This window comes from Taudactylus pleione, unplaced genomic scaffold (genome assembly GCF_031769625.1).
Source record: "Taudactylus pleione unplaced genomic scaffold, aTauple2 ptg000305l, whole genome shotgun sequence".
NCBI lineage: Eukaryota > Metazoa > Chordata > Amphibia > Anura > Myobatrachidae > Taudactylus > Taudactylus pleione.
The window spans coordinates 4,466,464-4,538,552 of NW_028284706.1; the positions used below are offsets into that span (position 1 = coordinate 4,466,464).

Genomic DNA, 72,089 nt, shown 5'->3' on the forward strand with positions numbered 1-72,089 from the left:
TGCACATACATTTCACACACAAACACAGAAAAAAAGAAAATTATTTTATTTTGTTGGAGCGCACTTTGGGGGTAACACCACCCTTTAACAGATAGATGCACGCTTGTCACTACTGCTTTTAGGACAGTATCATAGGCAGTGACAGTAGACTTGTCAGAAATTGTTGGCACGTCCTTCTGTCCGGACCAGATGTCCAAACCAGCCCTTGACTTATGACACAGGCGCATGCTTGGCGCTGCTACTGTGTTGATGCATGTGCGGCTACATCGCACACAAGTCACAAACACAGAAAAAAAAATGTTTTATATTTTTTGGAGCACTTTGGGGGTTACACCACCCTTTAAGAGACTTATGGGACACAGGCGCACGCTTGGCGCTGCTCCTTTTTTGATGCACGTGCAGCTACAGTGCACACAATTCACAAAGACAGAAAAAAAAGAATTTTTTATTGTTTGTGGAGCGCACTTTGAGGGCTACACCACCCTTTAACAGACAGACACATGCTTGTCGCTGCTGCTTTGAGGATGCAGGTGTGGCTAAAGCACACACGATTCACAAAGACAGAAAAAAAAAGAAGAATTTTTTTATTGTTTGTGGAGCGCACTTTGAGGGTTACACCACCCTTTAACAGACAGACGCACGCTTGTCACTGCTGCTTTGAGGATGCAGGTGCAGCTACAGCCCACACAATTCACAAAGACAGAAAAAAAATATTTTTTTTATTGCTTGTGGAGCGCACTTTGAGGGTTACACCACCCTTTAACAGACAGACGCACGCTTGTCACTGCTGCTTCGAGGATGCAGGTGCGGCTACAGCCCACACAATTCACAAAGACAGAAAAAAAAGAAGAATTTTTTTATTGTTTGTGGAGTGCACTTTGAGGGTTACACCACCCTTTAACAGACAGACGCACGCTTGTCACTGCTGCTTTAAGGATGCAGGTGCAGCAACAGCCCACACATTTCACAAAGAAAGAAAAAAAGAAGAATTTATTTATTGTTTGTGGAGTGCACTTTGAGGGTTACACCACCCTTTAACAGACAGACGCACGCTTGTCACTGCTGCTTTAAGGATGCAGGTGCAGCAACAGCCCACACATTTCACAAAGAAAGAAAAAAAGAAGAATTTTTTTATTGTTTGTGGAGCGCACTTTGAGGGTTACACCACCCTTTAACAGACAGACGCACGCTTGTCGCTGCTGCTTTGAGGATGCAGGTGTGGCTAAAGCCCACACAATTCACAAAGAGAAAAAAAAGAAGAATTTTTTAATTGTTTGTGGAGCGCACTTTGAGGGTTACACCACCCTTAGACAGACGCACACTTGTCGCTGCTGCTTTGAGGATGCAGGTGCGGCTACAGCCCACACAATTCACAAAGACTGAAAAAAAAAGATGAATTTATTTATTGTTTGTGGAGTGCACTTTGAGGGTTTCACCACCCTCTAACAGACAGACACACGCTTCTCGCTGCTGCTTTGAGGATGCAGGTGGAATCTAGATGGGATTTGGAACCGGGGACACACTACCTCCATCAATTGTCTAAATCCCACTGCACTAATGGCGGATACCGGACGCACGTCAAACACCAACATAGTAGTCAAGGCCTCAGTTATACATTTTCCTTCAGGATGACTGCTGTCGTACTTCATCCTCCTCGCTAAGGACTGTTGGAGGGTCAATTGTTTAGTAAAAGTAGTGGTGTTCCTACTTCCTGTCTGGGATGATGAACAACTCCCAGCAGCAGCGACAGCACTAGGAGGAAGTGGTTCTTGATCTTTCCCTATTTTATTTTTACCGGAGAAAGTTTGGTCCTCCATTTATGTTATATTGATATATACGTGCAGCTAAGGCACACACAAACGCAGAAAATATTTTTTTATTTTGTTTGGAGTGTACTTTGGGGGTTACAGCACCCTTTAACGGACAAGCCAGCCGGCCCTTTACTTATGACACAGGTGCAAGCTTGGCACTACTTTGCTGATGCACGTGCGGCTACTGCGCACACAATTCACAAACACAGAATATATTTTTTTATTTTGTTTGGAGTGTACTTTGGGGGCTACAGCACCCTTTAATGGTCAAGCCAGCCGGCCCTTTACTTATGACACAGCCGCACGCTTGGCACTACTTTGTTGATGCACGTGCGGCTACTGCGCACACAATTCACAAATACAGAAAATATTTTTTTATTTTGTTTGGAGTGTACTTTGGGGGTTACAGCACCCTTTAACGGACAAGCCAGCTGGCCCTTTACTTATGACACAGGCACACGCTTGGCACTACTTTGTTGATGCACGTGCGGCTACTGCGCACACAATTCACAAACACAAAAAAATATATTTTTTAATTTTGTTTGGAGTGCCCTTTGAGGGTTACAGCACCCTTTAATGGACAAGCCAGCTGGCCTTTTACTTATGGGACACAGGCGCACTCTTGGCGCTGCTCCTTTGTTGATGCACGTGCAGCCACAGTGCACACAATTCACTAACACAGAAATTTTTTTTTTTTTTTTTTTTTAGCACTTGGGGGGAGCACCCCTGACGGACAGAGCACCCCCTGGACAACACTACAGCACCCCTTTAGGACTGGGACACTGCACAGGACTTTGGAGTGGACACAGCCCCTATGGACAACTGACTGCACAACACAGTCCAGCCAGCCCCTATGGACTTTGAAGTAATGGACACAGCCCCTATGGACAACAGCAGCACAGCGCAGCACAACACTACACTGCACTACACTACACTACAACACTACACTACACAGCCCAGTCAGCCCTAACTCCCACCCTCCCTCTTCACTGTCCACAGCCGAGTGAGAAAATGGCGCCGACGCGGGTACCTTATATAGGATCCAAAACCCGCAAAACCCGGAAGGCGGGATGATGACGTTTTGCCTCCATTTCAGATCCGAGTCAGGCGGGAAAAGTCGAGCCTGACTCGGATCGGCCTCGGATCGGGGAGGGCTCGGGGGGTTTGGATTTCAGAAATCCGAACCCGCTCACCCCTAATATATAGATATATGTATATATATACAGATGCCCCTGTGGACTTGTATACGTGGGGAAGACCTTGTGCACCTTAAGAGTAAGGATGGCACAGAACTGCCATTCTTCAGGCATTGGATGGTAAAGACATCGATCAACCAGTGGCTAGACATTACAGTGAACATAGACATTCTCTAGCCACCTTACAAAAGCAATCGATCATGTTCCCATCTCTGAGAGGAGGGGATAGGGATAAGCGACTCCTACAACTTGAGGCACGGTGGATACACAGGATGAATTCTGTTTCCCCTTTCGGTCTCAATGAAACTTTATCTTTTGCCTGTTTTTTGTTATCATGTTTTGCAGGTGGACCGTTCCAGTGTTGATGTATACATTGAAATACTATGGTGCTGTTCTGTATCTTTCTTCGGTTGATTGACACTGTGTTTGTCATCATTTCTATTTATGTCCACATATTCTCTCACTGATTTTTTATCTCTGTTCCCTTTTTACATTTGTTCCCTCCTATCGGTTGATGCTTGGCATTTTGTTTGCCAGCTGATTTGGATTCGGCACTTTTTTTTTTTTTTTCTGGATCAGTTAAGCCTAATCATTAGGTTACCCGAATGCTTGAGTTGGACTACAAGACTGAAACGTTGAACGAACATTCCCTGATTTGGAGTCATTCTTTCCTTTCAAGACCCGTGAGTGCTGCAGTATTGCCCTTTTTATATATATTTATATATATATGTATATATATATATATATATATATATATATTTAAAGTCTCCAGGTCCGGCACTCCAGATAATAAACCAAATCCTGCAGGGGTGCCCTCATATAGCTATAAATAGAAGCATGAAGGTGCAGCACTCCCCTCTCAATAAATCAAGCAGAGACCAAGGGATCAATAGAACATTTCAGTACTTTTAGTACTATTTTCAACCATATACAGATACAAACAAATGGCTCACCTTATATACACCCCTCTGCCCAATGTGCTAAACACAAGCCAGTCAGATCACATGACAAGATTGACAGCGCTTCCTGATGACGTCAGCAACTAAGCTGTCATCACTACAGGACCACATCACCATAGAAACACATAAACACAAACAGAGCCAGGACATATAATGCAATAGCACTGTGCCTGGTTGCCTAGCAACCACAATAACCACAATAATGTACAAGAAATGATTGTCAAACGAGCGGAATCGATATACAGCATTACAGATACCAACAATGTTACATATGTGGATATCAAAACACATTCACAATGATCACAATAATAGTCATTATGTATAAAAAGTCATTATATATAAAAAAGTCATTATATATAAAAATGTCTATCACATGCCCATACTATACCCAGTTACATAATAGCCTCAATAATACACGGATATAATAAGGGAATATTACAGGCATGCAATGCTATACAAAAAGACCTATGCATGTCAACACACATTGCAGCAATGACTAACATTCGCATACATATAGAGATACTGATGTTATTAAATTCCAGTAATTAGTTATTAGAAACACTATAATGTGAGTGCCTCATTTAAACCACGCGGTGCAACGACATCCAATCGATGTATCCATCTCGCCTCACACTGAAATAGCAAATGGTTTCTATCACCCCCTCTTTTTGGCTGTGGGACATGATCTATCATCCTGTAGCGGAGGCATGCCAAATTATGATTGAATGCCAGAAAATGCCGGGCCACCGGCTGATCACTAGAGCCACATGACAATGCTGTCCGAATACTTGAACGATGCATTGCCATGCGTTCTTTAAATTTACGCTGGGTTTTACCCACGTACGAAAGTCCGCATGGACAGATAATCTGGTACACGACAAATGTGCTATTGCATGTTAAATGGTGAAGAATAGAAAACTGTTTACCCGAATGCGGATGAGCAAAGCTATCCCCAGGGATTAAGTATCTACATGTCACACATGAACATCTGTGACATCCGTTCTGTCTTACTGCCAAAAAATGTTTTTTTAAGGGGAGTATTCATGCGATTAGAAATATCGGCCTTCATCAATATATCCCGTAAATTTCTCCCTCTGGAATAACAAGACATAATGTCAGTATTGGCCAAACCCAAGGACTTATCATATTTTACAATGGGCCAATGCTTTTTAGATGCCCGATTAATATTAGGGGATAAGACATTAAATGTATTAACCCACGGGAGTATTTCTCTTCTGTCACTAGATTCAGATTTAGTTAGCAAAGTTTTTCTTTCAACCTGCATAATCCTATTCTTAGTATCAAGTAAGCATTTGATGTCATAGCCACGTGCAATGAATTTCTGTATAAGTACATCGATCTGCCGGACAGCAGTATCAGTGTCATCATTAATACGCCATACCCTTAACTTAGTATGGAAGTCCCAATTTAAGACTTCTAGGATGACAACTATTCCTATGTAACAGAGAGTTTTGATCAGTCTTTTTAATAAAGACCGAGGTGGTCAATGCTGAACCTTTTTTGGTGATAAGAACATCCAGAAAATCAATGGAGTGTTGATCCATTCTAACGGTAAATTTCACAGGGCTTGGCGAGCTATTATGAGCATCAAATAATTCTCTTAGTGCTTTATCACTGCCCTGCCAGATCATAAACACATCGTCTATGAACCTAGTATAGAACAGGATTTTACCAGCCACGATATCATCTGAAAAAAATATCTCCTGCTCGACACCAAACATATAATTGTTTGCATACGCGGGTGCCACCACTGAGCCCATGGCACAACCCATGAGCTGCAGGTAATACCCGCCATCAAACAAAAAATAGTTTTTCGTCAGAACAAATTTCAACATGTCAACACACAAGTTGATGTAATCATGATCATACAGAGAATTATGAGACAAAGTATCCCTGAACGCCCTTAAACCATCCCCATGTGGGATAATCGTATATAAACTCGTTACATCTGCACATACTAGCCACGTATCTCGTGGAATGTCTCCTAATTCAAGTAATTTATTCAATAACGATGTTGTGTCCAATAGAAAATTTCTATGCGATTGAATTAAAGGCTGCAGGATAGAATCTAAAAAAACTGCACATGGTTGTGCTAGAGATCCCCTAGCACTGATGATGGTTCGTCCTGGAGGTGGAATAATCCCCTTATGAACCTTAGGGAGTGTATATAGTAAAGGGGTGATGGGAAACTCCGGCAACAATGCTTCAGATAATGCCTCTTCAAAGATTCCTTCTTCCAAAGCATGTTTCAGAATAGTAGATAATTCTGATTTGAAAGCCACTGTAGGGTCACCATTCAATTTACAATAAGTGGCACTGTCACTCAACTGGCGATAAATCTCAGATCTATAGTCACAAATGTCCTGGAGCACCACCGCCCCTCCCTTGTCAGCTGGACGGATTATTAGAATGCTTGAGGATGAAGTGTCCCCTTTACTATATACACTCCCTAAGGTTCATAAGGGGATTATTCCACCTCCAGAACGACCCATCATCAGTGCTAGGGGTTCTCTAGCACAACCATGTGCAGTTTTTTTAGATTCTATCCTGCAGCCTTTAATTCAATCGCATAGAAATTTTCTGTTGGACACAACATCGTTATTGAATAAATTACTTGAATTAGGAGACATTCCACAAGATACGTGGCTAGTATGTGCAGATGTAACGAGTTTATATACCATTATCCCACATGGGGATGGTTTAAGGGCGTTCAGGGATACTTTGGCCCTCATTCAGAGCCGGACGCAATTAGCGCTCGCTCGTCCTGAAAATAGGGGTGGCTATTCAAATGAACCGTTCGCTGTTTGCGGTCTGTTCACGCCTCTAGGTCTGAACGAGCGAACAAAACTTGCGGTCATTTTTTGGGAAACTACGCCCCCTGGCCGCTTGCATCCTACGTCATGTCCGCTATTTATTAGATTAATCGATCACATCGAACAGGGTATGAACTGCTCGCTATTCTTGTGGTCGGTTTTTGCTACCACAATTTTGCGAGCAGTTCTGGCTATAAAATAACCAAGTGACGTGGTTAATGACGCTGCTGTTTTACTTATGCACACCCATAAAACGCCCGTTTTGACCTTTAAGCATGCCTGCGTTCGGATTTCCACTCCCCGTTTTCAAGCACCTTCCCCTGTTACCACCCACATACGCCTCATTCTGTCACTCAAATTATCAGGCATTCGCTATTTTGCGAGCACATGAATTTCGAACGCACTGACTGGTTCACGCATGCGTATAACGATTCGTACGCAAGCGCAGTTGGCCAAACATCGCTCTGAGCGACCGAGCTGCTGCTTACGAGTGGCTCTGAATCAGGCCCTTTGTCTCATAATTCTCTGTATGATCATGATTACATCAACTTGTGTGTTGACATGTTGAAATTTGTTCTGACGAAAAACTATTTTTTGTTTGATGGCGGGTATTACCTGCAGCTCATGGGTTGTGCCATGGGCTCAGCGGTGGCACCCACGTATGCAAACAATTATATGTTTGCTGTCGAGCAGGAGATATTTTTTTCAGATAATATCGTGGCTGGTAAAATCCTGTTCTATACTAGGTTCATAGATGATGTGTTTATGATCTGGCAGGGCAGTGATAAAGCACTAAGAGAATTATTTGATGCTCATAATAGCTCGCCAAGCCCTGTGAAATTTACCTTTAGAATGGATCAACTCTCCATTGATTTTCTGGATGTTCTTTTCACCAAAAAAGGTTCAGCATTGACCACCTCGGTCTTTATTAAAAAGACTGATCGAAACACTCTGTTACATAGGAATAGTTATCCGTACTCCCAGATGTTACGGGTATGGCGTATTAATGATGACACTGATACTGCTGTCCGGCAGATCGATGTACTTTCACAGAAATTCATTGCACGTGGCTATGATATCAAATGCTTACTTGATACTAAGAATAGGATTATGCAGGTTGAAAGAAAAACTTTGCTAACTAAGGCCCTCATTCAGAGCCGTACGCTCTGAGCAGAGCGCACGCTCTGAATGAGGGCCGCCCTCCATAAAAATGGAGCGTCCTCCTGGACGCTCATATAGCTGTGGGTCACCACCCACAGCCTATACGAGCATGCAGTTTGATGGCCGCGATGGTCTTGACCATCGCGACCATCGAAACTGCGTGCCGGAGCCTGCGGTTGAGGTTTTCAACCGCAAGCCCGGAGTGATTTTGGCTCTATCAGAGCCAAAATCACTCCCACTGACATCACTAGTGATGTCAGTGGGCCGGCTTCTGACGGGAGGCGTTCCCGTGGGAACGCCCCCATCAGGGAGGCACGCCCACCAAAGGGGGCGTGCTGTCAATCAACATCGACAGCACACCCCCTTTGATCAGACACAACGAGCGAAGGAAAGTCCTTAGCTCGTCGCATCTGGCGCATGCGCACGACGGAGCTCCCGCCGTCGTGCGCATGCGCAGAGCACAACATCGACCCACTTGCGAGCGGACAGCCGCTTGCGAGTGGGTCTGAATCAGGCCTTAAGACTGAATCTAGTGACAGATGAGAAATACTCCCGTGGGTTAATACATTTAATGTCTTATCCCCTAATATTAATCGGGCATCTAAAAAGCATTGGCCCATTGTAAAATATGATAAGTCCTTGGGTTTGGCCAATACTGACATTATGTCTTGTTATTCCAAAGGGAGAAATTTACGGGATATATTGATGAAGGCCGATATTTCTAATCGCATGAATACTCCTCTTAAAAAACATTTTTTGGCAGTAAGAAAGAACGGATGTCACAGATGTTCATGTGTGACAAGTAGATACTTAATCCCTGGGGATAGCTTTGCTCATCCGCATTCGGGTAAACAGTTTTCTATTCTTCACCATTTAACATGCAATAGCACATTTGTCGTGTACCAGATTATCTGTCCATGCGGACTTTCGTACGTGGGTAAAACCCAGCGTAAATTTAAAGAACGCATGGCAATGCATCGTTCAAGTATTCGTTCAGCATTGTCATGTGGCTCTAGTGATCAGCCTGTGGCCCGGCATTTTCTGGCATTCAATCATAATTTGGCATGCCTCCGCTACAGGATGATAGATCATGTCCCACAGCCAAAAAGAGGGGGTGATAGAAACCATTTGCTATTTCAGTGTGAGGCGAGATGGATTCATCGATTGGATGTAGTTGCACCGCGTGGTTTAAATGAGGCACTCACATTATAGTGTTTCTAATAACTAATTACTGGAATTTAATAACATCAGTATCTCTATATGTATGCGAATGTTAGTCATTGCTGCAATGTGTGTTGACATGCATAGGTCTTTTTGTATAGCATTGCATGCCTGTAATATTCCCTTATTATATCCGTGTATTATTGAGGCTATTATGTAAAGCATGGGCATGTGATAGACATTTTTATATATAATGACTTTTTTATATATATAATGACTTTTTATACATAATGACTATTATTGTGATCATTGTGAATGTGTTTTGATATCCACATATGTAACATTGTTGGTATCTGTAATACTGTATATCCATTCCGCTCGTTTGACAATCATTTCATGTACATTATTGAGGTAATTGTGGTTGCTAGGCAACCAGGCACAGTGCTATTGCATTATATGTCCTGGCTCTGTTTGTGTTTATGTGTTTCTATGGTGATGTGGTCCTGTAGTGATGACAGCTTAGTTGCTGACGTCATCAGGTGGCGCTGTCAGTCTTGTCATGTGATCTGACTGGCTTGTGTTTAGCACATTGGGCAGAGGGGTGTATTTAAGGTGAGCTATTTGTTTGTATCTGTATATGGTTGAAGATAGTACTAAAAGTACTGAAACGTTCTATTGATCCTTTGGTCTCTGCTTGATTTATTGAGAGGGGAGTGCTGCAACTTCATGCTTCTATATGTGTATATATATATATATATATATATAATCACACACACAAAATGCTACTTCACTGTCTTGCATTATCCTCCTGCTCACCTCGGTTTTATTTGCTGTTTCACTCCTCTTTTTTAATTTGTTTTGTTTACAAGTGGGGAGAGGCTGGATGACAATTGGGTGGCTGTCCTGACAAGAGGGAGGGCTGGAGGAGTAGGAGGCTGTCTTAAGTGCCCCAGGCCCCTCAAATGTTTAATCTGGCCCTGCCCACAATTACAGCCACTTTGTGTACAACTCAGACCCTGTGTTTTTAAAATGAGTGTTCCTTCTGAAGATGTTTTTAAAATTAAAGTAAAAGTTATGTTTCAATAATATTTATGCGAATATCCCCCTAGCACGTATTACTTTATCTAAAATATGCTGATTGTGACTCATTGATTTGCTTGATCTATTATCATTTTTAGAAATGTGACTTTATTGCAGCTCTGTCTGGAGGCTCTGCAGACGCACTCTGTAATGAAGACAACACCCAATTCCACACACCCTTTTTAACCTGAGCTTGTTGTATTATACAGCCTTGGCCAAAAGTTTTGAACAATGACACAAGTATTGGTTTTCACAAAGTTTTCTGCTTCAGTGTTTTTAGACCTTTTTGTCAGATGTTACTATGGTATACTGAAGTAGAATTACAAGCATTTCATAAGTGTCAAAGGCATTTATTGACAATTACAAGTTTATGCAAAGAGTCAATATTTCTAGTGTTGATCCTTCTTTTTCAAGACCTCTGCAATTCTCCCTGGCATGCTGTCAATCAACTTCTGGGCCACATACTGACTGATGGCCGCCCATTCTTGCCTAATCAATGCTTGGAGTGTGTCAGAATTTGTGGGTATTGTTTGTCCACCCACCTCTTGAGGATTGACCACAAGCTCTCAATGGGATCAAGCTCGGGTGGGGGGGGGGTTCTGGCCATGGACTCAAAATTTTAATGTTTTGTTCCCCGAGCCACTTAGTTATCACTTTTGACTTATGGCAAGTTGCTCCATCATGCTGAAAAAGGCATTGTTCGTCACCAAACTGTTCTTGGATGGTTGGAAGAAGTTGCACTTGGAGGATGTTTTGGTACCATTCTTTATTCATGGCTGTGTTCTTAGGCAAAATTGTGAGTGAGCCCACTCCCTTGGCTGAGAAGCAACCCCACACATGAATGGTCTCAGGATGGTCTAAAAACACTGAAGCACCAAACTTTGTAAAAACCAATACTTGTGTCATTCTCAAATCTTTGGCCATGGCTGTATGAGAATTATATACATATTTGTGTGGATGTCTTCTTTTTATTGATGCATGTCAAGCAAAAATGTAAAGAATTCTGAAAAAAAGTAAAACACCCATAACTATATGTACAGTACGTCTTTTGTTAAATATTAAGTTGCCAGAATTAGAAAATGCCTTTGAAACATCTTTAAAGCTAAAGCTACTCTAAATGAATTTCTGCTGGTTGTGCTGCTTTTTGTCCTTTAATCCTCTAACAACTGGACTTTTATGGGACAAGCTGTACTAGTACATTCTTAGTCAAAATACCATCCAGTTGTCTCTTTATCTGGCATTACCAAGACAGAGCAGATGGTATAGCCATGCCCACAGGGCACAGGTAGTTAGAGAAAGAGGAGAAAAGGTTACACGGTCTCCAGTGCTTATGTAGCATTGCCCTAAACAGAATTACGCAATACCCACATTTTATATTAATTGAATTTCTAAGTTTTACTTAAATTGGTTGACAATTCTATCTGTGTAAAGACTACTCAGTGTTTTGACAGCAACAGGTAATGGGAGATTTGAAATGAAACATTTCTATGCAAGACATTCTAAGATTGTAATCATTCAAGTACACCTTTCCTCTAAGACTTCATAGAATCACCATTAAACTTGCATTGGCTTGATTGCTGTTGAAAACAGAGATCTGCATTTATATCAGGAGAATGAGAAACTCTTTAATGTAAATAAGTAAACTACAATTATGATTTTCAATTCTTTAATTACTCTACATATTTTAATTAGGGATGTGCAGGCTCGGATAGGTTCGAGTTTGCACGTGGAGTTCGGATTTTTCCCTCCAAAAAAACGGAACTCAGAACGAGGCAAAACGTCATCTTACATGGACGAACATCATCATTCCTGGACAAAAGACCAGGAATGATGATGTTCGTCCATGTAAGATGACGTTTTGCCTCGTTCTGAGTTCCGTTTTTTTGGAGGGAAAAATCCGAACTCCACGTGCAAACTCGAACCTATCCGAGCCTGCACATCCCTAATTTTAATAACCCTCATCAAATTTCATAAAATTCAACAAATCTATTTAATAAATGTATCTAACCTTAATGAAATATGTACAAGTACTCCTCATTACAGAGAGAGTGGATGTGTGCTTTACTCTGGTTATGATCAATTACCTACCAGCCTGGTTTCTACTTGCATGATGCCCCTATGTAGAGAAGACAATGTCTAGAATCCTGCATTCAAATGTAAGTAAGAATACTATAGTGAATCAGAGGTCATAGACTAAAGACTTACCAAATTTTATGTTACTATATATGCATTATGAAAATTATTGGATGCTATGTAATTTTATTTATTATGAAGTGCTTCACAATTGCAAAAAAGGAAGGTACCAAGGTAAGGTAACAAACAGGATATTAAAAAATAAGTAAGTAAGGAATTCCCATCATCTTAAATCAAGTTTAAATCCAGGTGACAGAACCTGAGTTCAGAGGTTTCAGTTTCCTAAAACCAGTGGCACAATCAACCTTAGAATAATTCTAGAAAAAAAGTATATTGTACATAGCAGAAACCATGCAGTGTAATGCTAATGAAATGTGTATTAAATAAACTCTTCCATGACATGGATAGTGGGAATGCTGTCCTCTTTAAGGTCCCAAGTTTGCTGGTGTGAGTAATTCTCAGTTAAGAACTTGGGAATCCTCCTGAATAAGGGATACAAAGCCTTATGTAAAGTTCATAGTAAAATACAAAATGTGAGATCATAACAGTGTTTTGCCTGAGGAAGCAGATGTACTCTATGAAATGCAGTGCAGTTGAAGTGAGGAAAGTCTTTAGGACTTTCCTGAACTAATTTTGGCTCTTTGGCCCTTTACAACTTTATGTTGAAATAAAAAATACACAAAACATATGGTTGGAGCACTAACACATACGGACATATTCAATTAGCCACCGGGTCTTCCCCTCGACTAATTTCTGTTCAAAATCCCAGTGGATTAAATATCCTTTTTCCCACGCCATAAATTTGGGACTTTTTCCTGCACCATAAAATGCAGAATCAATGGGTTTTTCCCCACGCGTGAGGACGATTTGGTTGTTTTTACGAGGATTGCTCCATGAGCTGCGAGGTGAAGTCTGATTACGGGCACTTGCGCTCGGGGTCTCAAGGCCTCGCACGCGAGGAATCACCGGTAGTTGAGTTGGTCCGGCGCGGTAATTAGCCACAGGGAAAACCCAGCGGCTAATTGTATATGCCCCATAGACTTCCCAATATTCACCACAAATTCTATGATTTTCTCCAAATCCAACACTTTCTAAGGTTTTTCCTTATACCAGGTTCTCTTACTACCCTATCCCAATTTGAAAGACTTTGCATTTCCTGCCCTTTCAAAAAGGGTATGATCTCCAACCTCTACAGTATTTTGCTAGGAATCACATAATAGTCATTAGAGAGAATGGTAGAGAGGCCTTGGGCCACCCACAGAAGAAGATTACAGGGAAATAATTCTGGATTGGATTGTCTCTAGCCCCATATCATCCTTGATCAAGGAAAATGCCTATAAGTTTAATTTAGGTGATACTACCCCTCTAAAAGACTGGCAACAGATGTATGATTCTGGGGGGCATAGCTTAACTAGGCATGGAGTAGGATCCAGGTTCCTATACTCTCCAGCCTATTGATCCTGATTATCTTATCCTGTGCCTACAGAAAACTTTTAATTGGTCATGGTTTGCTTTCTCCAGAGTTCTGCATACCTTTGACAGGATCTCCAGCTGGCTGTTGGTCCTGTGCCCCTTCTCCTGCTGAGTGCTGTGCTCCGGTCTCCTGCCTGTTTGGGACGCCGTGGCACCATCTTGGATTCAGCTTCAGGTGGGTAGGCTGTCTCCTCTGGTCTCCTGTTGCTCCTCTGACCCCCCCGAGGGTGGCAGTTACCTGGCGCTTGGCCATCTGGAGGTCCTGTGCCTTTCTTACAAGGAGTGCTGGGCTCTTACCTCCAGCTTCTGTGAGACTCTGCGTTGCCATCTTGCTCCTGGCCTCCTGCAGCGTGCCTGTTTCTTCTGACCTCTTGCAGCTTCTCAGACCCTTGGGAGTAGCAGGTGTCTGGCGGTGCTCCTCTCTGGCTCCCCAGGAAGTGCTCCTGATCCTCCTTGCTGGATGCAATGTCCTTAGCCCCTGGAAGGCTGTGTGGTGGTGAGGCCACGATATTTTGAGTCTCTTGGATACTTAAGCTGCAAATGTGAAGCCTGTTGGTTTGTGAATGGAATACACAGCTACGTTTTCTCATTGTGATATCTCCTAATACCTTGCACTGTGGGCGCTGATTGGTACTATATCTGCACTATAGACGCTGATTGATATTTACCATACCTGCACTGTGTGCGCTGATTGAAACTTACCATATCTGCACTGTGGGCGTTGTCTGATACTTACCATATCTGCACTGTGGGCGCTGTCTGATATATACCATATCTGCACTGTGGGTGCTGACTGATACGATCTGTGTGTATCATGGTTTAACTCCTTCAGGCTATTGCCAGTTCAGGACAGAGGTTGGAGGCTCAGGTGCTGAAATTACCTGCTGAATTATCCTCCTTGTGACCAGTTATTTCTCCAGTGTGCGTTCAGAAGGCTGTGACTGAGAATTCTACTTCCATCATCCTGGACTGTAGTAGTAATCCTGCTGATGTCCGGGTGACTACTATGGAATCTCGGAATGTGGCATATCCGGAATCCAGGGCTGTCTTAATACAATGTGGTGTTCTGAGTTTATTTTCTCCTCAAATTGATGTTGTCCGAATCTATTATATACCTCCGTGCCTTCCATTGTTGAGCGGTCCTCTGGAAGCATATATTGTAAAACCTCTCTATTCTGCAGGTGTTATAGTTTGCCTTAATGTGACTTGGGAGACTATTTTAATATGGGCCTGTTCTTGGGGCTCTGGGTGGGACGACCCTCCTTGAATTACTTTTTTGATATCTGCTCATGTTTTTGCATTTTATGATGATTTAAGTGCATTTATTATGCTGTCTTCATATGTTTTCTCATTTATATTTTCATGGTTCTGTTAATTGTACTGTGAACTTCTATCTGTATGTTTTTGTATTCCTATTATATCCTGTATTGCACACCCCCCAGGGTATGATCCTGCTTGCTTAGTTTTAGGATCTGGTTAGGGTTTTATTTTCGGAAGTTTTCTAGTGGACATTTTTATCCTTGGCTGGATGCACCATGGCCTTAAAGCACATGGGAATAGTTACCCCTTAGTTCTTTGGGAATTTGGGGAAGGTGAGGGTTGTTTGGATATCCAGATATGCCATGAGTTGGGGTTATGGTCATATAGGGTGGGGGGATAGGGGGTTGCTATTTACTGATCTTACGTTTTGGAGACAATGTCTAATGTATTTCCTGTTAGTTTATTTTTCTTATTTTTACTATTTGATTGATGGATGTCAGTTTTATGAAGTTGGTACGGGGCGGTTTAAGCTGGTGTTGGGATATACCCTACACTGTTTCTTTTCTAGAACAAAATTTATACTAATTCTATTGATACTTGCTAGATTTTTGGAGTTGTGTTTTGTGGGACTGAATGGCGCCTTCGGTTCTTCAAGTCACAGTCAATACACTGTAAGAGTCTTTGTATTTGCCGATTGTGGATAATATAAAATGTTGTTCTTGAGTGGCCCAGCCAGAGCCCAGACTTGAATCTGATTGAACATCTCTTGAGAGATCTGAAAATGGATGTGTACCGATGCTTCCCATCCAACCTGATGGAGCTTGAGAGGTGCTGCAAAGAGGAATGGGCGAAATTGCCCAAAGATAAGTGTGCCAAGCTTGTGGCATCATATTCAAAAAGACTAGAGGCTGTAATTGCTGCCAAAAGTACATCAACAAAGTAATGAGCAAAAGGCTGTGTATACTTTTGTACATGTGATTCTTAGTTTTTTTCAATAATTGAATTTGCAAAAATCTCAAAAAAACTTTTTACATTATGAGGTATTTTGTGTAGAATTTTGAGGACAAAAATAAATTTATTCCATTTTGGAATAAGGCTGTAACATAACAATATGAATAGTTCACTTACTAAAATAACAGGTGGATATGACTAATGAAAGGATATAGTTGGGTTGATAGCAAATATTTACCCATCTCTCAACTGAAGAGACTGTCCCCTTTTGATCCAAATTCTTCTGTCATAGGTTAAATTTTCTACAATGTATATATCTTAATTGGAGTACCTATTGTAATATGAAGCCATATAGACATATTAACAGAAACCCATATCAATATACAGTATTAACAATGAGCATCCATGTGTACTACATAATCCACCATGGAGTTGCATGAAATGTCAACAAGAATGTGCTACAATGGATTTATGACAGGTTCAAATGAGTTGTAATCTACCTATTAGTAAAAAATAATATTCAGGCTCACACTGATACTCCATCTTGTTTGGTACATTTCAGGTATATAGCAGTTGTGTTTTTAAGTTAGGTTTTTAATAAATGGTTAATAAGTCAGTTGCATTATGCTCTTGTTTGTATGCACTTATCTTGATGATGATTTGTAATAAAACCAAGATGTGATTCTCATAAGAGTATGGGTAAATGATGGCTGTGTGGGCTTATGACAGGATGTACAGCAGTTAAAAGCTACCCCGACTGGAGTTGATGATGGCTTGCCACACAAAAGCGGGAATTTCAAACAGAGTAACATAATGTACAGTATTAGCAGGCCCTATAGGTGCAATATATTAATGTACCTCCTCTGTGACCCAAAATATATGGGTGCAATTCTCATAGAGGATTCAGTGGTAGGTAGCGGTGCAGGCTTATAGCAAGTTGTCTGGTAGTTAATAGATCCTTCATCCTTGGTGTAAATTGACAAAGCATCAATGTTGGTGGATTTGGTGTTTTCCTTCTAAATGTTGTTGTTTTTGCTATCGGGAGATTTACTAAAGACAAACCTGCAGGGTATTAAAAAAATCTGACTTTAGAAGGCAATAGATGGCTAGATCATTGGAGTAAACATCAAATACTTTCCATTGACAGTTAATCTTTGATTTGTATTGCTAAGCATTGTGTTAGTAAAACCAATAAAAACCATTGAAAAATTGCAACACAATAGTAAAAAAATATAGACTAGCAAATGAGTGGTGGATTTGTATGTGAAAAGGCCTCCAATTCAGCCAGGCTTAATAAAGATGACAATAAAAAACACAAACACCTAAAAACTAACCTAAAACTAGCATACTTACCACAAACACTACAGATACACAAAAACAGTGACAAAACTAAATAAAGACAACAGACAAAAAAAATACAACAAACTTTAAAGAGACAACTAACAACACAGAAATACACAAGACTACTAACACACAAAATCAGCCACAAAAACAACTACCAAACTCCATCGATCCAAACTAGCTTGAACTCTCCTTTCTCCACAAGTGCCAACTCTTTCCACCTAAAGCCACTACAGTGCTCGTGTTTGGACAGCTTGGGGTGATGACACAATTGCATGTGATGCCTTCTACCAATAGAGAACTGACAGAAAGTGTTTGCCATCTATTTGACAGCAGAGTCTATCATAAACTATCAATCCAACAGACTTTTTAACACCGTCGAAAGACAAAAGACACTCAAAATGGTGGTTAATAAATACTGCATTTAGAACCTCTAAAACGCTCATTCCAGGAGGATCTATTAACTACCAGACAACTTGCTAGTCCCAAGGTCCTGCAAGTGTGTGGCAAACCCTGATAAAATCCAGACCAAGTAGTTTTTAACTGCTGGGCATCCTGTCATAAACCCACGCAGTCATCATTTAACATACTCATATGATAATTGCATCTGCCTTCTTGGAGTCACGGAGGAGAGACACTAATTATATTGTACCAGCAATAATTCTGGTACTTGTCAAGATTTTGCTATTACATTGGGATACTTCACTGGAGTCCCATGGTTCCACATGTGTGCGACAAACTATCATCACCACCAGTAATTTATTCCAAGTGTATTTGTGCTGTGACTTCTAATAAGGGCTTTTACTATTAATATCAGCATGACTTTATAATGAACTGCTGGAGTCTGAACATATGCTTTTTGTACCAATTTAATGTTACCTAAATATTCAAGTATGGTTATAGTTATTTGAAATTCTGATTCATGAATTATATTTATTTTTAATGTCTGTTGCTTGCATTTATTTATGTTTAAAAACATTGATACTTAAGGTGCATACACACTAGACGATATGCTCCATGAGCGATATTGTTTAGTGTGTCCCCAACAGGGTGTGCTCAATGTCATTCACGACATTGAGCACACCCACTAAATGATATCATTAACGATATCGTTGAGCGACGGGCACTTTCCCCCATTCCCCAACATGCATCAACCTGACAATATCGTGTTTGGCCGATGAATGACAATGACGAATGACCCGCGGGAACGTGCATCGTTGGTCGTTCATCATTTTCATTCATCGTTTTGGTGTAAAAAATGTATGATAAAGTGGACGACTGAACGATAACGATAGGGTTATTGTTCAGTCGTCCACTTTATCGCCCAGTGTGTACGCACCTTTACAGTATGTTGTCTTAGATCCAATTTTTATTATAGCCACTAAATAACTTTGAGTATAGAACTGCAGAATCTATTCTTTTGCTATTGGTTTTTTTTTTAAGATATTTATTTGGTCTCTGAAGTAGCCAGCAGCTTTACTATACCCAAAAAAATATGTTTGTATCAGTGCAAAAGAAGCAGTTTTTGTGCTAAGAGCAATATATATTTATATTTCATAGTGTCTTAGACTACCAAGGTTTAATGGAGCAATGTATTAATGGGATGCGGTTAAGATGCCGGCGGACAGGATGCCAGATGTCGGTATACTGACGCCAAAATCCCGACGCCTGTCAGGAAGCAGATGCCACGATCCCGAAGGGATCAAGATACCGACGTCGGCGTCGTGAACGCTGGCATCCCGAAGGTATGTATACTAGGGTTAGCACGGGGATGGGGTGTTAGGATTAGCAACCTCCTGTGGTGGGTTAGGGGAGTGTTAGGCTTTGGGGAGGGGGGCTTAGGGTTAGGCACAACTGGGGAGGGAGGTTAGGGTTAGGCACCACCCCTGGAGGGTTAGGTTTAGGGCTAGGGACCACCGGGGGAGAGTTAGGGTTAGGGGGGGAGAGGGGGAGAGTTAGGTTACTTACTGGCCCCTGTCAGGATATTGAAGATCGGGATGCCGCTGCCCGTCTTATGTCTAAAATCAATTCCATATTAAGTATTACACAGAATAACACAGGAATTACCTCCTACTAATCTTATGTCTACACAAAAGCACAACAATTGCAGATACTGTCACAATTGTGTGTTTGATAACACTTCTTTCAGCTACTGAAAATTTAGGACTGATCCACATAATTCTAAACTGTTGGCAAGTATGATGAATTTCTATTAATAGGCAGAACATTTACTTCTATATATCGATTACTAATTGCATTTTATTAGTATGTAATGTAGCATTAACTAGGCCAAGCCAGATTATCATATACATTAGTGTTTAATAACCTGTGCTACAGTACATGTACCTCCAAGGGACGCCTCATACAGATTCAATATCCTCATCCCGTTAAATGAATAATAAGATTTTACTATATTAGTCAGGGCCGTAGCTAGGGAAGTGCGGCCACTGCCATCGCACAGGGCACCACAGGTCAGGGGGCGCTGTTTGGGCCTGTCATATTTCTTTTTATTATCATTCTTGCTTGTAGCTTCCTCTTATTTCATCCCCAGCATCTCCTGACCTCTCCTATCTGTTCCCTGGCCCTTCCCCATGAAGCCATGGCCCTTTTTTGGGTGCCTTATGTCCCTTTGAAAAATGAGGGGGGCGACAATATTCTTTCTGGCACAGGGCACCAAAAAGTGTAGTTACGGCTCTGATATTAGTAATGCATAAAACTTAACAAAAAATGTGATAGCACACACATATATGTATTTGGGGCCACTTTGGATAAAATTACAAACATTAGGGTACTTGATAAGAATTTGTTATTATGAGGTTACATGATACAAATTACTGAGAAACCCTCATGTACATATACTGTATGCACAAATAACAAGTATTGTCTGCATTTTAAAGTATTGTTCTGTTTATATTCTGCACTTGCTCATCAATTTAACATGGACAAAACTCAGATTTCAGACATACAGCAAAAGAAATAAACCCCATGAAAGCCTCTAAAATAAGGGTGCTCCATATAGCCCTTTAACAGAAATATGTTCAGTCCATAGGAATGTCTTCAAGCATTGAATAGGGATTGTTTTATATGTAGTAGTTATATTGTAATAAATGCGTGGGCTTTCAATTCAGGCTTCCCATACCCTACCAGCGGCACAGAGACACAAATTGTCATCTGATCACTTGTTCTGTTACCTGAATGAACAGGCCAACAATTTGATCTTCATACATAGTTAAATTACATCACATATCTGGCCTTGTAGATAATGGACCATTTGACTGGAGTCCAGTACATGTGAGCAGTTTTAAAATGTGAGATATCTATAGCTCCAACTGGGTTGGGTACAGGGGCATTCTGAGCACCGGCATCCCCACCGCCAGGATCTTAACTAAATCCCTGTGCCACCTTACGCTTAATAAGGTTATAGTAAGTGTAGGGTAGAATTATAATTCCATATTTATAACCTTTGTTTGGATACATCTAACTATACTTATAAAACAGGCCAGCTCCTTGTCCTAGAAGTACAGTTCCATTTACAGTTTGTGGCACAAAGGATTCCAGAATCATATTTGTTTTTACACTTAGTAATGTTTCAGGAAAATGTCAGCTACAGGAGGTGGTTAAATGAAAGATAGTAAAACCATATTGCTTTCAGAATTTACAATAGAACTTTATTTTTGAATACATATGGAATACAGATGACAGGTCATGTGCATGTAAGTAATACATGTATGCTTTACACATGTAAAGCTACGCACAGGGAAAAAAGTGCATATTATCGTGTGGATGGCAAAAGTTCAAAGCATTAGTCCAATACTACTGAGGCGGCCCCTGTCCCAAATAGCTTACAGTGTGAATATGTCCATGATCCATAAATAAACAAAGCAAGCAGGTAATAATGTACCAGACTTTTGACCACAGTGTGAGTACTGTAACATACAGCATAGGTCCACATAGACTATCAGTATTGTAATTGTTGCAACTTGTCTCTTTTAGCTCATATACTTGTGACTGGAAGAGTAAATAATGAAGGTTGATGCACAAAGTAAGTAATAAGAATGTTTTTCTCAATCCAGTCTGATTTTGTTCAAGTTGTGGACTTCCATATTGGCACTAACAGGAAGCAGTAATGCATTTACATCAACTTCACAAAGAGCAGAGATGAGATGAGTGAAAACAGCGTCCATGGCATGGGGAAACCTACAATAAAATACAAACATAGGTTTTGTCTATGCAGCATAATTTGGATAAATATATGTTTATATATTCGGGACACAGGATAGAAATGTCATTGATTATCTGTATCTCAGAGCAATCATTTACATTGACATAGTTACTTTGCCATAAATTTTTTTTAGTGATTTGGTTCAATACCTCTACTCAGTATAAAAAGCTTTAGAAAAAACGTATTCTTCATTTTAATATTAAAATAAGTTTATTAATTTGATTATTAGAAAAATAAATTAAGATATGGAATAAAATGTAATTCATACGTGACATAAGCTATTTATTATATATACTGTTGTATGTTAAATACAATATTTTAAAATTTTTTTTTTCAACAAATGGAACTGGATGAACAAATGTGAGCCCCCATGTATGAGCAGAAGAACAGAGCATGTGCTTCTAGATTTGGTGGTGCACACATTCATACGTCCCTTATCCCTTATGTGTCCCCTGGCAACTGTATGGGCTGTCATAGTGGTATTAAAGCCGCTACCACAGCTGTATTTTCAAGTGTTCCCTGCCTATGTAGCCTGCAACCACTGCAGAGAACTTCAGAAAACAAGATGTCTGCATATCATTTGTTTGTTTTCTTTTGCTACCATACTGATATTAGGGGTTGGTGTAATTAATGGATATTTTCCACTTTCCAGCAATGATTAGATGTTTTGAGCCTTTGACATCGTTTGCACACTGGTATGATTGCTGCTTCATTAAAAAAATAGTGGCCACTTTTATGTAGGTAAATTACATAAGCACTTACGGTCAACTGCTCCAGAAAAGACAGTTTCATCTGTAAAAGGTAAGCAAATGTAAGGTTAGAAATGTGCCCTGCATAGATTAAAAGGATACATTGTGTTTATCATTACAAGTAATAATAATAATAACAAACAATAATATGGCTGAAATGGGTGAAGTCACATAAATGACATCATAAAGTTAGCATGCTGAACTGGAATTATCACCACTTTTGTATTAAGTTACAATATAAAGTATAGAATCCCCCCACTGTAGAAGTGCAGTTGATGTCCCCTCATTGGGACTGGCTAACAATGTAACCATTTATGGTGTACTGTAGGTGGAAGGGGGATATCACATGCAGTGTACTATTTGGAATCTGTTTAATTAAATACATTTTAAAGATCAGTTATTTTGTAAAGCTCAATTCAGAGCTACATGTAATAATATAAGTGGTGAAATGTATACAAAGATATATTTATTATTAATTTTGTTAAAAGTGTTACATTTAGGACAAATCATTAAAGGTCTTTCTCTGTGAACATTACACTGTACAGACATGCATAAGGTGACTCTATTACTTCATTTTATTGTATATCATTAATACTGTTATACAAAAATAGTATTTCTGAGAACTTATTGTCAATGTAAATATATGGTTACTAATTTTACTGTAGTTAGTTGATTTATTACAGGGCTACTTACAAGCTGTAAGTTCTATACCGACACTTGCTACATTCCCATCTGAGGAACGATCATCTGATTTGGTGTCGGCACCACAAGTCTGTTCAGCATAGAAAAGACAGATATGGAAATGTTAGGGCTCTTTACAAGTAGAGATACTTTTAAATATATCACCATTTATAGTAATATGTGACATTACTATAAGACAAAGAGAAAGCAAAGAAGTAGGAAACACAAACTTCATAGCTTTTATCTAAGGATAGTATATGATAATTGTATATATTATCTAACATATATTTTTGCACTGTGCTAGGTGTATACATTTTTCTATAAAATGTTATAAAGTACTATGTAGGTGCAATATACAGTGACCATCTATTACCAAATTCACTTTGCAGCACTGAAGGAAACCTCGTCATCCTCTATGTCCTAATCCAATTTTTTAAAACCATAAAGGCTTTACAGTTCTTCCTAGCTACCCAATGGCTTGTAGGGAGTACATAGTGTGATTGTAAATTGTATTTAACGTTTTGATTTGTCAGTTAAATGCTAATTGCAGATTAATTCAGTACCATGACTCATTATTTCATAGTCATGGTTGCTAGAGTAATACATAGACAAAGAAGGAATGTGTAAAGAGATTGGTTGTACTGTGAGCCAGACAACACATTTGTATTTCTGCTCAAGGATACTGCATAAATGCGTTTTCTCCCCTACTGTATTTCGGGTCAGCACCAGATACACAGGTTTTGCTCAATTTACTGTATATAGGATGCTTGATAAGGAACAACAGTTGGAATAAATACTGCACTGCCTAATAGGCTATACTCCACAGGATTTACTGCAAGATTGGTCTGTAGGATCTCTCCCTGACAATGGGTGCTTGCACAAGTGTGGTCAGTAGACCGTGCATGCTCAGAACAGTGGCGGGTTCCCAAAGGGAAAGTAAAGTAACTTCTAGCACATCACAGGGAAATTCATGTGATCTTTAATTTCTTATTGCCACAATAACAAATTATAATTATTGAACCTGAATTCTGGTAACTAATAATTATTTCACATGAAGTCAATTTTTTGAGTAAAGTGGTCAAATTGATTTATTTATCATTATTTTGAGTACTACTCTGTCATCCCATACTGATAAAAGCAGTGAGGGCAAACAAATTTGGTGATTAAAGAACCTTCTTAGATAATGCACCATTACACAAAGATTTAAATTCTCGTGGTGTTTATCATGTATACTCAGAAATGCCAAGGTGCTGATCAGAGCACCATCACCATGCAGGGTCTAACGTCAACAATTTTTCCTCAAAAATCCATACAGGTGCACAGGAAAATGAGCAATGTTGTGCCACTGTAATTCTCGGGATGTGTGCAACCAAAAACCACAGACCCACATTGCCAATAATGTAATTCTCCCTTAAAATTCTGCCTTGCCTAAGTGTTCAATGTCTTTAAATTTTAACGTGCAGGGATCTGAATCATTAGACTTATGAAAATGTCTATGAATACTATTTTATTTATTTATTAACACTTGAGTATCAAACTCTTTCTTGAAATCTTGTCGTTTTTTAATTAAAATGTACATGAATGATTTAGTATTGTCAATATATTGTAAACCACATCCATGTTTGCATAAATAAATTGCAAAGAATATCTCACAATGCATCAACCGTACTATGGCCCTCATTCAGAGCCGTACGCTCTGAGCAGAGCGCACGCACTGAATGAGGGCCGGGCTCCATTTTCATGGAGTGTCCTCCTGGACGCTCGTATAGCTGTGGGTCACCACCCACAGGCTATACGAGCGTGCTTTGTGATGGCCGCGATGGTCGAGACCATCGCGACCATCGAAATTGCGAGCCGGAGCCTGCGGTTGAGGTTTTCAACCGCAAGCTCCGGAGTGATTTTGGCTCTATCAGAGCCAAAATCACTCCCACTGACATCACTAGTGATGTCAGTGGGCCGGCTTCTGACGGGAGGCGTTCCCGTGGGAACGCCCCCGTCAGGGAGGCACGCCCCGGCACGCCCACCAAAGGGGGCGTGCTGTCAATCAACATTGACAGCACGCCCCCTTTGATCGGACACAACGAGCGAAGGACTTTCCTTCGCTTGTCGCGTCTGGCGCATGCGCACGACGGAGCTCCCTCCGTCGTGCACATGCTCAGTCCATAACATCGACCCACTTGCGAGCGGACAGCCGCTCGCGAGTGGGTCTGAATCAGGGCCTATGTCCCTATTGTAAAATGCAATAGTACAGGTTGAGTCTCCCATATCCAAATATTCCGAAATATGGAATATTCCGAAATACGGAATAATTTTGGCATGACTCATATAATGAAACCTTTGATATTTGATGGTTCAATGTACACAAACTTTGTCTGAGGCACAAATTATTAAAAATATTGTATAAAATTACCTTCAGGCTGTATGTATAAGGTGTACATGAAACATAAATTAATTTCATGTATGTACACAAACTTAGCTTGAGCCACAAAATGATTGAAAATATTGTATAAAATTACCTGCAGGCTGTGTGTATAAGGTGTATATAACACATGCATTCTGCGTGTATATTGGGGTCCCATTCCCAAGATATCTCATTATGATATGCAAATATTCCAAAATACGGAATATTCCATTATGCAAACTACCCCTGGTCCCAAGCATTTTAGATATGGGAGACTCAACCTGTATATGCTTTTCTATTATTTAATAATAAAAATAATGATGATAATAATACTCTCCACATTTTAGTGTTTTCATAATTAGAACATGTCTTCTTACGCTAATGTATATAGATTTGCAGTGGTTTGAATGAGAGTGGCCTGTGTTTTATCTAACCAATAATAATAATAGAGGCCTATGTTATTCTGAGAATTGTATTTATTAGTGTATATTTATTAAAATGCACAGATTTGCCCTGATAATTAATACCATGACTGCAGATGATGAGTGGGACTTGTCATCCACATATACTGTGAACTATGGCCCTCATTCAGAGCCACTCGCTAGCGGCAGTACGCTCGTTCCGAGCGATGTTCGCACATCTGCGCATGCGTACGGATCGTTATACGCATGCGCGAACCAGTCAGTGCGGCCGAAATTCATGTGCTCGCAATATAGCGAATGCCTGCTATTTTGAGTGACAGAATGAGGCGTATGTGGGTGGTAACAGGGGAAGGTGCTTGAAAACGGGGAGTGGAGATCAGAACGCAGGCGTGCTTAAAGGTCAAAACGGGCGTTTTATGGGTGTGCATAATTAATACAGCAGCGTCATTGACCACGTCACTGGGTTATTTTATAGCCAGAACTGCTCGCAAGATTGTGGTAGCAAAAACCAACCACAAGAATAGCGAGCAGTTCATACGCTGGTCGATGTACTCGATTAATCTAATAAATAGCGGACATGACGTATGGTGCGAGCGGCCAGGGGGCGTTTTTAACAAATAAACGAGCGTATGTTTTGCTCGCTCATTCAGACTTAGAGGTGTGAACAGACTGCAATTTGCGAACGGATCATTTGAATAGCCACCCCTTGTTTTTGAACGAACGACCGCAAATAGCGAACGGCTCTGAATCAGGCCCTATAACTGCAGATATATAATGATGATCATTATCCTTTATTTATATGGTACCACAAGGGTTCCGCAGCGCCTTACAAAGTACATAAACAAATAAGCACACAAGAAAACAGTTATAAACAGCACAAAACAATCCAGGACAAGGACTTGATTTATAAACATTGCTGCATAACACATAAATAAGCAGCAGAGTGTCAGCAACCAAGTGTTAGGTGCCCTTGTAGGGAATTAGGAGTAGATCATAGAATAAGTAAGGGAAGGAGAAGCATGTGAGGGAACAGGGCCCTAATTGTGGAAAGTGATCAGCTCAGTCTTAGACACGTTAAGTTTAAGAAAGCGCTGGGACATCTAGGAAGAGATAGCAAAGAGACAGATAGAGATATGAGTAAGAAGAGAGGGGGAGATGTCAGGGAAGGAACAGCAGATCTGAGTCTCATCAGCACGGAGATGATATTGTAGGTCAAAAGAGCTACTTAGGACATATAAAGGAAGAATATTAGAGATTCAAGTACAGAACCTCAGGAGACATCTAACATTAGTGGAATTGGGGGGAAACAGAAGGAACAGTCAGAGCGGTAGGTAGACAGCCATGAGAGGGTAGTGTCACATAGATCAAAGATTTGCATGAGGAGAGGGTGTTAACCACAGTTTTAGAAACAGCAGAAAGTTTGAGAAGAATAAGTATAGAGTAGTGGCTCTTGTATTTGGCAGCAAGGAGGTTATTGCCAACTTTTGTAATCGCAGTTTCAATGGAGTGGAGCGGATGGAAGCCAGACTGTAAGGCGGTTGTAAACAATTTGGTCAGAGAGATGGAGGCAAAATGGAGGAGAGAGATGGGCCGGTAGTTGGAGAGAGTGTTAGGATCAAGATTAGGCTTTTTAAGTGTGGGGGAGACGAGTACATTCTTAAATGCAGAAGGGACAGTGACAGATGAGAGAGAGATTGAGTAGATGGACAAGATGGGCAAAGGTAGAAGGAGAGTGGTAGTGGAGGAGGCGGGGGGGATAAGGTTAAGGGGGGAGAAGGAAAGACCAGATGAGGGCCATGACTTCCTCTCCAGATACAGGGGAGAAAGATGTAAAAGTTGGTATGTAGGAGTGCGCTGGGAAAGGACGGGGTGGAGTGCTGAGGGTATGGTAGGATGTGATGTCCTGACAAATGGAGTCAAGTTTAGATTTAAGCTTGGTGGCAAAGTCAAGGGCAGAGAGTGAGAAGGAGAGGCGAGGGGGGGGGGGTGGGCAGTTTTTGGAGTTGGAAGTAGTGAAGAGACACTGGTGGTTTGAGGACTGGGAGGAGATTATGTTCTTGAAATATCACTGTTTAGAAAGGAAAAGGGCAGCACTGTAGGATGAGAGCATACCTTTGAAATGAAGAAGTCTGCATTAGAATGTGATATCCTTACTGTGGCTCAGCAGTTCATGAATAGTTTTGCAGATATTTAGTGTATTTGGAATGCCAGGATTGAGGTGTGGATCAGCGAGAGTGAGTAATGATTGTAGGAGCAATAGAGTCAAGAGCAGAAGTAATGTAGGCATTGTATGGGGAAGGGGCTTGTACAGGGCAGGAGAGAGAGAGAATAGGGGGAGAAGTGAGTCATGCAGGGAGAATTAGGAAATGGTTTTGATAGCCTCTATGTTACACTTAGTGATGGTAACCTTAGGAGGCAGAGGTAAAGAAGGAGTGAGGGACAAGTTAAAAGAGAGAAGCTGATGGTTAGAGACAGGGAATGGGGAATTGGTGTAATCAGAAATATCACAATGGTGAGTGAAGAACGGATCAAGTGAGTGTCCACTCACATGGGAGGGTGAGGAGGTCCATTAGGAAAGACCAAATGATGGTGTGAGGTAAGGAGATTAGAAGCAGAGGATTCTGTGGGAATATTGATAGGAATATTGAAGTCACCTAAGATGAAGGTTGGAAGGTCTGAGTAGATGAAGTGGGGAAGCCAGGCAGCAAAGTTGTCAGGGAATTTGGAGATAGGGAAGGGAGAAAGATAAAAGACAGCTACTCGAAGGTGAACAGGTTTGAAGAAACTAATAGTATGAAAATGTAGAGAATGTGATGTTTTGCTGCTAGTCACAGCAATATGAAATAAAGTTCATCAAAATTATCTTGCATGGATAGGAGCTCCAAAATTAGCCAGTCCCTGCAATGTTATTAGAGTGAAGTGACTACATCAGAAATCACTTCTCTATTGGGACTCCTGTGCACTACTGTGCATGTGTAGATGATAAGTTCCACACATTGTCTGCTTTGAAGGGTTCCCACCAAAAAATAAAAAGATGTGTAATCAAGACCTGTAATGAAATTATGGGGAAAAGTTTTAAGCCCTTCTATTTCCCCAACCCTGGCACCTACAAAGATGCATTTGAAAGAGGGGAGTCCTCTATTTTTTTTGTATAATCTGTTTTTATTAAGAAAGTCACAACAAAACATCAATATAGAGATGTTGTAGATTTTGCATAAAAATAGTACACAATATAAATCCATTGCAGTATGTAAACATACACCAACACAATATCTGATAGACACCAATCGCAGACACAAGACTGTTGATAAGGAAAAGTAAACACCACAAAGAACAATGGAGCAAGACCACATGGAGCGAGGGTAATAGGAACCATGGCAGGTTAAGACCCTTGTGTAATTCTTATATACATCTGAGTCTTTATAATCCAACCAAGGAATCCACATTTTTCAATCCTGGTGCCCCTATAAAAGATGTCAGTATGATAACCAGTTTTTGGGGCCTATTTATCATTGGGGACAATATGGCCCCCGATGGTGAAGTATCACCTTGCTGCAGGGGATACTTAATTATCCACCTCTCCAGGGGGGATACTGAACACTGGAGAAATTCATCCTTGCTCTGATGCGGGGGCAGCTGCTCTGAAAATCAGCTGTCCCCGCGATTAGTAACACTGCTACAAATGTAACAGCGTTACTTCCCTCCTCCCACGGATGGATTATGTGCATGTGTGACCTGAGGTAACGTGCAAAGCTGCAAGGGAGGCAGGGAGGAGGTGGCAGAAGGATCCGACTGGATCCTTCTTCGCTTCCCAGGAACTCCTTCACATAGGAAGGAGTGGGGCTCCGATAACAAGCACCATCTAAAGATGGCATTTGTTCTCGCAGGCAAACTCAGAAAACGTAAAGTTTTCAGAGTTTGCTGAATATCAGGTGGTCCTATGATCCCTGATGACGAATGGCCCATTACCTTAAATATGCAGAAACTAGCATGTATAATGGGCCATTTAAGTAATGATGAATAGGCCCCATTAAGTCCTACACTCCACAAAAATAATTGCAGTTATAGGTATGATTGGTCACATAGTGCTCAGTCATATTTGGAAAGCATAGCACTTGACATCATTGTGGGTTGATAGCTTAAAAGGAAATTCTGAACGCTGTCTCTAGTAAAGATCTATTTAAAACTTCCTGTGAGAGATCCTTTTTTTTTAAATGTCACTTTATAAACTTTTGTTTGATTCTTAAAGTTCCAGTACTTCGACAGTTGCACCTTAATCTAGTTAACTGTGAGTATGGTACTGTATGTAATTCTTCCAACTGTCTAAATCAGGGATGGGGAACCTCAGGCCAGGGGGCCATATAAGACCTGCGGAATCATCGGTCTGGCCCTCTGAGCTTTTTTCTGCTAGCCTCATATGGCTAGCAGGGTGCCTAGAATGGCACCCTGCAGCCAATATCTATGCAGCAGTGCAACCTGGAGTGTCGTTAGGATGCTCCAGATGGAGCGTCCTCAGGATGCTTCAGATGGTCATGCCGCTGCCCTTACAGCTCCCTGGAGCATCCTGAGGATGCTCCGGGCATTGCTATAATCACAGGTGATTGTGGCCCCACCGCCATGTGGCATCACATGGAGGGGGCATGGCCTGCACCAGGCTCACGAATAATGTTATATATATGAAAATGGCCCTTGGCTGAAAAAAGGTAGCTTTAATATTATAGATAAGTCTAAGGGGCATATTTACCAACTATTGGATTTTAGACCCAATAAACAGAGATGAGCAGTTCGGTGTTGACTTGGTTCTCACTGACAAATTAGTGCAGGTTCAGATTAGCTTAAATTTATTTTATTGGCTATCTAAAACATGGAGGAATCCTCTCCCAGTAATTTTTTGTGAAATGTAGTCAATAGGTTACAGCGTATAACACCTTCAGATGACGTTAGTTTTGGGGGCCAAACTCTATCAGGACTCCTATGCGCTATTGCACATGCGCGGTCTGCTGATCATGCATGTGTGGTGGCCATTGCCGGGAGGGCTTCGGAGTCCATAGGCTACAGAGAGTAACCAAACTTTGTAATGCTTTGAAGTCTGGAGCTTGGTAAATCTAACAGAAAATGTTATACCTTGCACCCAACAATGGGTCAAATGATTGGGAGGCAAATTTGTGGGATTAGGGTAACCCGGTCCCTTACGAATACAACAAAGTACTTAATTACAAATTGTGACTGTAAGTAAAAAAAGTGGTGGAAGCTATATTTGGTTATATATTTTTACTTAAAAAATGCAGATAAAAACCTGTAAAATAATCCTATTATCTCATCCCATGGAGTTGTGGTCTCAGAATATGTCTATCTAGGAATAGTGTAGGAGAAAATAGTACAAAATGCAGATTTTAAATCAAAAGTGTGGTTAGCAACCACAGGCAAAAAAGTAGAAAAAATGGAAATAAAAAAACAAATAGTAAATGATAAAAAGGAATGAAATTAAATCAACCCAATCCACAATATTTCAAACATATGAATCGAGTATTATAGCAATGTCCTGCCTGAGTTTAGGGGGTGGCGTCCCACATCTCTAAAAACTCATGTAGTTTCTATGATTGAGTCTGACCTTAAGAAATCCAGATAGGGATCCTTAAATAAAGGTATTGCCCAAAAAAAGAAAAAAAGTCCTGATAGATGTTACTGGTTCTGTTTGAGAGGAGTAAATCTGACAGCTTCTCAGCCCCATAGAAATCTATGGAGGCTTCGGCAGCTGTCGGAAATGGAGGCACTGTACGAAATTTGCAGATAATATGCTGTGGTCCCTCCATGGTACATTCAGGTGATACTTAATGTTTGCAGGTACCCCCTGAATATCCCACAAATATTACTGATAAATAGGCCTCTAAATAAGAAAATATTATATTAGATTTTCACCTTAACCAGGAACACTGATATCTTTGACTCTCGTCTGCATGCATATCAGTCCCATATTATGGATATGGCTTATTTGAAATATAAAACACATTTTGGTATGAACTTAGTATAGTTAGGTAACGTCGTCAGATAAAGCCTTACCGTAATACATTTGCCTTTGCAAAGTGTTACATCCGCATAGATGTTGACATCATCATAGTTAGTAATCTTGAAGACTTTTAATGTGAATCTTGCTTCAGTACCATCTCCATTTTTAGTTATATTGATTAGCTCAGAACCATAACTGAGGTCTGGGCACCTAAAAAATGTAAGCAGATGATAAATGAGTAATTAGACTCTGCCCCTTTTGGAGCATTACATCTCTATTCATTTTGTTCCCAATAATAATTGTAAAAGTGTCTACAGTATGTATTTATTTTATTTTGTTATAATTAAACTAGCATTAGTGTAAATAATACAGCTGAAATAAATGCCACCCTTTCTATAATGCAGTTTTGCCCTGTGCTTCGTTATTTCAGGTGCTGTGAGATGGTCAAAATTGATTGGAATGACTGGAAATGACTTGAAATGAATGCTATTGATGTTAACAATACTATAGGAACAAAAACAGGTTAAAGTTACATGATTTTAGCTGTTTTCATAAATTTTTAAAGAAGTCCAAATTGAAAACAAGCCAAAACACGTATAGTGGTTTTACCAAAACCAACACAAGACAAAGGTTTAGAACCAATACAAAAACATAGGGGTCTATGCACGTCTCTATTTATGTCAGACATATTTATGGCTTACAAAATGTGTAGGGGTTGTTTCCGGCTGCCTGGTAGTCCCTCAGCCAACAGCTCAATTCATGAACACAATAATATTAGTATATAACATTTTACTACAGCTACAGCTACAAACTGCCATATAAAGGATGAAACAGAACTGCTGTGCATGTCCAGTAGCAGCAACTTTTCCTACCAAGGCCTGTATTCAACTAGTTTTGCACCCGCGATACTCTTTCACATGCCGTACTTTTCGACGACTTTGCGTGTTTTGGCCTAAAACATTTGTGGTTGCCCCCACTATTCACCGTATTTCATTCCAAAACACGTGAAAACGCGTCCCGGCGAATGTGAGACAAGCAAAGTACTAACAGAATTGGGAAAATCAGTCTGATACCCCCCCAAAAGATACACTAACATTGGGGATCAATGTAGATGCCCCCCGAATAGCCCTAATAAAACTATTTGAGCTACTTAGGTTGTGTCAATAGGTACTAATTAGCGTCTTTATACAAGTGGTGAAGAATAGCATTAAGCAGGTTTTTGTTGAAAATAAGTAGTCCTGTCAAATTTGGGGTACATGTAAATGGGTGCTAGCATGGTTTAAAGTCGCTAAATTAAGTTTTAAAAAACGTAAAAAACGCACCTCAAGCAAACACCTGCAGTAAAAGAAAAACACCTCACCAATACTTGCAGACCCCCCAAAAGTCTATTTTGCTAGTTTCAAAGCTTGTACCCCCACTTTTTATTTTTCACCTCCATTTTCAAAGTGATTTTTGGGGTGTTCCTCACTTTTTTTTAGGAGTTTTTTGACGCAGTTATCCTTTGGGGGGCTGTCCCAAGGGTGCTGAGCTTTGCACCCCAAAATAGCAATTTTGCACTTTGTATCTCCACCTATTCAGAGGCGAATCTTTTTTGCGTATTACATTGCATTGACTTTCCGCGTACGCTAAAAGTGTTTGCAATTGAATAATGCAAAAATGTTCCTACTGGTGAAAAGTTGCAATCTGCGTTTCTTTTTCGTGGATTCTGACATTTTGCGGCTAATTGAATACGGACCCAAGTCTGCTGTGCATGTGGATCTGAGTGCTCAATCATTGCAATGGACCAGAAGCTGCCAGCAAAAAGAGACAGGCATCTAATCATGAAGTGGGAGAATGTGTGCTTATTAATCTCAGCTCTGTCTCCTACTAGGTATACTATGTAGGTATATTTATTATGGGATTTTACAGTTTCCTGGCCACATATTATTTATATTACATTTTTTTTTTAGATAAATTTGTTTTGATACAGAAATATTGTTTGTTAAGGTGCATACACACTACGCGATATTACTGAGTGATTGCACTATTACGACAGAGTAATCGTGCAATCGCTCAGTAATTGTGCACAGATCGTGATGCGCCCTCCCACCGGTCATTTCCGTCATCTAGCATCACCTGAACATACAGAACAATCTGCCGATAACGATAGATTGGCCATGTTCAGGAATGCTGGAATGTGCCTGCACTGAATGACTTATCGTTCAGTGTAGGCACTACAGGGCATCATGAACAACTGTACGATTATGATGTCGTAATTGTACTGTCTTTCCTAATCGCCCAGTTTGTACGCACCTTTACACTCTCTTTCCCATACAGCCTACAGTATAGATTAACATTTCTCAAACTTGGTCTTCTGTGACCCCAACAGTACATGTTTTTCCAATCTCAGTATCACAAGTAACATAATTACCTTTGGATCTTTTTAAATGTGTTAGCCAAGAATGAATACAAGTAATTGTTTTCTAGGTATTAGTATATCAGGAAGCAGTATGATTTTGCAGTGAAGTGTGACAAGAAGACACATGTTAATTAGCATCTGGTGTCCTGTGGACTCTGAAATTATGAGGAATACTTTTCTCGAATACTATATAATATGTTTGAATCCCACTTTCAGATTCATAACAGACACATTGCAAGTTACATGCAATTCTGCGATTGAGAAAATATACCAATTTTTTTGGGTGTACACAGTGTCGGAGCACATGCACCAATTTTCTGTCCAACTCTATACCAAAGCCAAAGTATTTGCTCATTGGCCCTGTCAAATCTAGTTCCACTTAGTTGGGTCAGTGTAGTGTACAGCTCTATCAGATTGGCCATCGCTAGGATTGAGGCAGTATTCCAACTACTTATTTGAATTGATTCTCTATATAAAGAGCACTTGTGCTATGTCTGAGTTTTTTCATTTTCAGACTAACTAGGGGTTATAGCTCCTGATGAATTGGTCAAGAAGACATTGATGAAATCTCTGTGGGCCGTGCTACTTTGTGGACCTGCAAAAACAGGAGGACATTGGTCTTGGTCCCTGCCTTGCTGGCAGAAATACTACAAGTGTGGCTCAGTAAAGGACAGCGCTCCAATGAACTCAATGATTATAGTCCCTATAGTAGGGATGAACCTTCCTTACAGCAGATAGCACTCAATTAATTAGCATTGTTGCTATATTATATGAAGTCATGACAATCTTTTCACATTACTTAATAAAAATATTGTTTATTAAATCTAATGCAGAAAAGAATGCCATTGAAATATTAAAGGGGAAAACAAAAGACGTCTATATTTCATGTATCTTAATTTCATATCTATTTGTGTTTGTATTCAATTATATTTTGTATGGAAATGTGACCTTTATTAATAACTATCATGACCCTATTCTGTTTTATGTATATGATACTTGTGTATAAATAGTGTAATGCAAATTTAGTATTTACAACTAACACTATCAATCCACATTTCTATGCCTTCTGTACACTATTCTTATGCTATAGTATTAGTTAGGCATACTGTAAGTGTACACAGCAGCAACACCTGATATACATCAAGTGAAATGCTACTACTGTAGTCTTGAACTGAATGTATTTTGGGATGCAAATGATTTAACATATGCAGGTAAATGCATTTTATCAGTTGTGTCTTTTCCTATCTATGTTCTAAGTGTAAATGCATACAAATGTAAATGAGCCCCTGGATGTACATATGAATCAGGAACAGCTCAACTGTGGTGAGTTCATGTATAGGAGAAGAAGTATAAAATGGGTGTAATTTAACATATAGATTATGCTGTGTTGCTTAAGTCATCTGCCATATAAATGGCCCCTAAATGAAAGCATAATACATCTAGACAGGATAAAAAGCCATTAAATGCAATAAACTTTTTAAAAGTAAATGTAATATTTTCAAATTCTATTTCTGTTCTTGTGCTGTGGCCGGGTGGCCCTAACATAAACTGTGTGGAATACTTGCACATGTTTAGAACCAAAATTACAATTTAACAAGAGTTATATACTAATCTCCCTATTCTATGAAGACATTGCACATAAGAAAGCAGTAAGAAAGCTTGGCATTATCAGCATACCCATTTGATCCAGTAGTCAAATTATAGTAATTTGTATTAAGTGTTGTTCCCCCTGGGCCGGCATATATCCTTAGCACTTTAGTTGAAAGTGTTTCTGCATCCAGTTCTGGTATCCAAATTGAAATGTATATAGTTTGTTCCACTGTCAGTACAGTGTCACTCGTAATTACTTCGGTATATGTGGCATCTGTATATGCTGCCATAGTAACAGTCACGGCACCAACTGCTCCTGGCACAGTTAACTGTGTTTGCCTGAAATATACAGATATAAATATATATATATGAAAACAAGAAATATTCTCTTATAATCCCCTGTCAGGGTTATATAGATTTGAGCATGATTTTGTGATGAAATACACAATATTGTGCTTATTTTAACAACAATGACATTAAGGTTCAATTATCAATTTAAATGGAATGTACTGTATGATCCCATTTAGTATATCCATATCTACTAAGGCCAACATCTAGATGTACCATAGCAAAATACATTTCATAACATTACCCTGATAACAATAATAATACAGTAAGTCACATATATGAAATCAGAAAAGTATACGGAATATTATGTATTTCTCCATGGGATTAGCAAAGAATGCGTTATAGTAAAATATGAAATGTATCACACAGTATGTCAGGCAGAAGTGACAGTAGTTACCACAGCAGAATGGTATCATTACACTGGATATCCTGAGCTGGCAGATTGCTGCTTATTATGGCAAATGTATTACGCATTGGTATTATTGTGACTATATATACACTGATTAATGCTTATAATATGCCTCAGACACTGGCCAATTATGATATAAATGTATTGCCTTAGACAGTCATAGTAAGATGGGAATGTGGATCATACTTACGTAAATTTGGGATGTAGAGTGACATTAAGTTGAACGTTATTGTAGTTTAAGGGATAGGAGCAGCTCACATCCGCAGTAGCATTGTTTCTGGTTACGAGGAATCCCCCAGGATAAATGTGCAGGGTATTGGAATAAGTGACGTGAGTATCATTTATCTGTGAAGAAAGTCAATCAGACTTTATCTGCATCAACATAGTGAACAGAGAGCTAACATAACTGTATTCATTTCTTTATTTCTGTTTCCTTTCTTTCACAGGGAATTGTAATTATACTAATCCGGAAAACTTTTGTGGGTTTATTTTTTGGTGCACTTTACAAATATTAACCAAAGTTCATATAGTAACGAATTAGTTTGTACAGTTTTCACTTACAGTTACATTGTTACCGCACTGCCCGATCTTCATTGGATTATGAAAAGTCACTTTAGTTTCATCATTCACAAAATATTCAGCACTACCACACTGAGCCCCAGTGTTATCAATCAAGGCCAAATTAGAGGCACTGTATTGGCTCTTTATCAGCTGGCACTTCGACATGTAGATGTTCATAACTCCACTAAGGCACTCAACAGTTGGAGGCGGAGGTGTAACTGAGTGATGGGAAGAGAATAGGGAAAGTTGTAATAAGATAATGCTAAATGCATACAGTGCTATTCTGAATCATACACACAGCTAGATTTATCAACAAGGCAAATATTGCATGTTCGTACGTCCTGCACACATATACAGGCAACTCTATGGTTACATTGCTTTTTAGATTTGTATTAGGCCATGCCCCCTCACATCTCTAAATCAGGTTATGTACTTTACATTTCCTCCCCTGCAACATAAATTATTTGTTTCCAGGGCAATTGTTGCACCCAATAGTTGTATTTGCTCCTAACTTCAAATCAGCCCCATTATATGCATATTAGCATACTGTATCATAATATAACAATAAAATAGTTATAATCACAAAAATGTGCATTTTAAGCCACAGTGTTCAGTAATTTTGTTCAAGTACTTTGGCAGGCCTTTGTAGGGTATCATGGGATCAATGAAGGATATACTCTGCAGGATTTCTATTATTACGTTTTGAAGGTGTTTGATAGAGGTGGTGTCTCCAATCATGGCATTGAACAATGGGTAGGTGGGGCCACCATGATTTGTGGTATTCTACAGAGTGGTGGTGACATGATTCAATTCATTACGGAATTGGGAGGTTGGTTCATTCTCCTGGGAGTCAACACTATGCAATGCAGACTGTGGCTCAAAATGCAGAAGATGCTGATTAACTTTACAAATACATAGGGGTGACTTTATTGAAACCAGTATAGTTTACACATCTGAGCAAGCTGTCTAATGACAAGGAAACACGTTAGGCTATGCATCAGTGATAATATTTGTGGAATTACACCTATCTGCCTTTTGCCATTTTATGACATTGGACTATTGGACCCCCCCCCTTTCCTGGCACCCCACACCACAACATTTTTTCAACACCCCTCACTCCACCCCAGTAATTAAATCCAGTCTGTTCAGCCCCAGTGTGTCAGCCTCATTCTTTCCCCCAGCCCGTCAGCCTCATTCTCACTTCATCCCCAGCATGTCTCTGCCTCGTTCTTCCCCCCAGCATGTGTCCCAGCCCCAGCGTGTCAGCCTCGTTCCCCCCCAAGCCACAGTGTGTGTCCCAGCCCCAGTGTCTCAGCCTCATTTTCCCTCCATCTCCAGTGTGTCTGTCTTGTTCTTCCCCCCAGCGTGTCCCAGCCCCAGCGTGTCAGCCTCTTTTCCCCCCCAGCCCCAGCGTGTGTGTCAGACTCTTTCCCCCCCAGCTCCAGGGTGTGTGTCAGCCTCTTTCCCCCCCAGCCCCAGGGTGTGTGTCAGCCTCTTTCCCCCCAGAGTGTGTCTCAGCCTCTTTCTCCCCCAGCATGTGTCTTAGCCTCTTACCCCCCACCCCCAGTGTGTGTCTCAGCCTCTTTCCCCCAAGCATGTGTCTCAGCCTCTTTCCCCCCCCAGCCCCAGCATGTGTGTCAGCCTCTTTCCCCCCCAGCCCCAGGGTGTGTGTCAGCCTTTTCCCCCCCCAGCCCCAGGGTGTGTGTCAGCCTCTTTCCCCCCTAGTGTGTGTCTCAGCCTCTTTCCCCCCCAGTGTGTGTCTCAGCCTCTTTCCCCCCAAGCATGTGTCTCAGGCTCTTTCCCTCCAGCATGTGTCTCAGCCTCTTTCTCCCCCAGCATGTGTCTCAGCCTCTTTCCCCCCAGCATGTGTCTCAGCCTCTTTCCCCCAGCATGTGTCTCAGCCTCTTTCTCCCCCACCATGTGTCTCAGCCTCTTTCCCCCCAGCATGTGTCTCAGCCTCTTTCCCCCCAGCATGTGTCTCAGCCTCTTTCTCCCCCAGCATGTGTCTCAGCTTCTTTCTCCCCCAGCATGTGCCTTAGCCTCTTCCCCCCCACCCCCAGTGTGTGTTTCAACCTCATTCCCCCCCAGCATGTGTGTCAGCCTCTTTCCCCCCCAGCATATGTCTCAGCCTCTTTTCCACCCAGCATGTGTCTCAGCTTCTTTCCCCCCAGCATGTGTCTCAGCCTCTTTCCCCCCTAGCATGTGTCTCAGCCTCTTTTCCCCCCAGCATGTGTCTCAGCTTCTTTCCCCCCAGCATGTCTTAGCCTCTTCCCCCCCACCCACAGTGTGGGTCTCAGCCTCTTTCCCTCCCAGTGTGTGTCTCAGCCTCTTTCCCCCCAAGCATGTGTCTCAGGCTCTTTCCCTCCAGCATGTGTCTCAGCCTCTTTCTCCCCCAGCATGTGTCTCAGCCTCTTTCCCCCAGCATGTGTCTCAGCCTCTTTCCCCCAGCATGTGTCTCAGCCTCTTTCTCCCCCAGCATGTGTCTCAGCCTCTTTCCCCCCAGCATGTGTCTCAGCCTCTTTCCCCCCAGCATGTGTCTCAGCCTCTTTCTCCCCCAGCATGTGTCTCAGCTTCTTTCTCCCCCAGCATGTGCCTTAGCCTCTTCCCCCCCACCCCCAGTGTGTGTTTCAACCTCGTTCCCCCCCAGCATGTGTGTCAGCCTCTTTCCCCCCAGCATATGTCTCAGCCTCTTTCCCCCCCAGCATATGTCTCAGCCTGTTTCCCCCCAAGCATGTGTCTCAGCCTCTTTCCCCCCCAGAATGTGTCTCAGCCTCTTTCTCCCCAGCATGTGTCTCAGCCTCTTTCCCCCCCAGCATGTGTCTCAGCCTCTTTTCCACCCAGCATGTGTCTCAGCTTCTTTCCCCCCAGCATGTGTCTCAGCCTCTTTCCCCACTAGCATGTGTCTCAGCCTCTTTTCCCCCCAGCATGTGTCTCAGCTTCTTTCCCCCCAGCATGTCTTAGCCTCTTCCCTCCCACCCCCAGTGTGGGTCTCAGCCTCTTTCCCTCCCAGTGTGTGTCTCAGCCTCATTCCCCCCCAGAATGTGTCTCAGCCTGTCCCCCCAGCATGTGTCTCAGCCTCTTTCCCCCCAGCATGTGTCTCAGCTTCTTTCCCCCCAGCATGTGTCTTAGCCTCTTCCCCCCCACCCCCAGTGTGTGTCTCAACCTCTTTCCCCCCAGCATGTGTGTCAGCCTCTTTCCCCCCCAGCATGTGTCTCAGCCTCTTTCCCCCCCAGCATGTGTCTCAGCTTCTTTCCCCCCCAGCATGTGTCTCAGCCTCTTTCCCCCCCAGCATGTGTCTCAGCCTCTTTCCCCCCCAGCATGTGTCTCAGCCTCTTTCCCCCCCAGCATGTGTCTCAGCCTCTTTCCCCCCCAGAATGTGTCTCAGCTTCTTTCCCCCCAGCATGTGTCTCAGCCTCTTTCCCCCCCAGCATGTGTCTCAGCCTCTTTCCCCCCCAGAATGTGTCTCAACCTCTTTCCCCCCAGCATGTGTCTCAGCCTCTTTCCCCCCAGCATGTGTCTCAGCTTCTTACCCCCAGGCATGTGTCTTAGCCTCTTTCCCCCCCACCCCCAGTGTGTGTCTCAGCCTCTTTCCCCCCAGCATGTGTCTCAGCTTCTTTCCCCCCAGCATGTGTCTTAGCCTCTTTCCCCCCCACCCCCAGTGTGTGTCTCAGCCTCTTTCCCCCCCAGCATGTGTGTCAGCCCCTATCACCCCCAGCGTGTGTCTCAGCCTCTTTCTCTCCCCCCCAAACCACTGCTACTTACTTACCTTATTTGCTTCTTCCTCTTTGGCTCCTCTCGATCCCTTCCTGCAGCCTGGCCCCTCGTTATGACACAGTGCATGTGACGTCATGATGTCACGCGTGCTGTGTCATAACAAGGGGCCGGGCCGTGGCTGGTGTCTGTCTTGTTGGAGCCGCAGCGGCCAAAGCGGACCCGCTCCAGCTCCAACCATTTAATTAATGGGGACCAGGTGGTGCAGGGGCCCATGGTGAATTAATTAAATGGTTGGAGCCGGAGCGGGCCCACTTTGGTCACTCCGACTCCAACCATTTAATTATTGGGGACCAGGTTGGTGGGCAGCGGCGCTGTCAGATGCAGGCAGCCATTGACCCCTGCACCACAGTGGGCCCCCGGTGCAAGGCACCGACTGCACCGCCGCAAGTTCCACCCCTGGAAGGGTTCCTTGGTAATCAAAAGCCCAGAGTAAATCTGGGATCACTTGACTGCATGTCCTACCTGAAGGGTACATTAGTACCTGCTAGTATTTCTAAATGATGGGATATGACCTGAAGCTCAGACATGTAATCCATGCTCTGATAGACAACTAACGACAGGGGCCCAGAGGATAAACTATGTGTAACTGCACATACTGCACAGGCTATGTGTCCAATTTTATGTATACAAATCAATTGTACCATGTTTCAAAAAATGTCCCTCTGTAATTATTAATAAACAGAAAACTTGAAAATTAGTAATGCAGATAACAATAGAGAGTATGCATACTGTACCTTCTCTAGTGTATTTACTAAGGTCGCAAGTACAATTAGCAAGAGGGTCTGTACAAGGTGTCTCAGCTGCAGAATGCACTAGAGGAAAAGAAAAGAAATGGTATATAACACAATATATGCTTGTTCCTGATACAGTTACTGTATCATACTGTTTATTAGCACATTTATTAACAGTGACATACAGTAATGTATTAATTAATGCTATGCCAATCATAAAAAATGACATGCTGGCCATAATAAATTACAATTAGTATTTACCAACCTATGGGCCTGATTCAGACCCACTCGCGAGCGGCTGTCCGCTCGCAAGTGGGTCGATGTTCTGGACTGAGCATGCGCACGACGGAGGGAGCTCCGTCGTGCGCATGCGCCAGACGCGACGAGCGAAGGAAAGTCCTTCGCTCGTTGTGTCCAATCAAAGGGGGCGTGCTGTCAATGTTGATTGACAGCACGCCCCCTTTGGTAGGCGTGCCGGGGCGTGCCTCCCTGACGGGGGCGTTCCCACGGGAACGCCTCCCGTCAAAAGCCGGCCCACTGACATCACTAGTGATGTCAGTGGGAGTGATTTTGGCTCTGATAGAGCCAAAATCACTCCGGAGCTTGCGGTTGAAAACCTCAACCGCAGGCTCCGGCTCGCAATTTCGATGGTCGCGATGGTCTCGACCATCGCGGCCATCAAAATGCACGCTCGTATAGCCTGTGGGTGGTGACCCACAGCTATATGAGCGTCCAGAAGGACGCTCCATTTTCATGGAGGCCGGCCCTCATTCAGAGCGTGCGCTCTGCTCAGAGCGTACGGCTCTGAATGAGGGCCTATGTTTTCATTCTTAATACAGAAATAAACACTTGTCTGCAGTGCAGAACAGGGTAAACATTTAAAATTAGTTTTTTAGAAGTGGAGATGTTGCCCATAGCAACCAGTCATTTACCTAGCACCTTCTGGAAGGTAACAGTAAGAATTTGATTGGTTGCTATGCATACATCTCCACTTCTACCCCTATGTGTTACTTTACTTTCCTAACACATTTTCATATTACATACATAGGGGTCTGTTCATAAAGATCATGTCGATGCGATATATAGTGATGTTTAATAGCCATTCATGTACACTTACCTGTCCGGCGATCCCTCCGTGATCCCTGGACACAGTGAGAAAACATATTGGGAGCCCGATATTCTGTCTGTATTCTTACTGCGCATGCGCCGGCATCCTAGAGCAGCAGGTCAGATTAGACCTGCTGCAATGAATGCTGGGAAAAGGGGGCGGAGCCAGTACCAGGTGCTGGGCAGACAACAGGGAAGTACAGTATGCCACTTCCCTGATCTGTTCGGCATGCGAAACAGACTATGCCATCTTAGATGGCGAATCTGTACCGCAGCAGAGGAACGGAAAGCTGAGCTTTTCATTTCTTTATGAATTGCACTCACCATACAAAAGTATGGTGATGTGATTCATACACAAAGCGGGGGTGCTGCTGGAGAAGGAATACCCTACAATGTAGATGAAGAATAAAAGTAGATGAGTGTCACTTACTGAAGATAAAACTGATGTGTAATTACTAGGGATGTGCGCCGGACCATTTTTGTTGGATTTGTATTTGGCTTTTATTCGTCGTCCGGCATTGGATTTGGATTTTTTACAAAAATGTTCAAAAATTTTTCAAAAAAGCTAAAATCACATAATTTGGACTTTTTTTGTTCCTAGAGTATTGATAACATTAATTTCCAGTCATTTACAGTCAATTTAGACCACCTCACAGCTTATAATATTGTTTTCATCATTATTGGCCAAAGGTTGCAGTGAGCTGACTTGTTAGTTTCTAAGCGACAAAGCAGCAGTGCAGTGACACAGACACCACAGTTTAAAGCACATTTATGAAACATTGCCTCACAGCAGTGGCAGAAATGAAAGGTCACACAATATGGAATTGTCCTGGGACATGTTGGATATTAAAAAGGACATGCACACTTAACAAACCAAGCATTTCAGTGACCGGGACAGCCACTTTTGTGGAAGTCACGGTGCTTATAGGCTTATAGACACAGATGGCTACTGCCCAAGGAGTCACGGTGCTTTTACACACAGAGGGCTATTGCCCAAGGAGTCACGGTGCTTATACACACAGAGGGCTATTGCCCAAGGAGTCACAGTGCTTATAGCCTTATACACACAGAGGGCTAGTGCCCAAGGAGTCACGGTGCTTATACACATAGAGGGCTAGTGCCCAAGGAGTCACGGTGCTTATACACACAGAGGGCTATTGCCCAAGGAGTCACAGTGCTTATAGCCTTATACACACAGAGGGCTATTGCCCAAAGAGTCACGGTGCTTATACACACAGAGGGCTATTACCCAAGAAGTCACGGTGCTTATAGCCTTATACACACAGAGGGCCACTGCCCAAGGAGTCACGGTACTTGTATACAGTAGCAATACACAGTGGGATACAGCACAAAAAAAAATAACTTAAATCAATTTTTTTTTCCTTTTTTAATGTTCTGTTTTTTTTTATTTACACTGGAGCAGATGGGCAGTGCTCATACATCAGCACAGCCAATGGAGTCTGGAGTCTGGACACATACAGCGTGCAGTCTACCCCCTACCCTACAGTCACTTAACAGCACAGCCAATGGAGTCTCTGGAGTCTTTAGACAACTTTGCCTATTGGTTCATGAATATGATTGGTAAAGCTAATACATGAAATTATTGTTTAAATCAAATATCCACATACATAATTGTGTGTAATTTTGTTAAAATGTATTTTATTGTTTCTTACCTGATAATAACTGAGTGCACAGCACCAGGAGCAGTGTTATAAAACTCTTCATTGTTGTACAGATTCTAGAAGAGACAGGTATATGAGCATATTTCCCATTCATTGAAAATAATATATCACCATCTTTTAAACATTACCTATTTCTCTAGTTACATCAAAGAATCCCAGTTTTTGACTAAATTTTCACAGAAGATGCAGTTTTACTTCTTCCTCTCTCTGTTGGATGATAATGCACTCTGGGCCTGATTCAGAGTTGGACGTTCTGAAAGAGTGCTCGCTCTGAATCAGGGCATTTTTTATGCAGCCTCCGGGCCGCTTGCATAGCTGTGGGTGACCAACCACAGCTATTGGGTGCGGCCAGGTGATGGTCGCGACGGTCGAGACCATCGCAACTAGTGGGGCTTGCGACGTGACCCTTGCGGTAGGGTATCATTCCCGCAAGCCCCAGTGAGCTTCTGGCTCTTAATAGAGCCGGTAGCTCATCACTGACATCACTCGTGATGTCAGTGGGGCCGCCCCCAAATGGCAGGCGTTCCGTCGGGAACGCCTCCATTTGGCCGGCAACCCTCCCTGCCCGCCTCCAAAACTGTGCGAGTTGTCGATCAAAATCGTCAGCCGCCCCGTTTTGGTGCGAGACCTGGAGCGACGAAGCGCCCGTCGCTAGCCGGGTCTCGTGCATGCGCACGTTGGAGCCGGCTATGGCGTGCGCATGTGCAGTAGCCAAACATCGACCCACTAGCGAGCACATAGCGCTCGTGAGCGGGTCTGAATCAGGCCCTCTGTGTGGCAGGACATCAATTTTTCTGCTAATAATAGTTCTTGCAAATGTAGGGGTCTATGTACTAAGTCTTTGAGAGAGATCAAGTGGATGGAGATAAGGTACCAACCAATCAGCTCCTGACACTTTACAGGCTGTGTTTGAAAAATGTCAGGAGCTGATTGGTTGGTACTTTATCTTCATCCACTCTATCTTTCTTCAAGGCTTAGTACTTAGACACCTAGTCTACTAAAGTAAAGCCTGCATTTATATAATCTATTTGAAATGCATGTACAGCATACTGTAGTGAGCATCACAGACTAAAATAGGGGAAAGACTACAAGAACCTATTTCAAACAACTAAAGACTTTAGATATACGTTTAGTTTTGTCATGGTGTGTTAATGTTTATAATTTTAGGTTAATTATTATTGAGGATCCTGTAGGTCTGTCAAAAATATTTTTTTTAAAACTATTCTGATCCTAGTATGTCTCTAATACTCCTTTTCCACCAAAATTCTGTGTCTGACCCGTAGTTGGAACAGGGTTCCTACCTGGATCAGACCCATGATTTTGACTGCGCCGACTCGGGATATTCCCGAGTCAGCGCCGCTCACACCGGAGTCGGGTCTGCATAGACCCGGCTTTTCCGGCATGTAAGTGGTCGCTTGGAGATTACGTCATCCAAGCGCCACTGAAGCCGGACCAATCAGCCGGCTTGCAGCGCACTCCAGGTCATCGTGACCCGAAGTGCACTGTTCTCGCAGCAGGGTTTCACGGGCTACGCCCGTGTTAAACCCTGCTATTTACCTGGGTTGGATTGCCGGGTCACTCGACCTGGCGATCCAAACCTCTCCCCTTTTACACCAGGGAGCTGCCAGGGTTAACCCTTCAATAACCCGGGTTTTAGCTCCGGTGTAAAAGGGGTATTATGTAGCTCTGTCAGGATAAGCTGAAAATGCTCAACAAATAATACAAAATATAACAACTAAAGACTTTAGACATACGTTTAGTTTTGTCATGGTGTGTTAATGTTTATAATTTTAGGTTAATTATTACTGATGATCTTGTAAGTCTGTCAAAAATATTTTTTCAAAACTATTCAGATCCTTATATGTCTCTTATGTAGCTCTGTCAGGATAAGCTGAAAATGCTCAACAAATACTACAAAAGATAGTGGTGGCTGTGCTAAGTCTTAGAGAGAGATACCAACCAATCAGCTCCTAACAATCAGTTTACAGAAAGTGTTTGAAAAATGACAGGAGCTGATTGGTTAGTACTTTATCTCTCTCCACTTTATATTTCTCCAAGGCTTAGTACATCTACCCAAGTAAAAAAGAAAAAAATATTTCAACACATTGGAGATTAAAACAAAAATCCTACAACCCTTAACATTATCACTAAAATGTACTTGTCTAATCAATGGTTATCTGTCTAATGAACATTTTCAGAAAATCCAGAATATGTGAAATTCACAATATGGCATCTCAATTAATTTAAATTATTAAATCAATATAATTTGCTAATTTTGTGATCAGTCAGTATGATAGTACTAAAGATTGTAAATTGAAAAATTGCATCAAGCTTGAGCATTCAGTAGACAAAGCTGCTTAGTATGATTATGCATATGTCAGTCGGATAGGTATAATTACCGTGTAGATTAGATGATGAGGACTGCTGTGTAGAGACTTTATTACTGAGCTACTTATATACTGTTTGCTGTTGTGCCTGTAGATTAGCCACAGGATGTACGATGACGAGGAGTGGTACATACGACATGTGCCATTCCTTTCTAACCAATGATGTGAGGTATTTGCCTCAAGGTGAGAGAGATTCTGCAACAAGTAGAACAAAACAGTAAATAGGTTTTGTGTGTTCATAGCAAATAATTACAGTTTTCACAATTCTGATTCATTGTTGACCTAATTTATAATAAGTACTGGACTGCCTGTTTTTTCACTATTGTACCTAAATAGTCGACCCAGCCCTCAGTATGGAATATTCATCATTGCTAATATGAAACTTCACATCAAAAGTCCAACCTAATATCACTTTGGAATTAGACAATTGTTTCATAAAATAATGTTCAGGTATGTTTCATTTATGACATAAATTAATCAGGGAAGTCAGAGGACATCTGAACTGTTTTAATTAAATCTATCACATTTTTTCTAATGGGAAAAGTGTAGAGTGAGTGCTGTCACTTGTGAGAAGGGAGTACCGTCTTCAGAAGCAAGGGATTTCCTTATACTGAGGCCTTGTGCCCATCATAAAGCTCTATAGACCCACTGTAACGTAAACTACAACAAGGGAGTAGTGTAGGATTTTGTCTCACTTGGCTCTACCATTTGCTCTTGCAACCTGTGTTTATATTAACTAGAAAATGGACCGGCATTTATTTCTTATCTGACCAGGAACTCTGCACATGAATATTGCTTCCATAAGCCACTCTGTGACCCAATGCATGACCATAACTAGGGATATGTGACTGTTGCCACCACACAGAACGCAGGGTTCTGTGGGTAGCACTGTGGCTACCCTATGGCCCTTACCTCTGGCTAGCAGGTTATTTGGAATGGCACCCTATAGCCAAGACCGCTACTGCAGTGCTGCTGGGGTGACCTCAGGATGCTCTGTTCAAGGCTGCACTTCCGCAGTGCTGCCTTCTGCACCCTCTCTGCACACATAAAGACATCATGCGTGCAATGTCATGCCATTGGGCATTCCAGGGGTTGAATCTTAGCCCTATTACAGCACTGACCCAATGATTTGGTCATTTTGGAAATCAAGGGGTGATCAAATTTAAACATAAGTTGGCTGTAATTGCTCCCGCATTGCATGGATGGAATGAAGTGTTCTTGTATGCCGAGTTGTAGACATCTCTGCGATCGAGCCCCCCCTACTGTACCTGTATATTTTGTTTCACAGTCATCAACATTATCAGTGCACACTTGTACCAAAACCTACAGTAGTTGTGGTACAAACGTTGCTCCTGGAACAGGCATAATTAGTGTATACATAACAATAAAGAGCCTGAAATGCCATTGATACTCCCTCATAGAACTTTGCCTATGTGTGAAGGCCCCATTAGATCCCCATTAATGCTCCTCCAGACACAAGTGAGAGATACAACTGAGTTTTGTATGACCTCTGCATCAGCCATACTCTCAATCTCTGAATATGTTCAGTACAAAAATACAGATACAAAAGATACATCCACAAAACCAACTTGTGCTAAATTTTACATCAGCCCCTAAAACAAATTTCTAAATAATTGCTCCATTCTTTAAACTTATAATTAATTAATTACTTTTATTTTAGCTCACAATTTTGTTTTTACTTCAAGGATATTGCATTTGTTAATTATACAGTATACAGTAGTATAAGCTATATGTAAAATAACTAGTTAGAGCTCCACTGTGCACATATATTATCATTGTTGTTTATAGATATGTAAATGTAGCTGAATCTTCTAAATCATGCATTTCACTAATTCCTTTTTACTAGTAGAATCCCCCTTTCTCTGTGAGGTGGTTACCTTTATCTTACATAAAATACGTAAAGTTAGTAAATATTGTTTATTTGTGTAAATAATAAATGTATAATGGTGTGATACCCTGTAATAGGTAGAAAATGACCCACTGTTAATCTGTGGAATTACTCTGCTGTATTAGAGTTGACCAGGGATCTGAGAGAGACTGGTTATGTGTGGCGGAGCTTTACCTCAGGGTACCAAGAGCGAGTCCCCGGTTGTCTGAGGTAGAGAGGCAATTGACCCCATTACATATTAGGTGATCAAGTGCATATATCTAACAGATTATGGAAGCTAGCTATGGAATATATAATTCAGAATTTACCTCACCAAATGGTCTCAGCCGAATAACATATTTATTTGACACAGCAAGGTGTATGGTTTGCAAGATCAAAAAATGAAAATGGTACTACGTGGTCCCACAAAAGAAAGGTACCCATATGCCTGTATGTGAACTTTGCCGCACTCGACACACACACTTTTTTATGAATGGACAGAGCGGACCGCGGATAGAAGAGGGCAAAAGCAGTTCAATTGCAGTAAGGGTCTGTGCAAGTAATTGTGACTGAAGCTGACCCCCAATCAGGGTCAGATTAGCAATGGGGCAGATGGGACTACAGCCCCATACCTCCACAAAAAAATTGACCCATTGTTATGACAGCATGATGATGACCAGCCGGCCATCTGGCAATAAATCACAATTATTAATATTGTATTTCTGTTTTCATCACAAAATAATGATTTATTTCTACTTTTACTTAGAGAGACATTGAGACTGATAGTGTAAGGGTGCGTTCAGGCACACGTGACATAGTGTACAGTAAGCCATACCTGCACAGAGCTAGTTACAGCTCTTCAACTTCTCACAACAGGCTCTTCATTATTTTCTGCCCTGTCTATCTTCCCATCCACACCCATCTGTCTTTCCCAATCCCTACTGCTGTGTGGTCTCTGAACAATGGTAGTCTGTGTTCTCTCATCTGCACCAATCTGTCTTTCTCCATCTGCACCGCCCTGCATCCGTGCCACTCTGTTTCCTTCTGCACCACTGCCTTCCCCTGAGCCACGCTGCTGTCTTCCTTTCCTCTGTGGCACTCTTTCTTCCTCCATCTGCACAACTCTGCCCCCCCAACTGTGCAACTCTGTCTCCTCCCCCACCCACACTACTCTGTCTTCCTACCCATCCACACTAATCTTTCTTCTCCAATCCTTACTGTTGTGTGTTCTGCTATTTGTGCTAGTCTGTATTCCCTTATCCGCACCAATTTGTCTTTACCCATCTGCACTGCTCTGTCTTCCCATGTCCATGCCATTCTCTTCCCCCATCCACGTCGCTGTCCCCCCAAACCATGCCACTCGGTTTCCCCCCATTTGCACTACTGTTTCCACCCATTTGCATTACTTTGGCTACCCTCCCTCTGTAGTGCTTAACCTTCCCTCCTCTGCATGCCTTTGTGTTTCACCTATCCACGCTGCTGTGTCTCCTCCTCCCATCCACACCACTTTTATCCCATCTGCACAGCTCTGTTTTATGCTTTGACCTCAGTTGCATAGACTGCATATGTGTATTCCAATGAGCACACAATACTGTGAATTAGCAGCTCCACCATTTTGTGAGTGACAGCAATCTCATTCTGTGAGAGTGCTGAATCTGCCGTTAACCACAGGGTGTGATGGCATACCATATCTGTATTGCGAAGGGAACATGTCCATTAAGGCATCAGCCTTAATGATCGTAATTTCATTGCTTTTTTAAGTTTGAATGGCAGAAAATCAATAGGTTTCGTGAATTTTCAGACCATGTCTAAGCAGTCTTAATGGGACATGTGAAACCGTAAGGTTTTTTGTCTATGGAATTTCATAGCTTTTTTAAAATGTATTAACTTTCAGGGGTTGGATGAGCAAACCAGGCCACCTGCAGAGGAGAAGGGCAACAAAATGGTCCTCTAACGCAAGTGGAACAGGGGACAATACACAGGATGTTGGTTTGGGAGGTGCACAGTGTGAGATGGCTGTAGGCATGTGGGGTAGTGGCAGCAGTGGTGCTGCAGAGCAGTGTCAGTGGTGCAGTGCAAAGAGGGCATCAGTGGGTGACAGAGGGCTCACTGGTAGTGCGTATGCACCTGGGAAAATCAAATCAATAAGTCACAGATGGATGAATGCAGCAGTGAGATCTACGCATCTATGTTAAAAATTTAATGTGTAAATGAAAAAAAAAGCGTAGCCCTGTCCCCCAAGAAAACAGCCAGCACTGGGCTTTGGAGTTCCAGTACTGGTTGTGCTAAATACAGGGGACAAATTACATAGGGGTCCCCCGTATTTAAGCACAACCAGCACCGGGCTAGTCAGTACCAGCCCTGGTTGCCAAAATATGGGGGACAAATGACAGGGGTCCCCCGTAAGTTGTGCTACCAGCACTGGGCTCTGATCTGGTCCTGGTTCTGGAAATACAGGGGAAAAATTAGTAGGGTCCCCCTGTATTCTCCAGGACCAGCACCGGACTATTTCTAATGGGGGGCTCATGCCACAGCCAGGGGAGCCCTTTCACTGGGCCCCCCAGCCGCAGCATCATCCCTGACCGCTAGTCAGCCCTGGCCAGGGATCCCTGGGGAGTTGGAGACCCCCCAATAAAGGAGTATCCTTGCCCAGGGCACCCCAGGGCCAGGCTGATAGCCCGGGGCTTTCCCCAGTACCCCTGGGCGGTGGGTGCTTGGTTGATTTGTGTTGTATATGAATATATAAATATTGTCGTTTGCAGTGGTACTACAGGTCTCAGCAGGCATCCCCACATACTGGCACTTGGAGAACTACAAGTACCAGCAGGCGGGGTACTAAGGGCCTGCTGGTACCTATAGTAACCCTGCAAAAGAAATATTAAAATAATACAGACAGACACCATTGTTTAAAATATTTAATTTAGCCACACCTTCACCTGGGGGGCAGCAGCCTTAAGCTCTTTTTCATGGCTGCTGCTCCCCCAGGACTTCTATGGCATCTTCACCTGGAGGGCAACGGCCTTTAAGCTCTTTCTCCCGGCCGTCGCCGCTCCAGGGCTTCTGCGGCGTCTTCTATCTTCTGTCTTTGGCAGCTCTTCTCTGCTGCCTCCCCACTTCCAACTGAGTGCACGTGACTCATGTTAGCAGTATTTAAGCCAGTCGAGGGGTCGGGGTGATTACGTCACGAGCCGTGATTGGCTCATGGCGGCCATCTTTGAATTTCAAAAATGATGCTAAGGCACCATTTTTGAAAAGGGCACACTCGGTTCTCACCATTGAATTCAATGGTGAGAACCGCTCATTGGCTGAGAGGCGGAAAGCTCGCCTCTCTCAGCCAATGAGCACTCTGCACCAGGATTTCTGGACTTAAATCCTGCAGCAGAGCTGTCATTCGAGTAGTAGTGTCCTTAAAGGAGACTACTAATATCCGTGGGCTCAGGCAATTAGTTTTTTCTTTTGCCAAAACCCAGGATTTGCCTATTTTGGAACGAAGAGTATAGATCTACACATAGGAGGAGGTGAGTATGGAATTTTTATTACAGGTACACCTCTGGTTTACCTACTGGAGAAGAGGACAGATTGGGTTCAGGGATACTAGGTGAGTATGTGAGATGGTGTGTGTATGTGTGAGTACGGGGGACCCCTAAGTCATTTGTCCCCCATATTTTGACAACCAGTACAGGTTCGGAAAAGCCTGGTGCTGGTTGTGCTTAATACGGGGGACCCCTACATAGTTTGTCCCCGGTATTTAGTACAACCAGTACTGGGGCTCCAAAGCCCAGTGATGGTTGTTTTTTGTTGGGTGGGGGCACACCATTTTTTTTGTAAACACAGGCAGCCTCTCCTGGTTGTGCTTAAATGCAGGGGACAAATGACATAGGGGGTCCCCCGTATTTAAGCACAACCAGCACCGGGCTAGTCAGAACCAGCCCTGGTTGCCAAAATACAGAGGACAAATTACATAGGGGTCCCCTGTAAGTTGAGCAACCAGAACTGGGCTCTGATCAGGTGCTGGTTCTGTAGATACAGGGGAAAAAATTAGTAGGGTCCCCCTGTGTTCGCCAGGACCAGCACTGGACTATTTCTAATGGGGGTCTGATGCCACAGCCAGGGGAGCCTTTTCCCCAGCCGCAGCATCATCCCAGACCACTAGTCAGCCCAGGCCAGGGATCCCTGGGGAGTTGGGGGCCCCTTTATTGGGGGTCCCCCTCCTCAGGACACCCCAGGCCTAGGTTGATAGCCCGGGGCTATTCCCGGCAACCCTGGGCGCTGGGTACTGGGTTGAATGTGTGATGTGGTGCATTTTAAAGAATATTTTATTTTGCAGGTGGACTATTGGTCCCAGCACACCTCCCTGCATGCTGGTACTTGGAAAAGTACCAACATGCTGGGAATTAAGGCCCACTGCCACATGTAGTCCACCTATAAAATATTGTAGTATTTTATTTTACAGGTCTTCACCCCAGGGCTTAGGCCTCTTCACCTGGTGGGCACCAACCCACCAGGGCTTCAGCGACTTTGCCTGGTGGGTGCCAACCCACCAGGGCTTTGGCATCTTCACCTGGTGGATGCCAACCCACCAGGGCTTCTATGTATTTGCCTGGCAGGCGCCAACCTGCCAGGGGTTCGGTGTCTTTGCCTAGTGGGCAGCCTGTGTTAGCTCTTTTACGTGGCTGCCTACCACTAGGACTTATGGCATCTATGCCTGGCAGGTGCCAACCCGCCAGGGCTTCAGCATCTTCACCTGGTGGGCATTTTCGCCTGGTGGATGCCAACCTGCCAGGGCTTCAGTGTATCTTCCTGGCAGGCACCAACCTGCCAAAGCTTTGGCATCTTCACCTGGTGGATGCCAACCCACCAGGGCTTCTATGTATTTGCCTGGCAGGTGCCAACCTGCCAGGGGTTCGGTGTCTTTGCCTAGTGGGCAGCCTGTGTTAGCTCTTTTACGTGGCTGCCTACCACTAGGACTTATGGCATCTATGCCTGGCAGGTGCCAACCCACCAGGGCTTCAGCATCTTCACCTGGTGGGCATTTTCACCTGGTGGATGCCAACCTGCCAGGGCTTCAGTGTATATTCCTGGCAGGCACCAACCTGCCAAAGCTTTGGCATCTTCGCCTGGTGGATGCCAACCAGCCAGGGCTTCTACGTATTTGCCTGGTGGACACAAACCTGCCAGGGCTTTGGTGTCTTTGCCTAGTGGGCAGCAGCCTATGTTGGCTCTTTTTCATGGCTGCCTCCCACTAGAACATCTGGTGTCTTCGCCTGGGGAGCACCAACCCACCAGGGCTTCGATATCTTCGCCTAGTGTGTGACAGCCTGTGTCAGCTCTTTTTCATGGCTGCCGCCCACTAGGACTTAAGGCACCTACACCTGGTGGGCGCCAACCCGCTAGGGCTTTGGTGTCTTTACCTGGCGGGCATTTTCGCCTGGTGGATGCCAACCTGTCAGGTCTTCAGCATATTTGTCTGGTGGGCACCAACCCGCCAGGGTTTTGGTGTCTTCACCTAGTGGGCAGCAGCCTGTGTCAGCTCTTTTACTTGGGTACCACCCACTAGGACTTCTGTGTCTGCACCTGGTGGGTGCCAACCCGCCAGGGCTTCGGTGGTTTTGCCTAGTGGGTGGCAGTCTGTGTTAGCTCTTTTTCATGGCTGCCACCCACTAGGACTTATAGTGTCTTCGCCTGGTGGGCGAAAACCCTCCAGGGCTTCAACATCTTTGCCTGGGAGGTGGCTGCCACCTTCCCAGGGCTTCTGTGGTCCTCTTCAGGTGCCATCGCCTCCAATGACATCACGAGCCGTGATTGGCTTGTGGCGGCCATCTTTGAAAATCATGTCATCGTCGGCAGCACCCAACAGCTGCGGGACTGGCGCCTGTTCAGGTGTCGGTGGTGAACCTGGATCCGAGAGGATCCAGTCCCCACCAGCCATTCTGCCGAGTACGGCAGCGGCACCCATTTCAAAAACGGCGCCTAAGCGCCATTTTGAAATTCAAAAATGGCCTCCGTGAGCCGTGATTGGCTCGTGCAGCCATCTTTGAATTTCAAAAATGGCGCCGAGGCACTATTTTTTAGATAGGTGCCGCTGCCTTTTATGGCAGAATGGCTGCAGGGACTGGATCCTCTCAAATCCAGGTCTGCCACCAACACCCTCACTGCTGCTGGACCCTCTACCACCACCGACACCCGTGCCCCCCACGCCACCATCGACACCGCCGCCGATTATTTCCCAACCACCTCTCATATCTCCACTGCCGCATCCATGTACCCACCGCTGCTACCATTGCCGCTATCCAGCGCCCGCTAACGCCTGCAAACGACGGCCATCTTGCTGCACCCAAGTGAAGCCACCATGACTACACCTGCTGGAGGCTCCTACTGAGGCTGTGCAACATGTTGAAAAGTCCTATCTTTATAATGGTGCATTCTTGAGGTAATAGTTTAAAAACTGTAACTTTCTAAGTTACCTGAACCCCAAAAGTTTTGCCTTCCCAAAAATCCCCCAAAGACTATAGCAGAAAAGGGTTCCCAATTGAGAATGTCAGAAAAATGTGACTGTTGGAGCTTTAGATTACTCCCAAATCCTATTTTTTAATGATTTTTCCCTGAAATTTGGCATGCAGCACCCAGCGACAGTTCTACCTGGCTATGCCAAATTTCAGATCCGTACCTCCTATAGCTATTGAGGTGTAGCCCCTTAAACACCCTGACCCCCCCCTTCGGAATTCTCTATGGAGAAATCTGTTCTTTTAGGTGCATCCTTAATATTAGGGCATAATATATATTATTCAAAATAAGGTAGATCATCATAGTTTACTAAGACATTTTAAAAAATGTCAGAATAGCAGTCCCGCAACTTTAAAATTTATGGGGATAGAGCATATTAAGGTGGATAAAAGAGGTGGAGATCGGGAGAATGCATTGATACAACAGGAAACTTTTGGGATTATCACCTTAAATACTCTGTCCCCCTGTGGTTTAAATGAGGGATTTGAGATCACCCCCTTTTTGAAAAAATAGATTATACAGGTGTTCCCCATTCATCTTGTGTCCTTATATTCCTTTCTTTCTCTTTTCCTTTTTTCTTATGTATCTCTCTTTTGTTATGTATTTTTGATGATTGTTATAGTGTTATAGCATTTATATCACTTATGTGCATGTGTCTTTAAATATATTCTTTTAAAATTTATTTTTTCTTGCAGGATTTCATCTGATATGCATTTGTATCTGAAGTGTATTAATGTTGTTGTTCACATTTTATGTAATATATTAACACTGTATGCATAATTATTCTGCGATACAGATGTATAAATGCTTGTTTAATATAGCAGTTAGCCATTTTGGTATTGTATTAGTTTAATGAGTTTTCTATGAGACATTTTATATTTGTATTTTGCCATTTGAGCATACTGAAAGAATTAATTGTAACAAGCTACAGCTGTGAATAATTAAGTGTTGTGATGAATTAAGAGATGTGAGAGCATTGATGCTATTTAAAGAATGACTTTATTATGCAGCCAGCCTCCTGACAAAGTCTTACGATGAAACATGCAGTGGCGTGGCTTGGCGTTTTGGATTGTGCAGAGGAACCAGTTCCCGGAGAAGTCCTTGGAGACGTCCAGGTTACAGATCGGGTGACTGCCTCTGCTTATTATTATGCTGTTTACACTAGCGGTGGCTCTGACCGCTTGTTCTGGTACGCGCATTGTCATTTTTAAAGATTGCAATAAAATATTGTTATACTTCTAAGCACTGATGCGGCGCCCCCTTTCTATGTTTTCTTATTAGTGTTGTTCCTGGCTGGATTCGGGGGTTCTTATATTGGAGAAGACACCAATTCATTTCAGATATAGGATCTCTGCTTCATATGTGAGGAATTGATTATAAGACGCTGTTTGTGCAATCACTTGTGGGACTCATTCCCTGGACATTGGTATTGTTCTAAATCCGGAATTAAGTGCACTATTTATTTGTGTATATATATATATATATATATATATATATATATTAGTGTGTACATATAAGATGTCCCCGGGGAAAGTAGGTGCAAGCGCATTGTTCCCAGAGACCCATGCTTGCGCAGTAGATTCTGGCGTGAAGCCAGAATCTACACCGCACAGTGTGCTGACAGAAAGGAGGGAGCCCAGACAAAGGCTGCACACAGGCCCCCTCCTCTATTAAAATGCCCCTGTATACATATTAGGGGTGTGCACCGGCCACTTTTCGTGTTTTGTGTTTTGGTTTTGGATCTGGATCTTTCTTCGTGTTTTGGATCTGGATTGGTTTTGCCAAAACCACCCTTCCGTGTTTTGGGTTCTGGGTTTTGTGTTTTGGATCTGTATTTTTTTTTAAAAAAGCATAAAAACAGCTAAAATCACAGAATTTGTGAGATTTTCTGCTCCTATGCTATTATTAACCTCAATAACCTTAATGTCCACTCATTTTCAGTCTATTCTGAACACCTCACACCTCACAATAGTGTTTTTATGTCCAAAAGGTTGCACCGAGGTAGCTGGATGACTATGCTAAGAGATACGAGTGGGCGGCACAAACACGTGGTCCATCTAGGAGTGACAATGCAGTGGCAAACAGGATGGCAGTTTGAAAAACTAGGCCCCAAACAGTACATAATTAAAAGAAAAAAAAGAGGTGCAAGATGGAATTGTCCTTGGGCCTTCCCACCCACCCTTATGTTGTATAAACAGGACATGCACACTTTAACAAACCAAACATTTCAGCGCCAGGGTCTGCCACATGACTGTGGCTGAAATGATTGGTTCGTTTGGGCACCCACAAAACAAGCTGGCAATTAATCTTTCCCTGCACAAACTGGCTCTACGGAGGCAAGATGTCGTCCTCATCCTCCTCATCCACCGATTCCTCACCCTCTTCAGTGTTGTGTACATCCTCATCCTCACAGAGTATTAATTCTTCCCCGCTGGAATCCACAACCACAGGTCCCTCTGTACGTTCTGGAGGCTGGTCTCCCTGGAAGAGTTGATAATTCATTTTTCTGAACATCCTCTTCTCCACATTTTGTGGAAGCAACCTCCTATGCCTTTCGCTGACAAGGTTCCCGGCTGCACTAAACACTCTTTCGGAGTACACACTGGAGGGGGGGCAACTCAGGTAAAATAGAGCCAGTTAGTACGGGCTCCTCCAAATTGCCTCTTTTTCCTGCCAGTACAGGTACGGACTGTCTGACATGCCTACTTGGAGGCTGTCAATGATGTAATCCTTTAACAGACAGATGCATGCTTGTCGCTGCTGCTTTGAGGATGCAGGTGCGGCTACAGCCCACACAATTCACAAAGACAGAAAAAAAAGAAGAATTTTTTATTTTTTGTGGAGTGCACTTTGAGGGTTACACCACCCTTTAACAGACAAACGCACACTTGTCGCTGCTGCTTTGAGGATGCAGGTGCAGCTACTGCGCATACATTTCACACACAAACACAGAAAAAAAGAAAATTATTTTATTTTGTTGGAGCGCACTTTGGGGGTAACACCACCCTTTAACAGATAGATGCACGCTTGTCACTACTGCTTTTAGGACAGTATCATAGGCAGTGACAGTAGACTTGTCAGAAATTGTTGGCACGTCCTTCTGTCCGGACCAGATGTCCAAACCAGCCCTTGACTTATGACACAGGCGCACGCTTGGCGCTGCTACTGTGTTGATGCATGTGCGGCTACATCGCACACAAGTCACAAACACAGAAAAAAAAATGTTTTATATTTTTTGGAGCACTTTGGGGGTTACACCACCCTTTAAGAGACTTATGGGACACAGGCGCACGCTTGGCGCTGCTCCTTTTTTGATGCACGTGCAGCTACAGTGCACACAATTCACAAAGACAGAAAAAAAAGAATTTTTTATTGTTTGTGGAGCGCACTTTGAGGGCTACACCACCCTTTAACAGACAGACACATGCTTGTCGCTGCTGCTTTGAGGATGCAGGTGTGGCTAAAGCACACACGATTCACAAAGACAGAAAAAAAAAGAAGAATTTTTTTATTGTTTGTGGAGCGCACTTTGAGGGTTACACCACCCTTTAACAGACAGATGCACGCTTGTCACTGCTGCTTTGAGGATGCAGGTGCAGCTACAGCCCACACAATTCACAAAGACAGAAAAAAAATATTTTTTTTATTGCTTGTGGAGCGCACTTTGAGGGTTACACCACCCTTTAACAGACAGACGCACGCTTGTCACTGCTGCTTCGAGGATGCAGGTGCGGCTACAGCCCACACAATTCACAAAGACAGAAAAAAAAGAAGAATTTTTTTATTGTTTGTGGAGTGCACTTTGAGGGTTACACCACCCTTTAACAGACAGACGCACGCTTGTCACTGCTGCTTTAAGGATGCAGGTGCAGCAACAGCCCACACATTTCACAAAGAAAGAAAAAAAGAAGAATTTATTTATTGTTTGTGGAGTGCACTTTGAGGGTTACACCACCCTTTAACAGACAGACGCACGCTTGTCACTGCTGCTTTAAGGATGCAGGTGCAGCAACAGCCCACACATTTCACAAAGAAAGAAAAAAAGAAGAATTTTTTTATTGTTTGTGGAGCGCACTTTGAGGGTTACACCACCCTTTAACAGACAGACGCACGCTTGTCGCTGCTGCTTTGAGGATGCAGGTGTGGCTAAAGCCCACACAATTCACAAAGAGAAAAAAAAGAAGAATTTTTTAATTGTTTGTGGAGCGCACTTTGAGGGTTACACCACCCTTAGACAGACGCACACTTGTCGCTGCTGCTTTGAGGATGCAGGTGCGGCTACAGCCCACACAATTCACAAAGACTGAAAAAAAAAGATGAATTTATTTATTGTTTGTGGAGTGCACTTTGAGGGTTTCACCACCCTCTAACAGACAGACACACGCTTCTCGCTGCTGCTTTGAGGATGCAGGTGGAATCTAGATGGGATTTGGAACCGGGGACACACTACCTCCATCAATTGTCTAAATCCCACTGCACTAATGGCGGATACCGGACGCACGTCAAACACCAACATAGTAGTCAAGGCCTCAGTTATACATTTTCCTTCAGGATGACTGCTGTCGTACTTCATCCTCCTCGCTAAGGACTGTTGGAGGGTCAATTGTTTAGTAAAAGTAGTGGTGTTCCTACTTCCTGTCTGGGATGATGAACAACTCCCAGCAGCAGCGACAGCACTAGGAGGAAGTGGTTCTTGATCTTTCCCTATTTTATTTTTACCGGAGAAAGTTTGGTCCTCCATTTATGTTATATTGATATATACGTGCAGCTAAGGCACACACAAACGCAGAAAATATTTTTTTATTTTGTTTGGAGTGTACTTTGGGGGTTACAGCACCCTTTAACGGACAAGCCAGCCGGCCCTTTACTTATGACACAGGTGCAAGCTTGGCACTACTTTGCTGATGCACGTGCGGCTACTGCGCACACAATTCACAAACACAGAATATATTTTTTTATTTTGTTTGGAGTGTACTTTGGGGGCTACAGCACCCTTTAATGGTCAAGCCAGCCGGCCCTTTACTTATGACACAGCCGCACGCTTGGCACTACTTTGTTGATGCACGTGCGGCTACTGCGCACACAATTCACAAATACAGAAAATATTTTTTTATTTTGTTTGGAGTGTACTTTGGGGGTTACAGCACCCTTTAACGGACAAGCCAGCTGGCCCTTTACTTATGACACAGGCACACGCTTGGCACTACTTTGTTGATGCACGTGCGGCTACTGCGCACACAATTCACAAACACAAAAAAATATATTTTTTAATTTTGTTTGGAGTGCCCTTTGAGGGTTACAGCACCCTTTAATGGACAAGCCAGCTGGCCTTTTACTTATGGGACACAGGCGCACTCTTGGCGCTGCTCCTTTGTTGATGCACGTGCAGCCACAGTGCACACAATTCACTAACACAGAAATTTTTTTTTTTTTTTTTTTTTTTAGCACTTGGGGGGAGCACCCCTGACGGACAGAGCACCCCCTGGACAACACTACAGCACCCCTTTAGGACTGGGACACTGCACAGGACTTTGGAGTGGACACAGCCCCTATGGACAACTGACTGCACAACACAGTCCAGCCAGCCCGTATGGACTTTGAAGTAATGGACACAGCCCCTATGGACAACAGCAGCACAGCGCAGCACAACACTACACTGCACTACACTACACTACAACACTACACTACACTACACAGCCCAGTCAGCCCTAACTCCCACCCTCCCTCTTCACTGTCCACAGCCGAGTGAGAAAATGGCGCCGACGCGGGTACCTTATATAGGATCCAAAACCCGCAAAACCCGGAAGGCGGGATGATGACGTTTTGCCTCCATTTCAGATCCGAGTCAGGCGGGAAAAGTCGAGCCTGACTCGGATCGGCCTCGGATCGGGGAGGGCTCGGGGGGTTTGGATTTCAGAAATCCGAACCCGCTCACCCCTAATATATAGATATATGTATATATATACAGATGCCCCTGTGGACTTGTATACGTGGGGAAGACCTTGTGCACCTTAAGAGTAAGGATGGCACAGAACTGCCATTCTTCAGGCATTGGATGGTAAAGACATCGATCAACCAGTGGCTAGACATTACAGTGAACATAGACATTCTCTAGCCACCTTACAAAAGCAATCGATCATGTTCCCATCTCTGAGAGGAGGGGATAGGGATAAGCGACTCCTACAACTTGAGGCACGGTGGATACACAGGATGAATTCTGTTTCCCCTTTCGGTCTCAATGAAACTTTATCTTTTGCCTGTTTTTTGTTATCATGTTTTGCAGGTGGACCGTTCCAGTGTTGATGTATACATTGAAATACTATGGTGCTGTTCTGTATCTTTCTTCGGTTGATTGACACTGTGTTTGTCATCATTTCTATTTATGTCCACATATTCTCTCACTGATTTTTTATCTCTGTTCCCTTTTTACATTTGTTCCCTCCTATCGGTTGATGCTTGGCATTTTGTTTGCCAGCTGACCCCTTTGGATTCGGCACTTTTATTTTTTTTTTCTGGATCAGTTAAGCCTAATCATTAGGTTACCCGAATGCTTGAGTTGGACTACAAGACTGAAACGTTGAACGAACATTCCCTGATTTGGAGTCATTCTTTCCTTTCAAGACCCGTGAGTGCCGCAGTATTGCCCTTTTTATATATATTTATATATATATGTATATATATATATATATATATATATATATATATATATATATTAAAGTCTCCAGGTCCGGCACTCCAGATAATAAACCAAATCCTGCAGGGGTGCCCTCATATAGCTATAAATAGAAGCATGAAGGTGCAGCACTCCCCTCTCAATAAATCAAGCAGAGACCAAGGGATCAATAGAACATTTCAGTACTTTTAGTACTATTTTCAACCATATACAGATACAAACAAATGGCTCACCTTATATACACCCCTCTGCCCAATGTGCTAAACACAAGCCAGTCAGATCACATGACAAGATTGACAGCGCTTCCTGATGACGTCAGCAACTAAGCTGTCATCACTACAGGACCACATCACCATAGAAACACATAAACACAAACAGAGCCAGGACATATAATGCAATAGCACTGTGCCTGGTTGCCTAGCAACCACAATAACCACAATAATGTACAAGAAATGATTGTCAAACGAGCGGAATCGATATACAGCATTACAGATACCAACAATGTTACATATGTGGATATCAAAACACATTCACAATGATCACAATAATAGTCATTATGTATAAAAAGTCATTATATATAAAAAAGTCATTATATATAAAAATGTCTATCACATGCCCATACTATACCCAGTTATATAATAGCCTCAATAATACACGGATATAATAAGGGAATATTACAGGCATGCAATGCTATACAAAAAGACCTATGCATGTCAACACACATTGCAGCAATGACTAACATTCGCATACATATAGAGATACTGATGTTATTAAATTCCAGTAATTAGTTATTAGAAACACTATAATGTGAGTGCCTCATTTAAACCACGCGGTGCAACGACATCCAATCGATGTATCCATCTCGCCTCACACTGAAATAGCAAATGGTTTCTATCACCCCCTCTTTTTGGCTGTGGGACATGATCTATCATCCTGTAGCGGAGGCATGCCAAATTATGATTGAATGCCAGAAAATGCCGGGCCACCGGCTGATCACTAGAGCCACATGACAATGCTGTCCGAATACTTGAACGATGCATTGCCATGCGTTCTTTAAATTTACGCTGGGTTTTACCCACGTACGAAAGTCCGCATGGACAGATAATCTGGTACACGACAAATGTGCTATTGCATGTTAAATGGTGAAGAATAGAAAACTGTTTACCCGAATGCGGATGAGCAAAGCTATCCCCAGGGATTAAGTATCTACATGTCACACATGAACATCTGTGACATCCGTTCTGTCTTACTGCCAAAAAATGTTTTTTTAAGGGGAGTATTCATGCGATTAGAAATATCGGCCTTCATCAATATATCCCGTAAATTTCTCCCTCTGGAATAACAAGACATAATGTCAGTATTGGCCAAACCCAAGGACTTATCATATTTTACAATGGGCCAATGCTTTTTAGATGCCCGATTAATATTAGGGGATAAGACATTAAATGTATTAACCCACGGGAGTATTTCTCTTCTGTCACTAGATTCAGATTTAGTTAGCAAAGTTTTTCTTTCAACCTGCATAATCCTATTCTTAGTATCAAGTAAGCATTTGATGTCATAGCCACGTGCAATGAATTTCTGTATAAGTACATCGATCTGCCGGACAGCAGTATCAGTGTCATCATTAATACGCCATACCCTTAACTTAGTATGGAAGTCCCAATTTAAGACTTCTAGGATGACAACTATTCCTATGTAACAGAGAGTTTTGATCAGTCTTTTTAATAAAGACCGAGGTGGTCAATGCTGAACCTTTTTTGGTGATAAGAACATCCAGAAAATCAATGGAGTGTTGATCCATTCTAACGGTAAATTTCACAGGGCTTGGCGAGCTATTATGAGCATCAAATAATTATCTTAGTGCTTTATCACTGCCCTGCCAGATCATAAACACATCGTCTATGAACCTAGTATAGAACAGGATTTTACCAGCCACGATATCATCTGAAAAAAATATCTCCTGCTCGACACCAAACATATAATTGTTTGCATACGCGGGTGCCACCACTGAGCCCATGGCACAACCCATGAGCTGCAGGTAATACCCGCCATCAAACAAAAAATAGTTTTTCGTCAGAACAAATTTCAACATGTCAACACACAAGTTGATGTAATCATGATCATACAGAGAATTATGAGACAAAGTATCCCTGAACGCCCTTAAACCATCCCCATGTGGGATAATCGTATATAAACTCGTTACATCTGCACATACTAGCCACGTATCTCGTGGAATGTCTCCTAATTCAAGTAATTTATTCAATAACTATGTTGTGTCCAATAGAAAATTTCTATGCGATTGAATTAAAGGCTGCAGGATAGAATCTAAAAAAACTGCACATGGTTGTGCTAGAGATCCCCTAGCACTGATGATGGTTCGTCCTGGAGGTGGAATAATCCCCTTATGAACCTTAGGGAGTGTATATAGTAAAGGGGTGATGGGAAACTCCGGCAACAATGCTTCAGATAATGCCTCTTCAAAGATTCCTTCTTCCAAAGCATGTTTCAGAATAGTAGATAATTCTGATTTGAAAGCCACTGTAGGGTCACCATTCAATTTACAATAAGTGGCACTGTCACTCAACTGGCGATAAATCTCAGATCTATAGTCACAAATGTCCTGGAGCACCACCGCCCCTCCCTTGTCAGCTGGACGAATTATTAGAATGCTTGAGGATGAAGTGTCCCCTTTACTATATACACTCCCTAAGGTTCATAAGGGGATTATTCCACCTCCAGAACGACCCATCATCAGTGCTAGGGGTTCTCTAGCACAACCATGTGCAGTTTTTTTAGATTCTATCCTGCAGCCTTTAATTCAATCGCATAGAAATTTTCTGTTGGACACAACATCGTTATTGAATAAATTACTTGAATTAGGAGACATTCCACAAGATACGTGGCTAGTATGTGCAGATGTAACGAGTTTATATACCATTATCCCACATGGGGATGGTTTAAGGGCGTTCAGGGATACTTTGGCCCTCATTCAGAGCCGGACGCAATTAGCGCTCGCTCGTCCTGAAAATAGGGGTGGCTATTCAAATGAACCGTTCGCTGTTTGCGGTCTGTTCACGCCTCTAGGTCTGAACGAGCGAACAAAACTTGCGGTCATTTTTTTGGAAACTACGCCCCCTGGCCGCTTGCATCCTACGTCATGTCCGCTATTTATTAGATTAATCGATCACATCGAACAGGGTATGAACTGCTCGCTATTCTTGTGGTCGGTTTTTGCTACCACAATTTTGCGAGCAGTTCTGGCTATAAAATAACCAAGTGACGTGGTTAATGACGCTGCTGTTTTACTTATGCACACCCATAAAACGCCCGTTTTGACCTTTAAGCATGCCTGCGTTCGGATTTCCACTCCCCGTTTTCAAGCACCTTCCCCTGTTACCACCCACATACGCCTCATTCTGTCACTCAAATTATCAGGCATTCGCTATTTTGCGAGCACATGAATTTCGAACGCACTGACTGGTTCACGCATGCGTATAACGATTCGTACGCAAGCGCAGTTGGCCAAACATCGCTCTGAGCGACCGAGCTGCTGCTTACGAGTGGCTCTGAATCAGGCCCTTTGTCTCATAATTCTCTGTATGATCATGATTACATCAACTTGTGTGTTGACATGTTGAAATTTGTTCTGACGAAAAACTATTTTTTGTTTGATGGCGGGTATTACCTGCAGCTCATGGGTTGTGCCATGGGCTCAGCGGTGGCACCCACGTATGCAAACAATTATATGTTTGCTGTCGAGCAGGAGATATTTTTTTCAGATAATATCGTGGCTGGTAAAATCCTGTTCTATACTAGGTTCATAGATGATGTGTTTATGATCTGGCAGGGCAGTGATAAAGCACTAAGAGAATTATTTGATGCTCATAATAGCTCGCCAAGCCCTGTGAAATTTACCTTTAGAATGGATCAACTCTCCATTGATTTTCTGGATGTTCTTTTCACCAAAAAAGGTTCAGCATTGACCACCTCGGTCTTTATTAAAAAGACTGATCGAAACACTCTGTTACATAGGAATAGTTATCCGTACTCCCAGATGTTACGGGTATGGCGTATTAATGATGACACTGATACTGCTGTCCGGCAGATCGATGTACTTTTACAGAAATTCATTGCACGTGGCTATGACATCAAATGCTTACTTGATACTAAGAATAGGATTATGCAGGTTGAAAGAAAAACTTTGCTAACTAAGGCCCTCATTCAGAGCCGTACGCTCTGAGCAGAGCGCACGCTCTGAATGAGGGCCGCCCTCCATAAAAATGGAGCGTCCTCCTGGACGCTCGTATAGCTGTGGGTCACCACCCACAGCCTATACGAGCATGCAGTTTGATGGCCGCGATGGTCTTGACCATCGCGACCATCGAAACTGCGTGCCGGAGCCTGCGGTTGAGGTTTTCAACCGCAAGCCCGGAGTGATTTTGGCTCTATCAGAGCCAAAATCACTCCCACTGACATCACTAGTGATGTCAGTGGGCCGGCTTCTGACGGGAGGCGTTCCCGTGGGAACGCCCCCATCAGGGAGGCACGCCCACCAAAGGGGGCGTGCTGTCAATCAACATCGACAGCACACCCCCTTTGATCAGACACAACGAGCGAAGGAAAGTCCTTAGCTCGTCGCATCTGGCGCATGCGCACGACGGAGCTCCCGCCGTCGTGCGCATGCGCAGAGCACAACATCGACCCACTTGCGAGCAGACAGCCGCTTGCGAGTGGGTCTGAATCAGGCCTTAAGACTGAATCTAGTGACAGATGAGAAATACTCCCGTGGGTTAATACATTTAATGTCTTATCCCCTAATATTAATCGGGCATCTAAAAAGCATTGGCCCATTGTAAAATATGATAAGTCCTTGGGTTTGGCCAATACTGACATTATGTCTTGTTATTCCAAAGGGAGAAATTTACGGGATATATTGATGAAGGCCGATATTTCTAATCACATGAATACTCCTCTTAAAAAACATTTTTTGGCAGTAAGAAAGAACGGATGTCACAGATGTTCATGTGTGACAAGTAGATACTTAATCCCTGGGGATAGCTTTGCTCATCCGCATTCGGGTAAACAGTTTTCTATTCTTCACCATTTAACATGCAATAGCACATTTGTCGTGTACCAGATTATCTGTCCATGCGGACTTTCGTACGTGGGTAAAACCCAGCGTAAATTTAAAGAACGCATGGCAATGCATCGTTCAAGTATTCGGACAGCATTGTCATGTGGCTCTAGTGATCAGCCTGTGGCCCGGCATTTTCTGGCATTCAATCATAATTTGGCATGCCTCCGCTACAGGATGATAGATCATGTCCCACAGCCAAAAAGAGGGGGTGATAGAAACCATTTGCTATTTCAGTGTGAGGCGAGATGGATTCATCGATTGGATGTCGTTGCACCGCGTGGTTTAAATGAGGCACTCACATTATAGTGTTTCTAATAACTAATTACTGGAATTTAATAACATCAGTATCTCTATATGTATGCGAATGTTAGTCATTGCTGCAATGTGTGTTGACATGCATAGGTCTTTTTGTATAGCATTGCATGCCTGTAATATTCCCTTATTATATCCGTGTATTATTGAGGCTATTATGTAAAGCATGGGCATGTGATAGACATTTTTATATATAATGACTTTTTTATATATATAATGACTTTTTATACATAATGACTATTATTGTGATCATTGTGAATGTGTTTTGATATCCACATATGTAACATTGTTGGTATCTGTAATACTGTATATCCATTCCGCTCGTTTGACAATCATTTCATGTACATTATTGAGGTAATTGTGGTTGCTAGGCAACCAGGCACAGTGCTATTGCATTATATGTCCTGGCTCTGTTTGTGTTTATGTGTTTCTATGGTGATGTGGTCCTGTAGTGATGACAGCTTAGTTGCTGACGTCATCAGGTGGCGCTGTCAGTCTTGTCATGTGATCTGACTGGCTTGTGTTTAGCACATTGGGCAGAGGGGTGTATTTAAGGTGAGCTATTTGTTTGTATCTGTATATGGTTGAAGATAGTACTAAAAGTACTGAAACGTTCTATTGATCCTTTGGTCTCTGCTTGATTTATTGAGAGGGGAGTGCTGCAACTTCATGCTTCTATATGTGTATATATATATATATATATATATATATATAATCACACACACAAAATGCTACTTCACTGTCTTGCATTATCCTCCTGCTCACCTCGGTTTTATTTGCTGTTTCACTCCTCTTTTTTAATTTGTTTTGTTTACAAGTGGGGAGAGGCTGGATGACAATTGGGTGGCTGTCCTGACAAGAGGGAGGGCTGGAGGAGTAGGAGGCTGTCTTAAGTGCCCCAGGCCCCTCAAATGTTTAATCTGGCCCTGCCCACAATTACAGCCACTTTGTGTACAACTCAGACCCTGTGTTTTTAAAATGAGTGTTCCTTCTGAAGATGTTTTTAAAATTAAAGTAAAAGTTATGTTTCAATAATATTTATGCGAATATCCCCCTAGCACGTATTACTTTATCTAAAATATGCTGATTGTGACTCATTGATTTGCTTGATCTATTATCATTTTTAGAAATGTGACTTTATTGCAGCTCTGTCTGGAGGCTCTGCAGACGCACTCTGTAATGAAGACAACACCCAATTCCACACACCCTTTTTAACCTGAGCTTGTTGTATTATACAGCCTTGGCCAAAAGTTTTGAACAATGACACAAGTATTGGTTTTCACAAAGTTTTCTGCTTCAGTGTTTTTAGACCTTTTTGTCAGATGTTACTATGGTATACTGAAGTAGAATTACAAGCATTTCATAAGTGTCAAAGGCATTTATTGACAATTACAAGTTTATGCAAAGAGTCAATATTTCTAGTGTTGATCCTTCTTTTTCAAGACCTCTGCAATTCTCCCTGGCATGCTGTCAATCAACTTCTGGGCCACATACTGACTGATGGCCGCCCATTCTTGCCTAATCAATGCTTGGAGTGTGTCAGAATTTGTGGGTATTGTTTGTCCACCCACCTCTTGAGGATTGACCACAAGCTCTCAATGGGATCAAGGTCGGGGGGGGTTCTGGCCATGGACTCAAAATTTTAATGTTTTGTTCCCCGAGCCACTTAGTTATCACTTTTGACTTATGGCAAGTTGCTCCATCATGCTGAAAAAGGCATTGTTCGTCACCAAACTGTTCTTGGATGGTTGGAAGAAGTTGCACTTGGAGGATGTTTTGGTACCATTCTTTATTCATGGCTGTGTTCTTAGGCAAAATTGTGAGTGAGCCCACTCCCTTGGCTGAGAAGCAACCCCACACATGAATGGTCTCAGGATGGTCTAAAAACACTGAAGCACCAAACTTTGTAAAAACCAATACTTGTGTCATTCTCAAATCTTTGGCCATGGCTGTATGAGAATTATATACATATTTGTGTGGATGTCTTCTTTTTATTGATGCATGTCAAGCAAAAATGTAAAGAATTCTGAAAAAAAAGTAAAACACCCATAACTATATGTACAGTACGTCTTTTGTTAAATATTAAGTTGCCAGAATTAGAAAATGCCTTTGAAACATCTTTAAAGCTAAAGCTACTCTAAATGAATTTCTGCTGGTTGTGCTGCTTTTTGTCCTTTAATCCTCTAACAACTGGACTTTTATGGGACAAGCTGTACTAGTACATTCTTAGTCAAAATACCATCCAGTTGTCTCTTTATCTGGCATTACCAAGACAGAGCAGATGGTATAGCCATGCCCACAGGGCACAGGTAGTTAGAGAAAGAGGAGAAAAGGTTACACGGTCTCCAGTGCTTATGTAGCATTGCCCTAAACAGAATTACGCAATACCCACATTTTATATTAATTGAATTTCTAAGTTTTACTTAAATTGGTTGACAATTCTATCTGTGTAAAGACTACTCAGTGTTTTGACAGCAACAGGTAATGGGAGATTTGAAATGAAACATTTCTATGCAAGACATTCTAAGATTGTAATCATTCAAGTACACCTTTCCTCTAAGACTTCATAGAATCACCATTAAACTTGCATTGGCTTGATTGCTGTTGAAAACAGAGATCTGCATTTATATCAGGAGAATGAGAAACTCTTTAATGTAAATAAGTAAACTACAATTATGATTTTCAATTCTTTAATTACTCTACATATTTTAATAACCCTCATCAAATTTCATAAAATTCAACAAATCTATTTAATAAATGTATCTAACCTTAATGAAATATGTACAAGTACTCCTCATTACAGAGAGAGTGGATGTGTGCTTTACTCTGGTTATGATCAATTACCTACCAGCCTGGTTTCTACTTGCATGATGCCCCTATGTAGAGAAGACAATGTCTAGAATCCTGCATTCAAATGTAAGTAAGAATACTATAGTGAATCAGAGGTCATAGACTAAAGACTTACCAAATTTTATGTTACTATATATGCATTATGAAAATTATTGGATGCTATGTAATTTTATTTATTATGAAGTGCTTCACAATTGCAAAAAAGGAAGGTACCAAGGTAAGGTAACAAACAGGATATTAAAAAATAAGTAAGTAAGGAATTCCCATCATCTTAAATCATGTTTAAATCCAGGTGACAGAACCTGAGTTCAGAGGTTTCAGTTTCCTAAAACCAGTGGCACAATCAACCTTAGAATAATTCTAGAAAAAAAGTATATTGTACATAGCAGAAACCATGCAGTGTAATGCTAATGAAATGTGTATTAAATAAACTCTTCCATGACATGGATAGTGGGAATGCTGTCCTCTTTAAGGTCCCAAGTTTGCTGGTGTGAGTAATTCTCAGTTAAGAACTTGGGAATCCTCCTGAATAAGGGATACAAAGCCTTATGTAAAGTTCATAGTAAAATACAAAATGTGAGATCATAACAGTGTTTTGCCTGAGGAAGCAGATGTACTCTATGAAATGCAGTGCAGTTGAAGTGAGGAAAGTCTTTAGGACTTTCCTGAACTAATTTTGGCTCTTTGGCCCTTTACAACTTTATGTTGAAATAAAAAATGCACAAAACATATGGTTGGAGCACTAACACATACGGACATATTCAATTAGCCACCGGGTCTTCCCCTCGACTAATTTCTGTTCAAAATCCCAGTGGATTAAATATCCTTTTTCCCACGCCATAAATTTGGGACTTTTTCCTGCACCATAAAATGCAGAATCAATGGGTTTTTCCCCACGCGTGAGGACGATTTGGTTGTTTTTACGAGGATTGCTCCATGAGCTGCGAGGTGAAGTCTGATTACGGGCACTTGCGCTCGGGGTCTCAAGGCCTCGCACGCGAGGAATCACCGGTAGTTGAGTTGGTCCGGCGCGGTAATTAGCCACAGGGAAAACCCAGCGGCTAATTGTATATGCCCCATAGACTTCCCAATATTCACCACAAATTCTATGATTTTCTCCAAATCCAACACTTTCTAAGGTTTTTCCTTATACCAGGTTCTCTTACTACCCTATCCCAATTTGAAAGACTTTGCATTTCCTGCCCTTTCAAAAAGGGTATGATCTCCAACCTCTACAGTATTTTGCTAGGAATCACATAATAGTCATTAGAGAGAATGGTAGAGAGGCCTTGGGCCACCCACAGAAGAAGATTACAGGGAAAGAATTCTGGATTGGATTGTCTCTAGCCCCATATCATCCTTGATCAAGGAAAATGCCTATAAGTTTAATTTAGGTGATACTACCCCTCTAAAAGACTGGCAACAGATGTATGATTCTGGGGGGCATAGCTTAACTAGGCATGGAGTAGGATCCAGGTTCCTATACTCTCCAGCCTATTGATCCTGATTATCTTATCCTGTGCCTACAGAAAACTTTTAATTGGTCATGGTTTGCTTTCTCCAGAGTTCTGCATACCTTTGACAGGATCTCCAGCTGGCTGTTGGTCCTGTGCCCCTTCTCCTGCTGAGTGCTGTGCTCCGGTCTCCTGCTTGTTTGGGACGCCGTGGCACCATCTTGGATTCAGCTTCAGGTGGGTAGGCTGTCTCCTCTGGTCTCCTGTTGCTCCTCTGACCCCCCCGAGGGTGGCAGTTACCTGGCGCTTGGCCATCTGGAGGTCCTGTGCCTTTCTTACCAGGAGTGCTGGGCTCTTACCTCCAGCTTCTGTGAGACTCTGCGTTGCCATCTTGCTCCTGGCCTCCTGCAGCGTGCCTGTTTCTTCTGACCTCTTGCAG

The 72,089-nt window shown here is 42.4% G+C and overlaps 1 protein-coding gene across 1 annotated transcript; it reads right to left on the reverse strand.

The window, feature by feature from the left end:
• Positions 1–21,006: 21,006 nt before the first annotated feature.
• On the reverse strand, positions 21,007–44,500 carry LOC148511535 (uromodulin-like). Its single transcript, XM_088442143.1, has 9 exons — positions 44,434–44,500; positions 41,657–41,734; positions 37,149–37,366; positions 36,778–36,932; positions 35,918–36,169; positions 31,896–32,052; positions 23,025–23,103; positions 22,345–22,374; positions 21,007–21,557 (listed from the first exon to the last, which is right to left on the reverse strand). The coding sequence occupies exons 1-9, from the start codon at positions 44,483–44,485 to the stop codon at positions 21,493–21,495; spliced, it is 1,086 nt and encodes a 361-aa protein (XP_088298269.1). The 5' UTR covers positions 44,486–44,500; the 3' UTR covers positions 21,007–21,492.
• Positions 44,501–72,089: the final 27,589 nt, after the last annotated feature.

Excerpts from the sequence above, each read along its gene's own strand:
- LOC148511535 (XM_088442143.1), bottom strand. The coding sequence starts at position 44,485 with ATGAAGAGTTTTATAACACTGCTCCTGGTGCTGTGCACTCAGTTATTA. Across the intron at positions 36,933-37,148 it reads AGTGCGGTAACAATGTAACT|ATAAATGATACTCACGTCAC; the intron begins GTAAGTGAAAAC and ends CTTTCTTCACAG. Across the intron at positions 21,558-22,344 it reads CTTTTCTGGAGCAGTTGACC|GTTTCCCCATGCCATGGACG; the intron begins GTAAGTGCTTAT and ends ATTTTATTGTAG.